The following is a 72,089-nucleotide window of genomic DNA, read 5'->3' as shown; positions in this document are numbered from 1 at the left end:
TTCACTTCATTGGAGAAAAGAGTTTGGCCTGAATATATGTGCATGGATCAAACTACCGTATGCCAATCCAGAAGCTTCAGTGTGTAGTAATAATATTAATTCAGACTACTTCAAACTAAAATGTTGTACCTACTACCTAACTATGTTTTGCAATTGCTGTTGAGCCACTTGCAGTTCACTGTCAAAATTTCTGAATTTCCCATCGGGATTAATAAAGTATCTATCTATCTATCTATCTATCTATCTATCTATCTAAAATGCTTATGAGATTATCAGAGAAGGACTTGAACAGAAAATGTTTCTATGTGCAGATGATGTAGTACTGTATATATCAGATCCACAAAACACTGTGCCTTCAGTCCTAACAGCACTAACGGAATTTCAAAAGATTTCTGGTGTCAGAATTAATTTGAATAAAAGTGTGCTCTTTCCAGTGAATTCTCAAGCACACAATATTAGATTAGACACCCTACCTTTTACTATAGCAGATCAGTTTAAATACCTAGGGGTAAATATCACAAGTAAACTTAAAGCTCTTTATCAACAAAATTTTTCCATCTCTACGGAAAAAATTAACAAGACTTGCATAGATGGTCCACCCTTCATCTCACTTTAACTGGAAGGATTAACATTGTCAAGATGAATATCGTTCCTAAGCTTCTCTTTTATTTCAAAACATTCCAATATACATCAATATATAATTTTTAAAGAAATTAGATTCAACCATAACCTCATTTATTTGGAATTCTAAATATCCATGTATCCAAAGGGCGACCATATAAAAACCTAAAGCAGAAGGTGGCATGGCTCTACCTAACTTTCAATTTTATTACTAGGCGGTGAATTTACAAGCTATAAAAACCTGGATATTGACACAAATAGATGAACAGACACAGGCTTCGTCTGCAATAGGAATAAAATCCTGCAGCACTTCTTTATATTCTTTGCTTTGTACCCCAATAAGTACAAGTCATTGCCAATATACTAACAACACAATTGTGCTTCACTTATTCAGAATATGGAACCAATGTAGGAAGCACTTCAAGTAAGAGAAGCTTTATCTGTGGCACCACTGCACGAGAACTACCTTTTTCCACCCTCTCAAACATATGCAGTTTTTATGTCTGGAAATCATTTGGGATTAATTCACTTAGAGATCTGTACACAGACAACATCTTCACATCCTACAAACAATTACACTCCAAATTTAACTTTCCAGCAACATTTTTTTCACTACCTTTAAATTTAGAAACTTTGTTAAACAAAACCTGCCCAATTTTCTTCACCTCCCACCTACCTCTATTCTAGAAAAAATATTTATCAGTCTTGATGTCTCATACAGCATTTCTACAATATATAAAAACATTTTACAGTCCATCCCTTTCAAAGATCATAGAGGACAGTGGAAAAAGGATCTCTCACTCAACATCTCAGAAAAGGAATGGAAGGTAGCAATGCAGAGAATTCACTCAAGCTCCATATGTGCAAAACATACAATTATTCAACTTTAAATTATATATTGAACACATCTCTCTCATTTAAAATTGTCCAAAATGTTTTCAGGGCAAGATCCAACCTGTGAACGTTGAAATCAAGTTCCAGCGTCACTAGGCCACATGTTTTGGGCCTAAAGTGGAGAAGGACAAACAAACTGTGATGGCCTTTACTACACTATTGGCACATAGACTTATCTCGCTCAACTGGAAGAATCCTAACTCTCCTCTTTTAAGTCAGTGGATAACTGATGTTATTTACTATTTGAAGCTGGAAAAAAATCAAATTCACATTTAGAGGATCTGTACAAAACTTTTTCAAAACCTGGCAGGATCAAATCAATAACATTTTAGAATAAGCTTTTAAATTGAGGAAGCAGATTCTTCCCCCTCTTGTTTTCCCTTTTTTTAATTCTATTTATTTTTACTCATTTATTAATTTATTTTTATACTTATTTTTGCTAGCTTAAAGTTTTATTCTGCTGGCCTCATAGGTGGAGTTTGATTTATTTTGAACCAAGTGTTGTAAAACTTGACTTATTTGTACGGAATTTTATTTGTTTAAAAAAAAAAAAACCTGACATTGTGGTAATTTAGTCTCCTGCTCTAACTGCCCTGTCAATGGATGACTTTACTTCTCCCTCTCCATTTTACAGTGAATTGTCTGTCCTGTGAACTCAGATTACCGATGGTTAGCCATCTTCTCTTAATGCTGTTGATACAGTTACTCATCTATATTTCTGATTACGAGATGAATTCAGTGTACAAGATGGTTATGTGTTCTGTGGTGCTCGCCTCATTGCTCCTTTCTCTCAGAGTCACATGTTGGTTGCATTCACTTGTCTATGTCACCAACGATATGTGTAAAGTAAACAGTGTGTATGTGCCATCTCTTTTGGTGGCCAGGTATAGACGACATGGTTAAAGTTCATGTTAAAAACTCTCAGCTGTGCCAATATTCTCATCAGACAGCCAATTCCGTTTTCTACACCTGTTCCATTTCCACCTGAACCCTGAGAGAAACTGGTAATAGACATGGGGGGTCCATTTGAAATAGCTGTCTGGAATTATAGTTATACACGAACCCTGACTGAATATTATTGCAAGTGGCCAGAAGTTATCTTCACTGTTTCTATTTCCACTCAAAATGTCATACATTTCCTTATCTCAGTCTTACCAGATTCAGAAATCTGCATACTCTTGTGTCAGACAACACCTGTCAATTCACATCTGCAGACTCTGCAGCGTTTCTGAACGCAAGTGATATAATATTCATCACATATACATCTCTGTATACCATCTGACTTAAAACAGGGCATTGAAAGTTTGCAATGTGATCTCAAAGGCTTCATTCAGTCTCTTATCTTACAAGCAAATCCCTGGAGACCTGCACTCTCTCAGAATGTCTTATAATGTACCATTCAACACCACATGCTATTACACCACATGTTTTCCTATTCATCATAGAAAATTACAAATACATCTCAATGTCTTTCCTCATCCTCTTCACTGCAAGGCTGATGATCTTCCTTCAAGGGAAAACAAAAACTTACACTGATGCTAGATGTGGAGTTCATAGCCCTCATTTCCAAAAAGGGGACAAGGTCCATCACAGCCTGGAGAAGTTCAAAAACATATCAGTCCTTGTAATTATCTGCCAATAGATGAGATGAAATGTCATTCTCCCTCTTATCCAAGTCAAATGCACATGTGGCAAAGAATGACAAAATGGACTTACCACTCAAACCTTCATTGTCACCTATGCCTGAGGTTCTTTACAAGATACAAGAATAAAAGATTGGATGTGGCAAGAGTCTTCAAGAATAAATGAGGTGAAAAGATTCACCAAGGTACAGTAAGTCCAAGTGCAATGAGCAAATTTAACCATGCAAAGCACTTACTATCCCTCAGAAAGTCAACTCTTAGTATGGCTTGTAAGTCAATGAAGGATCAGGACCAGGAGTCAAACCACAGAGCCTCAGACCTCTTTGCTGAATCTACTCAAAGCACAAAAAGAGAAACTGAATCTGAAGTCACAGAGGATATCGAGAGGAAGCCATGGCTGAATTTACCACCAGCAACAGATCATAAATGGGCACGATTAGATGAAGACGTACATATTATACTGGATAGCAGCCTGGAAGGAGATGATACCAAGAAAATTAATGCCATGGTACAGGCTGTGTGTCAGGTATGTGGTGATGCCTTTGGCTTGAAGGAAGGTAAGACAATCAGGCTATCAGCAGGTCCCAGGAGGAGACAGTGAAAGGCTCCATAAGCTAAGGACACTCAAGCAAAAGTGTCAAAAAGCAGATGATGCAGAAAAGGAAGCCCTGAGCCAGCTAAGCTCTAAGGTAGGGCAGAGGTGGAGGACGTTGGGAGCATTCAATGATACAGAAATAATCCGGAAAAAGCAGAGAGAGGAGTAGCGACAGAGGAAAGCCTTTTACAAGAACTCCTTTCAGTTCATAGACAAACTCCTGGAAAAACCAAGAAGTGGGAAACTGGTGAGCTGTAAGGAAGAAGTAGAAGAGAAAGTAGTAGCAGCACATGGGGAACTCAGCATGGAATGCCCTCTTCGATTACCAATTTTAAACCACACACCCCTTACAACACAGCAGATTTCACCAATGAAGAAGTAAGGGCAGTAGTGGAAAAAGCTCAAGCAGGATCTGCACCAGGACTATCGGGCACCATGTATTAGATGCAGTGGTGGACCGTCAGGGCCTGTAAGGCCTTCTCTGCTGGCCTAAAAAAATATCTAAATCACAAACTGATGTTAATTATATTTTGTCCATGAATACTTATTAAATAATTCCAAATAGTCTGTCCGCTTCCTTTCATAGCTTTTCCGATGGCTGTGCTGCTTCCAGACATGTATTTTCATATTAAAGCATTTAACCAGTCACATTTCAGCCATCATTTGTTGCCAGGCAGGGTCAAAGTCAAAGAAGTCTGCCCGGAGGTCTTCACAATCCGTTCTGCAGGCCCTCTAACACAAAATGAATGTTGATTAAATTGTTGCTTCAACCAATCAGATTTTGAGTTGGTTTCACTAGGGCCCTCTGGCAGGCGTACGGCAACATCACCGTATTCAGACCCGTTGATTGGATAGAGAAGAGAGATGCTCTAAAGGAACTGTTTCATCACATCCTGGAGCATCATGACGAGTATGATGAGGACACAGTGCACTGTGCTGATGGATTTAAAGCACGTCGGGATGATTTTGAGTTTTGTTTTTTGCTTCACATATTCAATGGCATTTTTGAGTGTTCAGACGTGCTCTTTTCAATACTACAGGACAAAAAACTGGATATGCAGTTTTGTCTGGCTAGGGTAAAGGAGTTCTGTGACACTGTTGAGCGAGATAGAAGCTGATATGAGGAACTCTACGAAGCCACTGAACGCACTGCAGGCGCTCCGAGCGCACAAAGCATTTTTGATCTGTCTCGGCTAAAAACAGAACTGACTCTAATGTATGCCATGGATGATTTTGCAGGAAAATCTCCCACTGATCTCCTTGACTTCTTTCATCAGAAAAATCTGAATGAGAGCATCATGGGGCAGCTGTACACATTGGTATGTTTGGTGGTGACCATTCTCGTGTCCACTGCTTCTGTCGAGCGGACATTTTCAGCCTTAAAGCGAATTAAAACTTATGCCAGAAATACGACAGGGCAGGTTCGACTTTCAGCATTAGCTTCGATGGCGATAGAAAGGGACTTTGTGATGGAACTGAAGTGCATGGATAATCTGTACGACAGAGTAATTGAACTGTTTTTGAGGAAAGAGAGGAGGGTGGATTTTGTTTACAAATAATCCGAATTTTTGGTGAGTAAAATGTTGCAATTTTCCTAAATAATATTGCAAGTTTATGAGTTATTATTGATGTTTTTTATGTGTGTCGCGGCTGTAGCTGCAGTAGAAAGGAACTTGTTCACCCCTGGTTTGTCTATTCAATAAAGGCATTTATTGTGGCTACAGGAGTTATCTATCTGCGATGCAACGGCACTTTATACTGTATTTCTGCATATTAAGATGGTTTTTATAACCATAAATTAGTTTTTGAGGGGCGGGTTGATTCAGATGGAGCACTACTGTAGGCCTAGGTGTGAAATGCACGGTCCACCACTGATAAGACGTACAAAAACTGTCCACAGGCTCTGAGTAGGATATCTAAGCTGTTGTAGGCACTCTGCCAGTGTTCAAAGCTGATGTTCCTACTTTTTCTTTCAGAGCGATACTTTTGTTCCTAAAGAACTGAATTTGGCAGGATTGACCACTTCAGAGAAATCTCACTGCTAGATGTCAAAGGGAAAATACCCTTATTGCCACAACATGAACAATAGATGGGTCTTCATAGCACATCGTATTGAACCTCTATGAATGTCTCAAGGAAGGGACATTTTGGAGGAAGTAAAAAATGAAACTAAATTTCTGTTTATGAAGTGAAGTTATTAATAATATAATGAAATATCAATTAAAGTAATCTATCTGATTTTATAAAGCAGATTCTAACAGAGATTGTTACTTCACCATTTATTGTGATTGACACTGAAAGTGAAGCTTCTCTGTGTAGTTGCAGCAGCTCGGTTTCCACAGCCTCCTGTGACTTCACCCCTGCTGGCTCCCACATCCACTGGAGAACTTTAAGGGGCTCCAGACTGATAAGAGAGGACACGGTCATTGAGTTGACATATCACAAAAATGTTTTTTTGTTTTCTTACTCGAGGTTCACAACTGGAGTTCAGCTTCTGAGTCTATTGTTAGGTTTCTAAAAGCTCAGATGTTTGTTGACCTTCACATGGAGATCATGTCCTTTAAGTGTTCAAATGAGTGACACACCTAAGTCTGCTGTCTCCTTACTCAGCTCTTGTCATTTTTTTTATTTTAATGTGCTCTCTGTTTTGTTTCCACAGTCCTAGCCTGCTGAGAGCTCACTTGAACTTTGGTGAAAGGAGCCTTTAGAAGAAACAAACAGTCATTTAAACCACAAAACCTAAAGATGAGTGAAGACGGCTTGTGTGAGAAGTTTGAGTCAATGACCTCCAGGAAAAGAAGATCAGATGAAGACATTGCTGCTCTGTCTGGTGAGAAAAACTTGGTGACTTTCTCCTTGAATTTCAAAATCTTCATCCAGAACAGTTTTAATGGCACACACTTTATTTACAAAACCAAATTCCTTGTATGTGTGTGTTATAATTATTTTTTGGTTTATTATTTGCTTTGTGAATGTTGAGTGTGTGGACTGCTAACTTCTATCACTCAAATATATAAAGTGAATTGGAGTGTTTATCATGAAACTGCTAACTGTGTTGGATTCTTGCTGTTTGTGTTTTAATCTTTGTGACTTCACATCTGATTGTCACTGAGCAGAGCTTTTACAACTCCATAGTTGAATGTTGTTTAAATGTTCCATATGTGCTGTTAACAGTAAGTTCATGTCATATTAGTGTGCTCTTTTATTATCACTCTTTTACTTTTCTGCTCTTGGTGCTTCTGCAGTGCTCCTTAAAAGACACACATGAAACACCACAACTTTCAGATGAGAGCTACCTTTAAAAACACAGCCCTTCACAAAAGTAGACCTCAGTGTGAGTGCAGCATGACTCCGTCAAAGAGGGTCCGGAGTCGGGGGGGGCTTTGTGCTGCCTCTTTTTACAGGTAATCCACATAAGAAGAGCACGACATATCAAGCGGGATTACTTGGACATTTTAAAGCACTCTCATTTGGTTTTCCTTTCACCCGTTCTGTTTCTTTTTGTGTTACCTGTCTGTCTGTCTGTCTTTTCTATAAAATAAGGGCGACTTTTCTCAAGTTACAAATGAAGTGACTGAACTCACTACAAGTAATGCTGCACTGTAACGACTTTAAAGTATTGTTTACTGATCTTTAGGTTATCATGTTTATATAGAACATCGTATAAAAAATATATAAAGTGAATTGGAGTGTTTATCATGAAACTGCTAAGAGTAGGCTACAGTTACAGGTATGGCTAGATAAGAAATAAACTCAAAAAAATAAACACACCTACTATGAGTGTGGTGTGCTGACTAGTGAGTGTGGTGGGCCCGACTTCAGTCAAGTGTAATGTCTGACATCAGATGGTAAGCAAACCTCACTCTCAAAAATGTACTGCAGCTGAACTAAAGATTTGTAATTTAAATTCTGAAAGCCTTAATTTGCATAACCATAGCAAGTCAGGGACAGTTACAAGACCCTCTCATGATATCAGTCGTGCAGTTTGACATCCGCAGTGACTCAGTCAGACTGATCTGAGAGTCACCCTGTTGTAGGCCCGGACTCTTCTGTATATTTGCGAGAGCTGATAATCAATGTGCCCTCATCCACAAGTAAAAGACATACAATGAGACTGCAAGTAAAGAAGGAAAGAGGTGCTTGTGTTATGCTTATCACACCAGAAGAGAATGGAGAAAAGAAAAAGAAAGGACTAAGATTATTGCAGAACTTGCCATACTAAGACACCAGGCATCACATTATTGGCTTTCAGAATGTGACACATGTCACTCGCAATACTTTGGAAATGGGAAACTGTGCTAAAATGTATATGAGTTGTGTATTTTGCCATCCCCCTGCAATGTCCTGCTCAAGGTGACAAGATCCAACAACTGCAGTCGTTAGGCTTGATATAGTATGTGTTTGTATAAATAAATATATATATATATATATATATATATATATATATATATATATATATATATATATATATATATATATATATATATATATATATATATATATATATCTGTCCAAGATATGTGAGTGTATGTGTGAAAAAGGTTTCTGGACCACTGAGGTAATCCTGTATACTTGAAACAGTTGTGAGAAAGCTACATATATAGTATGGAAATGAGTTATAGAAATAAATATTGTGGCTCAGGGGGAGGCTGCACACCCGTGTTGAAGCAAAGTACTGGAGGGACTCACCTTGATGTCCTTCTCAAAGACACTGTACACAACTAGAGTGGTGATGGAGGAGACTCCAGTCCAGACAGCTAGTGGTTTATGGTCAGATATAAGCACAAGGTGAGTGCTCAAAACCGTCTACCATTGTCAACAGAATTATTAATGTCAGGCAGTTCAGAGCACCTTGTAGATTAAGATGTCATCTCTGATACCTGACACCCTCAGCAGGACTGAAGACCCAGTGGGTCTCCTTTAACTGAACCACCAGAGAGAAGAGAAGAGTAAAAACTGACAGACATACAGCAACCTGTTCAGCTCTGTTACCATCCCAACAATGAAGCAGAAGATCACCCTGAGCAGATGTGTAAGCTCCTGGCCAAACTGGGAGTGAATCCAATTGTCATTGTCATAAAAATGTTCAGTGGGTCTTGCATGTAATTCAAAATAAGCAATAAAAGGTTAACAGAAGGTGAACTGTTGCAAGAGTTCGCGCTATAGCCTTATGACCCAATCGCTGTATAAACACTTTTTTTTAATGAGTTTTAAGCACTCATTGGTTTGGAGGAAATGTTCAGAGTAGGAATAGTTGAAAAGTCCTACCGATTCAGCTGTCCTGAATCCCCCCATACACTACAGAAGACAGTTGCCAAAGGTCCAAGGGGATTGGGTTAAGACAGTCATTGCTGGTCATGGTGTGGATGACTGTTGGACAAACTAGGATGTTGTTCATCTTTAAAGGATAATTTCAACATTTTTCAAGTCAATTTTATTTCTTCACAGTCATTCTATATCTTAGTTTGCCACATTAAATTGCACTCTAAAGTGAAGCACATTTTATAAACCTGAATAAATATGTACCCCGTTCTTGCCTTTTATAATGGAGGTGAAGAGTACTGGTGTCCTAAAGTGAAAAAAAAGCCCAAAAACTTACCGAATACGTCTACTATGAAGTGGCAAAGGTTTCAGTTTAAACAAACACGACTTTTCCATTTCTGGAGAATGACTGTCACAACAATCTGCTTCATATAAATAGAACAGCCTTCTCAATGTTAGTTCAGTTGTGGACCCCGATCTTTTAAGACATGTTTTCTTTTTGCCTCTGCTTATTTTTGATATATATATATATATATATATATATATATAGATATATATATATATAGATATATATTGTGAGCAGGGGGGCTGACCGCAACCCTAGAGGATACAAGCGCTCCTCTAAAAAACATTGAAAGACTACATTCACATTGCTCTCTTACTTGCTGGGCTTACTTGCGGCTGCTCTGTCGCGCAATATGCTTCACATACTTAAAATCCCAAACAGCACCTATTGGTTTTTTGATTGTTTGCTTTTCTCTCTCTTTCTCTGACGTTCTCTGCTCCTGACTCACACTCCTTTGAAAAGGAAGATATGTTTGCATTCTTTTAATTGTGAGACGGAACTGTCATCTCTGTCTTGTCATGGAGCACAGTTTAAACTTTTGAAAAAGAGACAAATGTTCATTTGCAGTGTTTGAATAACGTTCCTGTCTCTATAACCTCCTGTGTTTCTGTGCAAATCTGTGACCCAAGCATGACAATATATATAAATATTTATATATATTGGCTGTGTAAGCCTGTGCTGTAAAAAGCACGGGTACTAGAAATTATTGAAATCATAAGAAAAAAATTGAAATGTCAAGATGTCAAATAATTTAAAGTTTCTTCGGATGTTTCCTTTTGCCAGTGTGCTCGCCTTGCTTGTGGCAGGAGGAAAAGTAAAAGGGACACTGTTTCCCGATGTGCTCGCCTTGCTTCTGTATTAACCGCTAAGTGAGTGACTCTTTCTTTTAGGTTTTGTTTTGCCGGTGTGCTCACATCGCTTGCATATCTTCGGAGTTGGAGACCTTATCCCGACTCCACTGCTCACTTCCAGGCCGGACAGACACCCACAAGCGTAGACATTTATATAAGATATATATACAGTGGAACCTCGGTTCACGAACGTCTCAGTACACGTACAAATCAGTTTACGACCAAAATTTTTGACTCTGTTCATGACCACACACTTGGTATGTGAACAAGCCAGTTTCCCTTTCGGTTTGTGTGCGCTGATGATTTCCACACGTGTTGCATTGTTCTTGGTCAGACGTGCGTGCGTGCTTTCGCTTCTAACTCTTTGTGCTCTATTTCATTTCCCTTCCGGTTCGTACGCGCCGATTACTGTATTTAAGCACGTGTTCAGCCTCTCCCTGTTCATTGTTCTCAGTCAGACATGCGTGCTTTACCTGAGAACTCTTTGTGCTCTACAGTATTTCATGTGCTTTTGCAGTTAACCATGGCTTCTAAGCACTGTAACCTCCTTTCCACTCAGTTCCTCCTCACTTCACGCCAGAATTCGACTCATGCAAGGTTAGTTTTCTTGGTGGTTTATTGTTAGTTTTTGTATTACGGATTTTTCAGATGTTCATTTTTCGTTTCGTAGCATGAATTGTTGCAATGTTACTTTTCTTGGTTGTTTATTAAGTTACGAATTTTTCAAATGTTAATTTTTTTTCCCTGCGATTGGGTTGTAAGGCTATTAGCGTGAACTCCTGCAATGTTACTTTCTTGGTTGCTTGTGGTTGGTTTTTAAATAAAGTTCGGATTTGTTCAAATGTTCCTTTTTTTCCCCTGAGCTTAAAACTCATTAAAAAAAAGTGTTTATACAGCGATCGGGTCATAAGGCTATAGTGCAGACTCTTGCAATGTTAGTTTTCTCTGTTGTTCAAGGTTTTCTCAGTGTTATTCAATGTTTTTACATTTAGTTTACTATTACGATGTGCATTCTATGGTGTAATTAACTATATTTGTGCTTAAAAATCGAAAAATATATTTACATACAGTTCGTACCGTCTGGAACGGATTAATTGTATTTAAATAAAATCCTATGGGGGAAATTGCTTCGGTTCACGACCCCAATCGGTTTACGACCAGAGTTTTGGAACAAATTATGGTCGTGAACCAAGGTTCCACTGTATATATAAAACATTTATAAGAAAATCTAAACAAAGCACACAGCAGCCTTATTGGTCTCAACTTGTTGTTTGTAATTTCATTTAAATGGCGGTGCACATGTGCCTGATTCTTATACCTCCCTGTACAATGAGCGGCGTGGCACTCTGAGCAAACCTTCGTCACACATAACACATATAACTTGTTAAAAAATAAAAATGTGATACTTGTCTCTTTTATGAAGCAATAACAGAAAGCGCTCCAACTTTCAAATTAGTTAATTACAATTAATAATCAGTCAAATCAAATCAGTTAATTACAAACTGCCTGAAGGGCCCTGAGTTGCCTTGAAAGCTGGCATATTGTAATCTGTTCAGTTAGCCAATTAAAGGGGTCATTTTACTTGACTTCTCATTGCATTCCTAATGGCTGACACAATACAACACCCTACTAAATCAGTTAACTAAGTCACATCTGAATGTTACACTATGCATACTGAAACAAGCACCAAGATGGAAAGACGAGACAAACACAGAATGGGAGATAAGGCCTGTAATGTGAGTGTTTATTTTACAACAGATCTTAGTCTTCTAACTTCTTAAAATAGGAAAGTGTTCATTTTACCACAATTAAAACACACAGAGAAACAGACTTAAAAATATAAGATTTTCTGCCATTTAGATGTTTTTAATGGTATATGTGTTTTATTTCGTGAAGATGACTGACTTAATAGCTGATTTAGACATCCTGGAAACGACATTACAGAGACCATCAAAGATGAATGGCTTACTCCCAGTTCAGTTATGGGTTTAGAAGAGTCGGGTATAGAAAACAGACAAATGGAAGAATAGACTAACATCACAGTGTGATTTACTCTGCATTGAAAGGTGCAATGAAAAATGATTTTCTGTTCACTTCATTATCCTGCTGCTTAGAGCACCTGAAATGCCAACACCACAATAGCTTGAGTGTGATTTACAGATGGTCACATGCTTCTCTAACTTTAACGCAACTTCCACATCAAGTTTGTGTTTTATAAATCCCAAATACTGTTTAAGAAATGGCTTACGCAAATCTGAAAATGTGAATCTGAAAACACGTGAGAGAGACAGAGACCCCATTTGACTCCTGAACACTTTTACCTTTAAATGATCTTCTAGTTTATTACTAATATAAATTTGTAGCTAACTAAAGTTGTACCACTAAATGGCGAGTGGCAGACTTGTTAGTGCCCTTTAGTCCCTCATATGCTGGATTCATTAAGCCAACAACAACAAGGTGACTTTAAAAATCACCTAACATACAAAAGCAGCACTACGGTCAATTGTCTAAAGAACGGGGGGCTTGTTCTTCAAGTATTCCAAACTTATTATGAAAATGACTACAAAAGCCAACTCTGCCAATTGTGCCTCATCTTCACCACTGCTGAGTGTGCATTTTCATTGGCTGAGAGATAACATGAAAAATAGGAGGACAAGCGGGTTGGATGCATCAGCATCACATGACATTGAACTGCACTCACTGCACTCTTCAAATGTGGAAACAGCCAACCAGCAGCACCTCCATAATTAAATATAAACTGACAGGCAGATCCTGTGACGTCGCTATTTCAGTTCAGTTCAGTTTATTTTGTAATGTGCTCTTCACCAAGTACAGGCTCAGAGTGCTGTAATGAGTTCACAGGTTAAACACAATTACAAACTTCACAAAATCATGATGCACACACATACACTGATGAAAGAATTGGGGTGTTAAAGTTGGAAATAAAAAACATTTACTGCTGGAGCAAAAGTTGGTTGTGATGTGTGCCAGTAGCTCTACTCCTGTTTAGGACAAGTTGGCATTGTCCCATTTGGCTTGGTATTCTGTGACACACAAGGCCTGATAATTCATCAGAATAGAAGAGGAGCAGAAAGCCGACTGCACTATCACTACCTGAACAGTAAAATGAAGGGCAAAACTGCGGCTCTACCAACATTGTGGTCATCTGAGTCATCTGAGAATGAAGACATAATTCAAGGATCAGCTGACATGTCTGTGGAGACACCTTCACACAACAAGGAACCCAAAAGGACATTCGTGTTTTAGGCTTGAAACCCCAAACTGAACTCTGGTTAAATCTGATAGACAAAATAAAGCACCAGATCTGTAACTGGAAAAGATTTTGATTCAATTTGATCACCAGAGGCTGTTGTTTCCCTTACAGTCAGGTATGAGCATTTTTTTTGGAGCAGGAAGCTGACCACACTATGGTGACCAAGACAGCTGTGATCTCTGAGCTTTGGAGATCAGAGCTCATTCAGTGTGTCGAAGATCCACTCCTCCGAACCTGAGCTTTGTGGTCAGTGATTGAGAGCCTTCTTAATCACCTTGTTGAATTGGTGGCCCCCTCTTGAAGTGATATTACTAACCGAGCACACCACACTGGCCATCAGAGAGTTGTAGAACATGTAAAGGATGTCACTACTCATAATAAAGGAGCAGAGTCTGCTCAGTAAAAAGTGTCTGCTCTGCCCTTTCTTATATACAGCAGCTCCACTGTGTTATGAGACCAGTCCAGCCTGTCATTGATGCTATTCCGTCATATTTACTGTGTGAACAGATGAGCCCACTAGTTAGGACTGAAAGAGGTGGTCATGTCGGACTGAATTCTCATTCCTGAGCCTCCAACCTGCATCTCTGAATTTTCATCTTTTCTCTTTCCATTTCAGGTTTAAAACACAAGTTTCCTAGAGTAATACAAACCTTCTCTCATGAGGACCTCCTCAAGGTCACAGAGTACTACAAGCCCTACCTGGCTTATGTGATTGAGTATGACATCACGAGTATCCTGCAGAACCTGGCCACCAAGAACATCCTCACCAACGATGAGGCCAAGGTAGGTGGGTCTCCCTGTCAGTACAAGGCACAGAGAACTTAGCAGAGATGGTAAGCTCAGGGGAATCATCTGAGACAGCCTGACTGTTCATAGCAGGTCTTTCTTTTATTGTGAGGTCATCAGACCCTACTGACCACTCTGTTCTGCTCCCCCAGTGGTCTTTTTTAAAGTGGCCCTCTTGTCACCCACTTGTCTTTCAGAGATTCAAAGCCAAAGAAGAGGGTCAGGGGCGGTCAGGTGTGGAGTCCTTCATCAGTGACATAATGAAGATGGAGAGTGGGGTGCTGGTGGGCCTGTGGGAGGCGCTGGCTGAAGAACTTGAGAGATTTCCATCACCAAACCTGACAATAATACTGGAGGAGGTCACAGAGGGCGGTAAGTTAATGGGGTCTTGAGAGTTAGCAAAACAATGAATGTGTAGAAATCACAAAAGGAAACAAAGTGAGAGACACAGGAACACAAAACACAACATTAATGTCTGTAGGCCACTGGACACACATGGCTGTCAGGTCTGTCACTTACACCGAGACGCCTGATTGTTGGCCATCAATGCCAACACTTCCTCCAGTTCCCCTCAATTTCTCTTTTAAGTTTTTATTAAAGTCTTCAAAGGGGTCAGTGGTCCTACCATATTTTGGTAACTGGTGTGCTACTGTCACCTATGTGCCACCTGTCATGACCGCACATTTGACTGACATGTCACCCTTTCTACACTTTATAAGCCTACACCTACAGCCCACCAGGATGATCAGTAATAATATTTTCTTTTTCTTTACTTTAACAGGAAGCCACAGATTCTGTTGTTTTTTGATGCCACTGATGTCGCTGTGTGTAAATGTTAGCTTTAGATGCCCCCAGATGTCCACACTCATGCTCATCATGTTTGTTTTTTCAGACGTCTCCCCCTCAGATCCCCATGAAGCTTGTTGTTCCCCTGAGGTCTCAGTAAAGAGTCCCTGCTCTCCACATTGTCTCCTGCTCTCCGCAGCATGATAAATACACAATATGTCTGCTGTTCCTAATACTGGCTGGTGTGTCATTTTCTTGGTCTTCTTTCCTGGACAGTTAATTGCAGACTCCCAGTATGGACACATATTGGTGATTTGTTCTTTCTTTTAGACGTTAAGTCTTTATTGTGGCCAGACAAAGTGCACCTTCATTTTTGATATTTTTCTGATTCTATACCTCACTGTGTACTTCTGTATACTTTTGTTAATCTTCCTCTTTACTGCTGTAACTGACTCTTCTTATTTCACCAGGACCAGACCTCTTGATGAACATTCAGGCCAGTCTCCAGCCCGCTCCCATTGACGCTAGTATTAAAGGTGAGCCACTGGTCTTGTGACTCTGCTCCTCAGTTATTACAATTGTGATGAGATCAGGCCATTCATCTCAAAAACCTCATTAATCTTATTCAATACTTTTCAAAATAACTGTCAGCTTTTGAAGGGTCCTATAGTCCACACTTTTTCCTTGTGTCTGTTGTTCTCTTTCTGGAGAAAAATGTTAACATCTGTGTGATCCATCTAATATAATAAAGTGCATCCACCATAGAAATTACTTACATAACGTTAAAAACGTAATTTATTACATCTTCATCTGCCTCTGTTTAAGCTGAAAAGGTTCAACTCCTTCAGTCTCTCCTCATAGTGCAGACTTCTCAGTCCTAAATCAGCCTTGTTGATCTTCTCTGGACTTTCTTTACTGCTGCAACAGACTTTATGTGCCCAAAGATCAAAACTGCACACAACACTCCAGATGAGGCCTCACATGGGGGCACTATATATAACTTGGCATCCTGCTAGCCTTATTCATGGCTTCTGTCCACTGTCTTGATGTAATAATGATCATTTTACTACAATTCCCAGGCCTTGCCAGTGTCTGATCATTTATTTTATATTAAAAAGATCATCACCCCCAACACTGACCCCTGAGGGACACCACTGTTAATGTGATCAAGTTCTGATAAGGTTCCTCTCCTCAGATCTCTTTGCTTCTTGTGCTTGAATCAATTCTGTACCCATAGTCAGACTGTGCTTTTTATTCTTTTACACGTATCTTGTCTGCTTTTGTTGCTTCCTCTTATAATTTCACCTCAATAGTGAGACATGATCTCGTCATCTAAACCCACGCTGACTTTTCACTGGCACTCCTGTTCCTCACATGTGCTGCTGTGATCCAGTGATCCAAAGGACTTCAGTTGCTCATACATCATGAAGATCTCTGAGAGGCTGATACTAAAACAGCTCTAACTTCTGATTTCAGAACATCTCATTCTTCTGCAGTTTGCCTATCAGACACATGTAGGTGTTGAGGATGCTCTGATCTCCATGCTCCACAGAGTCTACTCCCACTTGGACAAAGCTGGCATCACAGTCAGCATAATATTCTTTGATTTATCCGGTATCTTTAATACCATTTTTTTCATTGATTGGAGAAAAAGCTCAAGACTTTGCATCTTGATGCTGCCACAATCTCCTGGATCACAGACTACCTGACAAATAGACAACAGTTTGTGAGGCGGAGGGACTGTGTGTCAGAAATGGTGGTGTGAAACACTGGAGTACCTCAGTGAGCTGTTCTGTCTCCCTTCCTGTTTACTTTTGCCACATACAGAAATTCTCAGATGACTCCTCCATCACAGGCTGCATTACTAACAGAAACGAGTCGGAGTACAGGAGGCTTGTGGAGGACCTTGTCATGTGGTAAAAGAAGAAACCACATGTAGCTCAGATTATTTAAGTTGAGTTACAGTCACTCGTTACGTCTATAAACTCCTGTCCTTGTCCTCCACTATTTGCAGGGTTAGCCCATTTAATGTTCAGGTAATTAATGTCTCCCATGACTGTAAATTCCCCCTTTAAAATTGTCTTTTTAATATTCTAAAAGGATGTAAATTGAAATTATTGATGTCATTAGGTGGTCTGTAACACACTCCAAATATGATGCCTTGATCCCTAATGCTGTCTCATTGTACCAAACATCCTCACTAAGCTGTAGCTCACCATCTAATTGAAGACGCCTTACATTTAAATTGTGTTTTATATACATGGTGGCCCCCACGCCTTTGTAATCAACATCTTTCATGAAGAAGGGGCCTGAGTTTCCTCATAAGTTGCATATTGTAATCTTTCTAGTCAGCCAATAAAGAGGTCATTTTGCTTAACTTCTCACTACTGCTATCTTCTTCTATAATACGCTACCGTGGCTATTCGTTTGTCTGTCCAGGATTTTAAATCACCTGCAGCTCGCAAACCGTTTGACTTATTGACCTGAAATTTGGTACACATACACTACGTGGCATCTACTATCTGCTTTCGGGTGATGATTGACCTCCAAGGTTATTCCTATTTTTATTTTTATTTTATTTTATTGTAGAATCAACTCACAGCAGCAGCCAGCAGGGCAGCCATGAGGCGCATGTGTACGGGCGCCATTTTCAATTCCTACCACCTTTGCCGTCACTTCCCCTACCTTGTCATATCTTAAATCATTCTTGAGGCAGACTGAAGTGCCAGCTTAAGTGAAAAATTAAGGAAAATGTACTAAGGAATTGCAACACAAACACTGACTTAATCAATTTTAACGAGAAATGATGCCAGCGAAAGAAGAGAAGAAGCGGGCCGCTAGTGTGGAGAAAAGAAGAGCTGCTCAGGAATCAACAAGCGCATCAACCTCTGAGCAAAAGAATGATAAACGTAGAGAGAAAGAGGATGAAAACTAGGAATGCTCAAGTCAAGTGGATTCACTGCACGTTACTGGTAATATAATAAATGCAGTGGATTCCAGGCATATTCAGACCCCTTCACTTTCTGCTCATTTTATTTTCTTATGGATTTAATTTGAAATGGATAAATTGGCCATTTCTGCCCTTCATTGTACATTCAACAACCCTTAACGAGAAAGTGACTATTAGTGATTTTTAAAAGGTTTGCAAAAAAATATTCAAAATCAAAAACTTAAACCTTTCATTCCTAGAAGTCTTTAGACCCTTTGCTGTGACACACCAAATTGTGCTCAGGTGTCTCTTATTTGCTTTCATTCTTCTTGAGATGTTTCAAGAACTTGATTAGAGTCCACCTGTGGCCCCCTGAATTGATTGAATGGCCTTCAAAAAGGCACACGTGTCTCTGTGTATAGGAGATTCAACAATTCACACTACATGTCAGGACAAAAACCAAGCAATAAAGTACAAGGAACTCTCTGTACAATCAAGTTGTGGTGAAACATGGAATGAAGCAAAGGGATAAAACCATTTGTAAAGCTCTGAGTGTTCAGAGGAGCTCAGTGGCCACACTTACTGTGTAATGGAAGAAGTCTAAAAACATCTGGGGCCTCATGCATAACGCTGTGTGTAGAATTCACACTAAAATATAGCGAACGGATAAAAGTGGAAATGTGCGTATGCTCAAAAAATGCAGATGCTTAAATTTGTGTGAATGCCAACTTGCACGTTCTTCCGCTACATAACAACAACAAAAACAACATTTTTTTATATAGCACATTTTCATACAAAAAGTAGCTCAAAGTGCTTTACATAATGAAGAGAAGAAAAATAAAAGACAAAATAAGAAATTAAAATAAGACAACATTAGTTAACATAGAAAAGGAGTAAGGTCCGATGGCCAGGGTGGACAGAAAAAACAAAAAAAACTCCAGAAGGCTGGAGAAAAAAATAAAATCTGTAGGGGTTCCAGGCCACGAGACCGCCCAGTCCCCTCTGGGCATTCTACCTAACAAAAATGAGATAGTCCTCTTTGTAGTTAGGGTTCTCACGGAGTCACTTGATGGTGATGGTCATACAGACTTCTGGCTTTTAATCCATCCATCGTTGTTGGAACATCATAAATCCCGGTCAGTGTGAAAAGTAACGCATGTGCACATGCCTGCTGCCTCACTCCAAACTCCTCGCAGAATCACGCCTCCTTGAATATGCAGATCAATATAAATAGCCCTTAAGCTCAGCCTTCTGTGAAAAGACAATGGCAAAAGCATAGGAGGGAAATAGAATAATTTCAGTGAATACCAAGTGGATGCAAAGAAAACGTACTATTTGTTTGTTTAAACAGTGATATAAACAACAAATTGAAATTGATCGAGTGACATAGAATGGTGGAGAAACTTGAAAGCTCAAGTTCATAAAGTCGCACAGTGCCCAAAATAAAAAAGAACTGGTCAGATATCGAAGTCGTTGTGAAAAGGCGAGTCGTAGCCCATCGTCTGAGTGTCATATGAAAGCTTATTAGAGTACAGAGGAAAAAAAATAGGGACGCAGTGGGGAAAAAAGCTCAAAATATCAACTTTAATCTCGAAATTTCCACTTTAATTACGTAGTTTATTTTGTCATTAAAGTAGAACATTATAAACTTCATCTTTAAATCATTTAATTTACTATTTTCTCAGATCCCATAGTAACTAAAGTAGCACGTTAAATGCTTTCTTTTGTATTTGATCTTTTATGTCCTCTATGTGTGTGAATCACTATGTGCTCCTTAAACGGGCTTCCTCTTCCTCCGACAGGACACAGAATCGATTACATTTGTGATATTACAGCTCTCTGAATAATTGATATATATATTTGATAGCATTTTCATGATCATAGGAGTTAAAGAATGTTATTAAACATGGGGACACAGTGGCACAGTGGTTGTGATGAGCTGGTGTCCTGTCCAGTGATTGTTCCTGCCTCACGCAAGACGCTTTTCAATTTATTGCAGTAAATGTACTAACTCCCAATTCCTGTCCTTGCTTTTCTTTCTTCAAGTAACCACAATCAACTCTGTAATAAACGTTAAGCCATTTGTAACCTTAGAAAGGCGATTCTTCAAAACTTTTAAGGAACATTGAAATATCTTTGTAGTACATGTTTAATTATTCTATCCATCTATCCTTTCAGTGTTGCGTCAGCACCAGCAAGAATACAGCTCCAGGCAGGAACAATCCCTGAACTAGCTAGCACTGCGCCACCGTGCCCTGACATGTTTATTTATTAACAACTAGCAAAATAACCACGCTTCGCAGCGGAGAAGTAGTGTGTTAAAGAGGTTATGTAAACATATATATATACATATACATATACATATATACATATATATACATATCTACATATACACATATCTACATATATATACACATACATATACACACATACATACACACACACATATACATATACACATACATACATAGTGCGTTGTAACACGGGCTGTGATTGTTACATGGGAGGGAGACGACAAATCACAGCTTGATTGGTGCTTTGACGGATGCCCAGATCCCACAGTATGTCCCCTTAGGAGAGGCGTTAGGCAAGTGTAATTGAATAGCGGTGCTGCAAGTTTAGCTTTACACCTGTTTTTAAGGCTTATTGACTGAAAGGGGCTTTCATGAAAAAACTTAGGGCTTTGCTACAGGATACACCCTCCACAAGTTAAGGAAGTAAAAATAAAGGTATATATTTCTGTTTTATTTAAAGCTTTTAAGTTTGTATGCGGGCAGTATGGTGGTGCAGTGAAAGGTGCCAGTTAGGAGACCCGGGTTCGCTTCCCTGCGTGGAGTTTGCATGTTCTCCCCGTGTCTGTCTGGGTTTCCTCCGGGTACTCCGGTTTCCTCCCACAGTCCAAAGACATGCAGGTTAGGTGCATTGGCGATTCTAAATTGTCCGTGGTGTGTGGGTGTGTGTGGGTGTGTGCGCCCTGCGATGGGCTGGCACCTTGCCCGGGATTTGTTTCCTGCCTTGTGCCCTGTGTTGGCAGGGATTGGCTCCTGTATTTAGGATATAGCGGGTTGGATAATGGATGGATGGACATTTGTATGCATAGCCCCATTTGCCCGTTTTCGTTTTTTTTTATTCTTCAGTAATATTTCAGCAAACCCGGAGCTTGTCAGTTCAAATTGTGGTACTGACACCACTGTGTGACCCTGAGGAAGTCACTTCACCTGCCTGTGCTGCAAAAAACAAAAGTAATGTAACAAATTGTACCTCAGCTGTTGCAAGTTGCTGGAATAAAGGCATAAGTCAAATAGATAAATATGTATTATACACATAGGAACTATTCATTTATTTTCAGTTAAGTCATCTGCAGCAAACCTTTATAAATGAGGGTTTCTTCTTTTTAGATAGTGCAAACTGTTTCTTCTTCATTGAGGTTTTCTCTTGGAGAGCTTTTTTCATTTCATTGAAAATTAAAGCAGCAGCTGCCAAAATATGTAGCTTTCTTATTAATTTTTCAACATTGTGTAAAATAACTATAAAGTAACATAAAAGGTTTAAATACTCGTTATCCTTTTACACTAAAATATTACTAAAGAGATACAAAAAAAGTAAAATGCATATGTTGTTTTTCTTTAAGGAGATTAAATATTACTGAAGAAAAAAAAAAAACCTAAAACAGCCAAATGGGGCTATGCATACGAACTTAAAAGGTTTAAATAAAACAGAAATATATACCTTTTATTTTTACTTCCTTAACTTGTGGAGGGTGTATCCTGTAGCAAAGCCCTAAGTTTTTTTGTGAAAGCCCGTTTCAGTCAATAAGTCTTAAAAACAGGTGTAAAGATATTGACAATAAGCTACACAAACCCACCAAGACATGGAATCGTTTAAAGTCGAAAGACACTATCCGATACTATTAGTTAACGATTAACACATTTCTATATGTATTGTAAGCATACAATACAACTGATAATATGTTGCGATTATTTATCTGGTGTACCGACATTTTTGCGCGTTTAACGGCTGAAATCTAACGTGGTTTGTGCCCTTCAGAATGAAAACAGTTTGCGTTTACCTGTTTAATAAAAGGCGAGCTTTTAAGTCTGAGAAATCACTCCGTAAATGCACACGTTTAATTCTTTATCACTTCAAACAACTGAACTATCCAGAACATTTCAGGCATACATCCAGCATTCAAACTATGTATAAAAAGCACAACTGTTAAAGGAATTCAGCATTTCTTAATTGAAAATGTTCCTTTAATCCTCAACATGTCTCAATGAGTCGTTCTGGTGGTTTTACTTGACATTTTGATATTCTGGTTAATTGTGTTAGCAGTTGAGATGTTCTTTCCTGATTTATACTTGTTTTCTCGTTAATATTTGTTTCGCTGGTGTTAGTGTTCTGATTAGAGGTTATTGGTCCTTTGATGTCTTGACGGTTTCTTCTTAGAACAGCTCCTATTACGCAATTCCGTCACATACTGCTCTATTGTTTCTCCGCTTTTCTGGAAACATGTAAAAAAACTTGTGCCGCTCAAACGTCACATTGCGCTTTGGGTTGCAATACGTTTCGAATTTTTCAACTATTTTGTTCAATTTCATATTGTCTCCATCTTCTTCAAACTAAAAATTGTTATACACCTCTAGCGCCTCTTCGCCAATTACATGTAGAAGCATAGACGCTTTCATTTTTTCACTTTTCCTATCTGCTTCAATCGCAGCAAGATACAACTCGAACCTCTGTTTAAATCTTTTCCAATTTTCAGCTACATTTCCCTTTAACTGGAGATTTGGTGGGGGCTGTAATCCTAACATATTTTTTTTTTCTCTTTTGCTAGAATGTCTTAGCGCTTTCTGATCACGTTTTCGGGTTACTCACAGACACGAGACTCATTCAAAAGCTGAACCTCTTCTTCACATTCCTCTTCCAATCCGCCACTTCTGACACCATGTAGTGATCTTGTTAGGTTCGTAGTTTAATCAATACACAGGATTGAAAGATATAATAACTGTTTAATAGACAGACTTTAGAGACATTTACTGTACAAGTTACTAATCGTTCTTTAGTTCACACCCATTCTCTTACTTGCATCGGCATTCACAGGCATTACTAATCCTTCTGTAAGTATCCCTTAATAGACCTTACTAATCAACTATCATTACAAAATCCAACGTGGTTTGTGCCCTTCAGAATGAAAACAGTTAGCATTTACCTTTTTAATAAAAGCTTTTAAGCCTGAGAAATCACCCCGTAAATGCTCACATTTAATTGCACATGTGTTAATATGTATGCTTACACGGTATTAAAAGACACTCAAAAATTAACGTCATTTACCTTCGTTCCCGCGTTTGACTCGTGCTGTAAATCTCTTCCTTGTTTTTAGTTCAAGTGATTACGTAGGAGGTGTGATGACGCGATACGTGACTCCGCCTCCTCCATTAGAGTATATGGACAAAAAACAGGTTCCAGTTATGACCATTACACGTAGAATTTCGAAATGAAACCTGCCTAATTTTTGTAAGTAAGCTGTAAGGAATGAGCCTGCCAAATTTCAGCCTTCTACCTACACGGGAAGTTGGAGAATTAGTGATGAGTCAGTCAGTGAGGGCTTTGCCTTTTATTAGTATAGATACAGATTATTTAAATGATGTTAACATTTTATCTGTATAATGTAATAAACATATTTTGCTGCATTTCATCATATGTAAATACTTGCTTTATAAAGTGGCTCAGGTTGTGCAATATTATAACTGTAACGCTAGTTTACAGTGAGGTAATTGTACTAATAAGTACAAACAGTTCTACAAGGAGAACTTGATGGATTGAATGAGTTCTTGGGATGAAACTGTTTCTGAACCGCGAGGTCCGTACAGGAAAGGTTCTGAAGCGTTTGCCATGTGAGAGCAGTTCAATAGACAGCATGGCTGAGGCAGCATGTGCTTAATGCTGTATACTGATAATTCTCTTTCTGATCAGCTGCTGTAGAGCTGTGATTCCACACTCGATTACAGTGATATAAATACTCTAAGTGGTGCATTGAGAGAAACAACGCTAAAGTAGCTATGGTATTTGGAATACTTTGGCCATTCTGTAGACCATTATATTGTTACTGGTTAATTACAATCAGATGCCTTAACCCTTTAACCGCCAACTCCCTAAATATTCCCCACGCCAGGCGAAATCTGAACAATTTTCGTTTTTTTACTTTTTTACATTTTGTTTACATTTTTTACATTTATTCAAGCAGTATTGACCACTAAATGTTGTGCAAGTTCTAGAAATGGGCAAACACATAATAAAACACAAAATGTACCTTTTCTCAGGCTTCCACAACAATAAACTTTCATCAACTGCAACTGACGGTCCTGGCATGTAGGGCAACTGAAATGCTTCAAATAAATGGTCAATCAAAGGATGTAGCTTAAACAAGCGGTCGCGGTTTGGATCTTTCTTATCTGGCTCATTTCTGTTGTCATTCAAATGAAAGAATTTCAGCAGCAAAGAGAATCGGTTACGTGTCATGATAGCTGCAAAAATAGGTGTTGCATACATAGGATCTGTAGACCAGTACATCTCAATATCTGGTTTTCTGATTATTCCCATCAACATCAAAATCCCAATGAATTTTTTCATTTCGTTTTCATCAGTGTCTACCCAAGCACGAACACGGGAATGTGGAGGTAAATTGGGATTTTTCTCAATAAACTGTGCTGCATACAGATTTGTCTGATGTCAAAAATGTCTGATCAAATCAGGTGACACAAACAGCTCATAAAACTGCTCAGCAGTGTTATTGTTTACATCAACAGTAAAGCCACACGTTGCCTCAAACGGATGCAGAAAAGGTAGTTCACCTCGGGCAGCAGTCCAGTTGAGATGCTAGGGATACACCCACTCATCGCCGTCATCCGATGCACCGTCATTCACAGTATCATGCAGCGTACGTTGCTGATCATCATTGTCGCTAAAATCTTCTTCAGAACTGCTACAATCATGATCAGAATTATTGTCCAAAATTGCCTGCAAAACCTCACTTGAAGTCAGTTTACGTTTCGCCATATTCACAGCTTTCACTTTCGAATCACATCACGTGATCGGCCAATACAAGCGCAGAGTTGTCGAAATACAACGTAGTAATAATACCCACGCCAAACTGTCAGTTATACTACGCGCCAGGCATTCACATAACCACAGGCAAATGTGCCGGATAATTCCGGCAGTAAGGCGTCAGCATTAAAGCTACGATGCCAGATATATCCGGCAGAGGGCGGTTAAGGGGTTAAACTAATAAATAATATTTGGTTAATTTCAGTGTATATGATAAAGCCATATCAGGGATGTGGATCTAAAAATGAAAGGAAAGCCACACTGGAACAAAAGCAATGCTTTGACGATGGGTGCCGCCAGTTTGCAAAACTGAGCAGATAACTTGTGTATGCCAAGCATTTAGCTGGCGTGAAAATTTTTGTGGCTTTACGCCAAGTTTAGGTTTTATACACTTCACAATTTGAGCGTGGAAATGGGAGTACGCAACATTTTTGTTGTGTATGCACCATTTATACATGAGGCCCCAGGACTCTTCATGGAGACTTTTCTATCCATCCACAATGAGTAACTGGGCTGGAAGGGCCTTGGTCAAGGAGGTGACCAACAACCCAACAATCACTCTTAGAACTTCAGAAGTCTTCTGTTGAGATGGGAGAACCTGCCAGAAGTATATCCATCTCAGCAGCACTCCATCAATCAGGATTATTTTGGAGATTTGATAGATGGAAGCCCCTGTTAAGCAAAAGGCATATAAAGAACTCTGAGAGCGTGAGGAAAAATAATCTCTGGTCTGGAGAGACAAAAACTGAACTCTTTGAGCAGAACTCCAAGCACTTTGTCTGGTAAAGACCAGGCACTGCTCCTTAGCTGTCTAAAACAATCCTACGGTGAAGGTTGGTGGTGACAGCATCTTGCTATGGGGGTACAGGGACAGGGAGACTGGCCAGAATTGAGAGGATAAGGAATGCAGACAAATCCAGAGAGGCCAATGAAGAAAATCTGCTGCAGAGATCACTCCACCTGAGACTGGGGTGACATTTCAGTGCATAAAGTCCACAATACTAGAGTGGTTTCTGGACAAGTTTCTGAGTACCCTTGAGTGGGCCAACCAAACCTCAGTCGGGTGTAACACCCCATAGAACATGTGTGGAGAGACCTGAATATGGCAGTTTACAGACAGTTACCATCTAATCTAATGGAGTTTGAGAGGATCTACCAGGAATAATGTGATAAACTCAACAAATCCAGGTGTGCAAAGCTTATTGAGACTTAGCAAGAAGATTTGAAGCTGGAAATGCTGCCAAAGGGGCTTCTTCAAAGTATTTAGTTAAGTGGCTAAACATTTGTATTAATGAGAAATTACACTTTTCTGAAAACATGTTTTCACTTTGTCATTATGGGTTATTCAGTGTTGATGGATAGGCAGAAATGTCAAATGTATCTATTTAAAATTAACTCGGTAACATAGTAAAATTTGCAGAAAGGGATGGAGTCAGAATACTTTCTCAGCCCACTGTTTGTTCAGTTACACAGAACTACTCATACAGTTTATTATTTTTTTCATTGCATTTAAGGCCAGTGATTTAAATGTATTACTCAATTACATAGAAACTTCTGAATTGTTTCTGTATTTGTTTTTACACTGTTGTGGGTATCCATTTATGTGAAACCAGGCCTGTCCTAACCTCCCTGCTACCCTCTGCCCTCACGCTCATCTTTATCTACTTAAATGTCCCACCTAACACCTCCACACACCCCACATTGGTGTCCCTCCTGATCAAATGCATCTTATCAAGGCATCCCAATGCCCCATAAACCTGTGCCCTTCTATCCTACCTCAAGATGAGCCATGTGTTTAAACTTTCTAATCCCCTCAGTCTTATATGGACTGAAAAGTCAGAGCTTCAGAGAAGACCACCATGTCAGTTCCACTCCTCAGTTTGGCACTTAACTCCTTGATTATCAAAGTGTCATTCTGCCCACACATTTGTCTTCTGTTCCAGTATGGCCAATGAGAAATAAATCCACCCCAACCCTTGCCAGCAGACTGTTCACCCTTCCAAGGAGGTATCCCAACTGTCCATCAGGTATGCAGCACACCCTACAAGAGTCTGACCACACAAGAACACAAACCTAAATCTCAATCCCTCTATTGACTGAGTCCTGTACTCTCACTGCTTTTGTCTTTCTGGGGTGACTGGTTTTCAAGTGACCCGCTGGGGCTCCTCCACCACAGACTTATCAGAGTCAACATTAAGCTCCACAAAGACCTGAAAATGGTTGGTAACCTCCAACTCTGGGTTGGAGCCCTTGGCCTGTGTGCACCTGTAGCTTTGTGTGTACTGCATGTCCAACAATGACACACCTGTTTCTACCTGTCTGCTAGAGGTCTCCTCTCAGGTTCATGCTATCCCAGTGAAAGACACCTGGGCAATATCTGTAATCTCCTACTGCACCACAGGTTAGCCACCTTTTCAAGTTCAGTGATCCTGACTGCAAGGTGCTGGATCATCTGGCATCTCCAAACATCAAAGTCAGCCTCCAAAAGTCCTTTTTTATTTCCTTTTTCACAAGTTCTCTTTATCACTTTCAGGTCTCCATGAGACACACAGAGGTGGAGTGTCTGAATCCACAAAAACTCTAGAGGATCAGGATTCTCCTGGAGATCCACACACCAGAGCTGTGGGCTTTGAGACACGATACACAGAGCTGATGATCATCAAACAGTTCAAAAGAACCTACAGTGAGAGGCACCATGAACTTGAGAAGATGGGGATAACTCATGCAAAGCTGATAGAGAAGCGGACAAAAGAGAAATGTGAGCGAATCTGGACTGAGCAGCTTTTTAGGAGGAGTCCAGGAAGTGAGACAGACCCTCACATTGTAGTGGTCAGTGGAGTGGCTGGAATTGGGAAGACTACCATGGTCCAGAAGATCATGTTTGACTGGGCCAGAGGCACTCAGTGCCAGAGGTTTGCTTTTGTGTTTCTGTTTAAATTCAGGGAGCTCAATCTACTAGACACAGAGACAGAGCCACAGATGCCTCTGACCAGGCTGATTGAAAGGCACTATAAATATCTCAATGACGTGAGACTGAGGGAAATCCTTCAGAAACCCAAATCTCTGCTCTTTATATTTGATGGACTGGATGAGTACAAACACAAACTGGACTTTACACCCAGGAAACTCCCCTCAGACCCAGTTGAGAGCTTCCCTGTCCACATCTTGGTCTCCAATCTGATCAGAGGGACATTACTGAAGGACTGTACAGTCCTGATAACAACCAGACCAACAGCCCTGGAGTCCCTGGACATGAAGAGAGTTGATCGATTTGCAGAGATCCTGGGTTTCTTCCCTGAACAAAGGCTGATGTACTTTAAGAAGTTCTTTGGTGATGCTGATCAGGGCTCTGAGGCTTTTCAGTATGTGGAGGAGAACACCATCCTGTACACCATGTGCTTCAACCCCTCATACTGCTGGATTATCTGCTCCGTGCTGAAGAGCCACTTCATGACACCTGATGAAGAGCGAGGAGCTGCCCCCAGAACTGTCACTGAGCTCTTTGTGATGTTCCTTCACAACATTCTCACCAATCATAAACGAGAAGCCAAGAACCAGCGAGAGATTCTGATCAAACTGGGAAAGATGGCTTATTATGGGGTGGCTAACAAGACTCTTGTGTTTTATGACAAGTTTGAGATGTCCACCTTTGGTCTCCGGCCAGTCCTGTCCTCTCCATTTCTCTCAGGGTTCCTCAAAGAAATCCTTCAGAGAGAAAGCACTCTGGAGCACACGACGTACACATTCTACCACCTCACCATACAGGAGTTCATGGCCGCCTGCTCCTTCTACCTCAATCCATCAGGTGGCATTGAGGAGCTGCTTGAGAAGTTGGACTCTTGTAAAGATGGCCGGTTTGAGATTCTCACTCGATTCCTGGCAGGACTGGCCAGAGATTCTGTATTTAAAACACTGGGGGGAGTCATGGGGGAGTTTAAGGTGAAGACAGCAAAGAAGATACTGGAGTGGGTGAAGAAAAAAGCTGAAGAGGTGCTACTGAGACGAGATAAAAGTGAAGCTCTGCGATTGTGTCAGTGGCTCTATGAGACTCAGAATAAGAAATTAATTAGAGATGCCATTGGGAAGGATTTAAAGATGGACTTTAGTAGGATAACTTTAACTCCTCTGGACTGTGCTGTGCTGGGCTCTGTCATCAGCTGCTGTGGAGAACTTGAGGAGCTCAACATGACAAACACACCACTGACCTTAGAGTGCATCATGAGACTGGCGCCAGGACTCACCTGCTGCAGACGTGTCAAGTGAGTAATAAAACATCAATGAGTTTAGTGTGACTGTCTGTGGACTCAGAGGGGTGACATTAGTGTGTCCATCAGGGGGTGTCAGGACTACAAATAGACGAGGGTCCATGTGAGAACATACACTGCTGTGTGTCACAGTGCCGCGTGAAAGACACAACAGCTGCTAAATAACAACAGAAATCAAATAATTATTTATACTCAGCTTGTTTGTTTGAATGAATCTTTCAACACAGAAATTCACTATCAGACCCTTTTTGTTGAGAAATGAGAAAAATACAACTGATTAGAAAGTTCTAGAAAAGTCATTTCCATGTTATTGTTAGATATGTCTGTGCATTGAAAGCCTGTTTTGTAATTTTTGCAGTGTGTTATTTTTAAAACAATTTTTATTAATAGCTGCAGGAATTAAAAACTTTAATCACAATAAGTAAGTTTTTAAATCTGTATAGCATGTTCAGTTTTGTCTAAAGAAGCTCTCAGGTAATAATGAGACTCTCCTTCATCGTGGAGGATATGAAAGATCAAACTCCTCAGTGTCCACAGAACAGTGACAAGTGACGGGGACACAACCTGCGTGGGGTCTTCATCAATAAATAAACTGAGGTGTGTGGTGTGGCAGGAGATAAGCGAGGAAAACACTCCTTAGCCCCCCAGTAGATGTCATCAGGTAGGTGACAGGGTCAGACACTGGTCAGAGATGGCACAATTACTAATTAGGACAAATGTGGCAACAGACGCATTGCATTCAAAAAATAAAGAAAACATTAAACACAGGAAAAAAATAAAAATATAAAAAACCAACCAATAGCAAAACACCAAAGCAAACAATAAATATTCACCTGTTGCACTCATTCAAATTGTTAATTTTGAAAAATAAATAAATAAATAAATCTCTAAGAGCCCAGCAGCCATCAGCTGACTAAAGTGGCTCCCAATGGCGAGACAAACCACAGCCGTCTAACCTGAGCGCGCCGTCCACTAAACCTGAGCCGCTTCTCCCAAATCAGTTACCCTCCTGAACTGAAAATCCCCCCTCAGTCGGCTGTCACAGCTTTGTAAATGAACCAGCTGTCTGCTACACTAAATGAACATGCGGCCATCTTGTTATGCATTCTGGGAGTCCCCCTTTAATAAGAATAACACGGTTAGCACTAATGAACTCCTCTAAGAACTAAAGGGACAACAAACCAACTTCCTCCGGCCGGTCGTCTCTCCCCGATTGCTGAGTTTGTTTTATTTCACCTCCTCACTCGTCAATCACAAATCACCAGCAGCCTCATATTGGTGTCCAATGGCAGCAGCTGCATCCTTCACGTGCACCGCGGGTGTAGTCAGGAATGTGGAGCCCCCCAGCCGTGTAAAGCCAAATCAAATCACAGTGACGCCCCACTTACATCATTCTGACTAAATAGGACAACAAAGTAAATACTTTCAAAAATAAGGAAAAGAAAGAACTCGCTACTAACTCAAGGTGGTCTGCTTATTTGTGGTTGATAAAACATTTTAAGTACAAGTGGGGCTGCAGCCTCTCACACCTAAACACTGAAACATCTTTGTATAGAAAAAAAGATTCAAAAGGTAATCTTTTTAATGGAAACACAAGTTCGATAATTATCGTACTTTGCTAACAATTTTCTAAAAAATAAATCTTTTTTTAATAAAGTCATTATAAAACACACTATGGCTCATCTAATAATTGAAGTGCCAGTCTGAGGGGGGGCTGCCATTGTGCCAGTGCCCTCCACAGAAGAGTCGTCGTCTGTCACTGACATCACGTGTGCTGTAGAATGTAAAGTAATCATACGTGAGTGCTCAGTTATTACACGTGTGCTGCGGTCATATTAATACTTTTTTTAAAGTAATTTCTATCCTGTGCCCAGTATGTCATGAAAGTGTAAAGTGATATCTTTATAAATTAAAATGCTGATTATAAAGAGCGTAGAGTTAGCGGAGAATAAACAGCCTGTTGCAGAGTCTTTGTGCTGAGCAGTCAGTGATGAAGGAGTCCGCTCTGACCATGAAGAGGCGCCATGAAGAGACAGCGCTGACCCTCAAACACTTCAGAGACCCTTCTGTGCTGCTAAAGTCCGTCAGTCCAAGTGCTCGGCCGCCCGCCGGTGAGTGGAGGTGAAGGTCCAGCCTTGGAGTGTCGCCCAGAGCTGAGCGGAGTACAATACAATAGCATACAGTGTGTGTGTGTATAGCGCAGGGACAGACTCTCAGGTGAGTATTGATGATCATAAATATACAATTAGCACAAGTAAAGAAAGAGATTTGTGAAACACACAGAAAACAACGGAGAGAGTGAGCTACAGGAATGGAAAACAACAAAATCTGTCAACTAATTGATTGTTGAACTCTGGTCTGGTTATTCAAAAAAATTATAAAAGCAGATTTTTTTTTCATTTCAGTTAATTTTCTTTATGCAGTTTTAATTTCAGTTTAGTTTTTATTTTTCACTCTTTTACTTTCCCTTTTTTTCATTTAACATAACACTTTTTTGCCACTTTAGTTGCAGTTTTCATTAACAATCCTAATCTCTGAACTCCGGCTGTCCGCACCCCATCCATCCATTTTCCAACCCGCTGAATCTGAACACAGGGTCACGGAGGTCTGCTGGAGCCAATCCCAGCCAACACAGGGCACAAGGCAGGAACCAATCCCAGGCAGGGTGCCAACCCACCGCAGGACACACACAAACACACCCACACACCAAGCACACACTAGGGCCAATTTAGAATCGCCAATCCACCTAACCAGCATGTCTTTGGACTGTGGGAGGAAACCCACGCAGACACAGGGAGAACATGCAAACTCCACGCAGGGAGGACCCGGGAAGCAAACCCAGGTCCCCAGGTCTCCCAACTGCGAGGCAGCATCGCTACCCACAGCGCCACCGTGCCCCTGTCCGCAATCCTACTGTAGAAATATGGAGTTCACCTCTGGAACTCGTTTTAGTCAAAGTGATCCCTTCACGGGGGGGCAGCACAGAGGTGAGCACTGCTACCCCACATCTCCAGGCCACAGGGTCAAATCCCACCCTCTTCACTGACTACTTAAGGTCTTTAGGGTGTAAAGCAGTTCAGAAGTAAACCCCCCGATGATCGTCACGTAGCTGACTGGCCTGTCCATACGACAGCAGGACATTAGCAGCAGATTTGTGATGGAGTCACACCTGAGAGTCGACACCATCAGGACTGGCAGCCCTGACACCATGTGGTGTGCCAGCTCTGTGTGGTCAGCAGTGACATGAGAAGGTCATCAGTCTGACCACTTCATGGGCTCACATGTCACATGTCACTTTATATTTACTGAATGTCTTGTCTGAATTCTAGTAATCGAACTGACTGCCACCTCTAATCTGACAGCCATATTTAAAATGTTTCTAAATTCACAAACCAAATCCTCAATAGATGGACAGCACTGTTGACTTGTCTTGTCATTGTGAATGTCCACTCAGGTGGCTTCTCATCAAGCAGTGACATCAAATGACCAACATGAGCTCACTTTTAGAATCAGGATTTGGCTGACAATCAAACACGTCCTTTGTTAATTTAAACATCCCCTCCATCTTTAGGGTCTCCAGTGAAACAAATCACATGAGGACTGGCTGGTCCTTTACGTGACTCCCACCAGCTACTGGCAGACCACCAGCACCTTGATTTATGTGAGCACTTGAAGTAGAAAGATCAGTTAGAGTTTGTCACAAAGTATTTGTGACTTGTGTCATCGGGGTCTTTAAATCTTTAACCTCTCCCTGAAAGTCCTTTATATCTTTGTAAACTCGTCTTCTCTCACTGAGTCACTCATTTTAAATGATCCGAGTTTAAATCAGGCCGTCAATAAAAACAGCAGAAAGAAAAGGGACTGAGAGAAAGATGGGAATCAAGAGCCAGAAGAGGAGATCAGAACTGAAAGATGAAAAAGCCGAGTGTCAAAACTGAAAGTGAAATCCAAACTCGCAGTTGAAACACAAAGCACCAGTTGTGACGTCTGACTGTTAAACACACGTCTACTTATTCTTTATGTCACATCCACAAACTCAGATAATGCAGAAGTCCAATGGACTGAACTTTGTACTCCTTGATCTTTGACAAAACGCTTAGTGTGACCCTGATTGTCACTTTGTAGGAACTCCTTTACAACAGACACACAGAATAGTGACACACAAGAACTGAAGATAGGGTCAAAGATAGGGTGAGAAGCTCAATCATCCGTGAGGGACTCAGAGTAGAGCCGCTGCTCCTCCGCATCGAGAGGAGTCAGATGAGGTGGCTCGGGCATCTGATCAGGATGCCTCCTGGACGCCTCCCTGGTGAGGTGTTCCGGGCCCGTCCAACCAGGAGGAGGCCCCGGGGAAGACCTAGGACACGCTGGAGGGACTATGTCTGTCGGCTGGCCTGGGAATGCCTTGGGATTCTCCCGGAAGAGCTAGAAGAAGTGGCCGGGGAGAGGGAAGTCTGGGCATCTCTGCTCAAGCTGCTGCTCCCGCAACCCGACCTCGGATAAGCGGAAGAGGATGGATGGATGGATGAAGAACTGAAGATGACGTCACAGGAAAACATAAAATATCATCAACTACCTCAAAGTGTAAACAATTCTGAAGAAGTCATAACAGAAATAACACAAATGACACTCAAGAATAACAAGAACAAGAATAACTTTGCAATATTCACATAGTTTAAAAAATAAATGCAAATCTTAACAATAACACAATAAGACAAACATGGGGTACAAGACCACTGAGCAGCTCACCTCAGCCTTAGACCTTTTGAAGGAGTGAAATGTCCGATGCCACCCAAGTCCTGCAGTCCACAGCCTGACGATGGCCTGAAATGCGGAGCTGACTTGTCAGCTGACTTCGTCTTTGGCTCATCTTCTCGTCGGCCATTAAGAAGATTTCAGTTGTGAGTTGAACACACAAACTCAGCTCAGTGTTTGTAGATCTGTGACAATTCCGAGTTTGTCCAATGACATTTGATTTGTGGCCCTTGTCACATGTATGTCACTTTTATTTGTACACATTTTACTTTAGAGGTTTATAGTCACCACGTCTTTGAGTACTTGACTCATAAATGTGAAGCCACCAACACCCCTGAAGTCCTATCAGCATAAAAATGAAAAAAGAATCAGCACCGAGAGCCGAGAACTCAGTCGTGTGTTCAGATTGGCACCCTGGTCCCTGATGTGTGTCTAACCACTGTGCCACTGTCCTGTTCACGTCACAGGTTTGAGTGTTTGTGTGTCACTTCAGCCCTCCTTAGCCTTCACACTTTGACCAAATGTTTAACAACACAATAATTATACACTTCAGTCAGTTGACATTTTTAGGTCATCCAAAGACACCAAAGCATCCCATTTGATCAAAGGCCTGATAAATCAAATTCACTGAGATGGCCGCCTTCTCTTCACACCTTCTCAGGCTTACTGACAGCTCATGTCCCGCCTCCTCTGTCATTCTGGCCAATCCTGATTCCCAGTTCTGTGCCCAGTGGCTGAGGTGCCGCACTTGACATCCCAGTGACGCGGGTTCAGTTCCTGCCTGTCACATGCTGTGTGACCCTGAGTGAGTCACGTCACCTGTCTGTGCTCAGAGTAAGAATACAAGGATAGAGCTGGACATGTAAAGTGACTTTGGATTGAAAGGCGCTATAAAATAAAGGTGATGACTTTGTCTCTTTTCATATTTTTATCTGCAATATCTTCATCAATATTTGCACACAAATTCTAATTTGTAAACTGCATCCATTTGTTCACTTTGTCACAGTGACACTAAAACACATTTTTATTCTTTATTTTGATTTTGATTTTTCTATGGTTTATTATTTTATCCTCTGTTTTATTTATTATTCAGTTTTTTAAATTTGAAGAGCGGAGGCCTGTCCAGGGTGCAAACTCTCTACTGACCACCAAAGCTCTTCAGTCCACCATGTCTGTGACAGCTGGTGTGTGCAGTGACACTGAGAGACCCTCGCTATGACACAACAAGCCTGTCACCTTGAACCCGTGTCACCAGCTGGCTGAGTGGAGTTTGTCTATTGAGCTCAGGTGGCTGATAGGCCTTAGAAAAGATGACTGGACAGAGTAGAGTGTCACTGTGAGCAGCCGGTGACCCTCTGTGTGTCCCTCTTGGACTGGACTGTCACGTCACCTCTCCTGTCACCTCTCCCTCGTCACTTATTTATCTTTGGGCTCGTTGTGTTTATTTGTCCTCTTGTTTGTGTTGTTAGTTTGTGACTAGCGCTCTATAAAATAAAGGCTGACTGATTTACAGCTGCTGTCACTGAATATCTGGAGAGGCTGGCATTTGTAAATGGCCTCCTGTCAATCATTTCAGTTGTGTCCTCACCCTGAGTCCTGAATGATGGACAGAAATCTGAGTTTGTCACTTGGCTGTCACCAACTCAGAGAAGTGCATCTGAACACTCAAGTGGAGGACAAGGTCAGTCCTGCTGTGTGACACTCCTGTCCAGTGTGACGGCTGACGTCCTCTCATCACTGAGGGTAACCTGACAGATAGAAGATGCTTCAGGTATATAGCGCCTTGAAGGGCAGCATTGGTGTGGAGTTCAAATTGTGTTTCAGTTCAAATGCTAGCAGCAGCCTGCTGTTCAGTGACACACCTGAGCATCCAGCTGTGCTTGTAGTCATCATGTCACTTATTGAGACCACCGATGGTCAGTCAGTCCGTCTGTCTTTCTGCCCTTATGTTCTCACATCTCTCTATTTATCTTCACAGCCTGTCTGAATGTCGTCTCACCTCCACATGTTGCTCAGCTCTCTCGTCAGCTCTTTCTTCTCCACACTCACGACTGACTGAACTGAACCTGAGCAGCAATAAGAACATGGACGACTCAGGAGTGAATCACCTGTGTGAGGGGCTGAGGAGTGAAAACTGCAAATTAGAAAAACTGAAGTAAGTGGACAACAAGAGTGTGTGTGTGTGTGTGTGTGTGTATCTGTGTGTGTGTGTGTGTGTGTGTGTGTGTGAGTGGGTGTGTGTGTGTGTGTGTGTGTGTGTGTGTGTGTGTGTGGTGTGTGTGTGTGTGTGTGTGTTTTGTTGAATTGTATTTCTGCTGACTTTATGGCTCTGACTGTTTTACCCCCACAGTACAAACGTTGTGTTTAATCAGGACAGACTGCAGTGTCAGATTTGGACAGACGGACAGATGGACGTGAGGTGGACTCACAGTAAATAAATGAAGGCAGCATTGTGACCCTGAGACCCTCCCTCACAGTGGCCACTGTCACCGTTCTCTCCATCCAGTCTTTAATTTTCTTTCTTTTCCCACAGTGCCACACTTAATCTTGTCTCCCATCCTCCTTTGTCACTTTCCTCCCTCACACTCCTCTGATGTCCTCACTAAAGTTTGTTAAAGTTTGTTAAAGTCACTGAAACAGAATCAGAAGGAGAAACACTGTGAGTGGGGGCAGAAGAGCTGACCAGAGTGGCTGTGGACAAACTGGAGGAGGACTGAGGTGACAGAATAATAAGTGCAGGACACAATGGGACTTGGAGTTTGGTGAATCCCTGTTGGGATTTTTGGGGGATGCCAGGGGGAGCTGCAGAGCCCTAAAGTGGACTTCTACCACACCTGGGAGTGAGTCCAGGAAATACTGATAATCCACCTGTAGCACACCCAGGAGTTGAATAAACTAAGAAAGAAAGAAAGAAAGAAAGAAAGAAAGAAAGAAAGAAAGAAAGAAAGAAAGAAAGAAAGAAAGAAAGAAAGAAACTGTGTTTTTATCTTGAGGACATTGTGTTCTTCATAGGAAGCAAAGAAGCAAAGCTTCTCCACCTATTAATAAAGGTGTGCTGTGTGGCAGTCTGTGCCCAGCATGTCTGTGTTGTGGTCAGGACGGCTGTACACACCCCTGTGATCCACAACAGTGGAGCTGCTGCTGTCCCTTTGTGCTGATGGCTTCTGTGCTTCCCTTAAAAGTCAGCTGTGAGTCTTTGATTGTCCTCAGATATTTATAACTGTCAATGATCTCCACTGCCTGCTCTTTGGTGATTGTTTCTTGTAGGTGACTGGTGCTGCTTCTAAGTTTATTAGTTCATTAGTTGTTGTAACATTGAGGTTTAGAAAAGACTCACCCCACCAGTTCACAGAGTAATCTCTCACTAGACCAGGACTGGTTTCATTCAGTAGGCTAATAATCACAGAGTCATCAGCACATATTAAGATGATCCTGTCCTCAAATTTGCTGAGACCACTATTTGTGTAGAGGAGTACAAAAGAGGAGAAAGAACAGACATGAGGGGACCTGAGGATGAGGACAACATGTCAGACAGACAGCCATTGGCTTTCACTCTTCAAGTCGCGTCTCTTAAAAAGTCAATCAGCCATCCTACCAAACTGAAGTCGAAATTAAATTCTTTAATAAATCTCTGAGTAAGAAGGTGAGGCTGAATAGTGTCAAACGCTGAAGAGAAGTCAACAAACAGGAGCCTCACATGAGTCTTGGTGCTCTACAAGGGGTCATACAAGAGATGAAGCAAAGTGACATAAGAACATAAGACATTTGACAAACGTAAGGAGACCATTCAGTCCATCAAGGCCGTGTGTTTAGTTAATAGCTAAGCTGTCTCGATAGCTCATCCAGATTCTTCTTAAAACTCGTCAAGGTTTCTGCTTCAACTCCATGTCTTAGTAGTTTGTTTCAGAGTCACACAACTCTTTGCATACTGAAGATCTTCCTGGCTTCAGTCCTAAATGCACTTTCTTTTAATTTCCACTGCTGTCCTCAAGTATGTGATTCACCATTAAGCTGAAAGAATTCTGCAGGATCTCCTTTATCTATGCCTTTGGGGATTTTAAATACCAGGATGAGGTCACAACACAGTCTCCTCTGCTCAGATAAACAAGTTTAATTCTCTGAGTCTGTCACAGTTGGACATGTTCTTCAGTCCCATGATGCACTTGGTTGCTCTCCTCTGCACAGCTTCAAGTGCTGCCCAGTCTTTCTTATATCATGGTGACCAGAACTGCACACAATACACCAGATGTAGTCTCATTAGTGCATTATATAGTTTGAGTATAATGTCCCTGCTGCTGGTCACCACTAGAGCTGCCAGTACTGAGTAGTAAATGATAGACAAGAATTCCAGTTTGTCATCCTCACTCCATGGTCACCTATGACAAGTCCATCTGGTCACACGAGTGCAGGACGTCGTCAGTCTCATGTCTGTGACGTTCTTATCCAGTGTTGATGTCCACATGTCAGTCTGAATGACTTGGCACCAGTCAGTCCAGCGTGAAAGCATGAGACCCTGTCAGGTATATAGCGCCTTACTTTATAAGAATGGCAGTGGTCTCGTGTTCACACTGCACTTCAGTAAAAAGTCAGAAGACAAGTGGCCATTGAAACTTTGTGCTGATTGTCCTTCTGTCTGTCTGTCTGTCTCTCCTCATGTCCTCACTTCTCTCTCTTCTTTTCCACAGCCTGTCTCTTTGTCGTCTCACCTCCAGATGTTGCTCAGCTCTCTCCTCAGCTCTTTCTGCTCCACACTCACGAGTGACTGAACTAAACCTGAGCAGCAACTACAAAATGGAGGATACAGGAGTGGATCAGTTGTGTGAGGGGCTGAGGAGTGAAAACTGCATATTAAAGAAACTGAAGTAAGAGAACAACAAGTGTGTGTGTGTCTGTTTGTGTGTGTGTGTGTGTGTGTGTGTGTGTGTATGTGTGTGTGTGTGTGAGTGTGTGTGTCATGAATTTTATTTCTTGTCACATTATCACTCTGACTTTTCCACTCCCACAACACAAACGCTGTGTTTAATCAGGAAAGACTGCAGTGTCCCTTATGGACAGACAGATGGACGTGAGCTGACACAACTGCAGATTTCCTTTAATAATTCAATTCATAAAGACAGCATTGTGACCCTGAGCCCCTCCACCACACTGGTCACTCTCCTCATCCTTTCTGTCCAGACTGTTGTTTTATTTCTTGTCCCTCAAGCCCACGCTGTCCATTCTTTATTATAATCTCATATTTGTTCCTGTCCTCCATTGTCACTTTCCCCCTTACACTCCTCTGATGTCCTCACTAAAGTTTGTTAAAATCACTAAAATAGAATAAGGAGGAGAAACACAGTCAGTGTGAGAAGAAGAGACAACTAAAGTGACAGAAGACAAAGAGGAGTGGACAGCTAGAGCTGGACTGAAGTGGCAGATAAGGACAAAGAGAATAGAATAACAAAGATAAGGAGAGACAAGAGAAGGAGATGAACAGAATGAAGAAAAGGACAAATAAAAGAGGAGGACAAGGCAGAGGATAAGGAGAAGGAGAGAGAGGAGGACAGACAGAGGAACAGGAGGAAAGGTGGACAGCAGCAGTAGAAATGACCAGCCAGCCATACACAGAAAGAGAAGGTGACAGGGAGGAGAGGAATAGGACTGAAGGCAGTGTGGACAGTAAGGTGGGAGACACAGGAAGTGACCGCCATTATAGGCAAGTGGACTGAACAGGCCGACATCATTCTACAAGACATGACCCCCAGGTCTACACAGGACATCGACATATATCTGTCAGTGGGCTTAGTGACCGACAGGTGGACACACACATCATGTGCAGTAGACGTCAGAGAGACTGAGAGGATTCTGGGAAGGTGACCTCAGTGGGCGTGTCAGTGAGATACTCCAGTGTGAGGAGTGAAGCCCTCTTGTGTTTGTAACTCACACTTGTGTCTCTTGTGGGACATTAAAACAAGAATCTCACCACATGATCAGTGTAGGCTGTCACATGACTTTCTCAATAATCCAGTATATAGCGCCTTTTTGATATTTTTATACACACATGGTCTTCACTGATGTCATCACAGGTCCAAACCCTCTGCCTCACAAATCGTTCTTTGTCATTTCAGTCACTCAGGGTCTTCCTCAATGCCAGCAGACAATCAAATGGCCGACTGGAGATGTGAATAATTTGACGTCACTAAGGACACCTGTCACACTAGTCCTGTGCTCCACTGGTCACTCTGGTCACTGCGTGATTCTCTTTACTACTAAATACAAAGCTGTGTAGTGACACATGTCAGTGGTCAGTGGTTGTGTGCAGGTTTTTAAATTAAAATGGTGGACTCAGAGGGGCGTAGGTGGATGTGGTAGTGTGGGGGAGCAGAGCAGCCCTGGAGTGTTGGTGGTGAATTGGCGGAGCGCACTTTACACCTGCAGACACGTGTGGTTCAGCCAGTGTCCTCATTAGTGTTCTGGGGTGTGGAATTAGACACCTGCACCCCAGTGAGTTTAAAATGAGCTGAGCAGGATAGTCAAGAACAAAACTGAACAGGAAAGAAAAATGAAAAGATGGAGACGGAGGTTAAATGAGAAATAAACTAAATGCAGAATTGTGGCTCAGCTGATGCAGTGGAGTGGAGGTCAAGAAATGGCTGTGAGAGGAGTGAGCACATGGCACTCAAGGGGTAATGTCAAAACCTATTGTGTGCTCAAAGAGCAAGAGTGACCAACTGCACCAAGTGGGCTTCTGCTGAAGGCTGAGTGATGGCGTTAGGAGAAAGGAGAAGGTCTCACGAGGCACCCTGCTGAAGGCCATGGGATTGTGGTGGGAACACAAGGTGAGTTTGGGGTCCTCAGTGGTGACCAGCTAAGGTGGCTGGAGCAGAAGCCGATGTGAAGGATGACTGCCCTTGCCGGTGGTCTCTTGGCTTGCTGAGGAGAACTTAAATGGTAAGCAGAGGAGATGCCAGTTTTAGGTGGCACAGAAACTCTTGTTGTTTTTACATACAATAATGCCAGTGCAGTGAGAATTGTGCCAATAATACTACTATCAAAGTGACAGGTGGCACATGATATTAAACATAATATTATTGTGACAAAAAGTAAAGTGACATATCATTAAAGTAAAATGAAATAAAGTGACATGACTTATGTTGATAGGATAACATGTTTGAAGTGACCATAACAAAAATAAACAAAATAAAACTTCTAGAGCTGTGAGCCAATAGTGAGATATCAGATGTGGTGCCCAGCTAATACAGTCAATACAGCTTAGGAGGAGAGAAGGAGCGTCAGGCCCAGAACTCAACCACCACCCCCTGTTATGAAGAGTTAAAGAGTCTAATGGCTCTGAGGACTAAAGATCTCTGGTATCTGTCCATATTGCAGTTCTGTGATAGCAGCCTACCGCTAAACAAACTCGTCTAATTAATTATGGTGGTGTATAGTGGGTGATGTTCATTGTGCATAATAGATAGCAGCTTGCACAGTGTCCTTCTCTCTGCCACCATCACCAGAGAGTCCATTTTCATGCCAGCCACAGATCCTGCTCACCTGATCAGCTTGTCAATACGCTCACCATCTCTCTTCTTCAAGCTACCCCACTTGCTCACTAAATATAACGTGATAGATAATTACAACGGTGAACAGATATAAAGGACATCATTAAGGACAATACACATAATCCAAACAGACAATATTGCTCTGCTGATATGGTGACTGGAGGACAGACCTGCACAAGTTGCTTTGTAATGTCGGGGCACCAACTGGGTGTCCCCCTTTAATGAAGTCAAATGAAACAAAACAAAAGTGGACGCGATGGCCAACAAAAACACACCTTTACAGCCCAATAGACAAATTTACTTTGCAGTTGTGTGAACACGATGGCGCTTGCTTCATGTTGAGTTCACGGGTCAAACAGCAGACTCCATCCTCTGGGGGGCCAGCAGCTTTTCAAGAGTCCCACCCAGAAGGACAGGGGCAGCTCTGGGCACTGTGGCTGAGTCAGTTCCCCTCATTTGGTTTCTTCTCAGAGCTGCAGGTGGATAAGGAGAGACAGTCAGTGTGAGCGCCCCCCTCTCGTCTCAGAGTGGTATCACTTACCTCACAGAGACAGGAAGGTCATCTCCAGGTGGGCACACATGTGTGACAATACATAGAACTGGCCGCTCATTTGTTTGCACTGCTTGTATTGTTGTATTCAGCAGCACTTTGAGAATTGATTCTCATTACATGTTTATTTGCACTTCATTTTTGTTCATCTTTGTATTAACATGGAGTTGATAGTTTGGAAATGTAACAATAAATTTAATAAATGATTCCTGTAAATTTAAGAAATAGCAAATGTAAATTTGGTGTAAAACACATTATGACTTCTTTGGGACTTGAAAATTAAGACTTGACTCAAAACCTGCCTAACAACATTTATTTCTAGAGCATATTTTCATATAAATAATGGAGCTCAAAGTTCTTTACATGATGAAGAAATATGAAAAAGACAAAATAAATAAGAATTAAAATTAGGGAACAATAACTAAAATTAATAAAAGTAAGGTCCGATGGCCAGGAAGGACAGAAAAATAAAAAAAACAACTCCAGACAGCTGGAAAAAAAAGTAAAATCTGCAGGAGGTCCGAGGCCAAGAGACCACCCAGCCCCCTCTAGGCATTCTACCTAACATCAGTGACCTCAGTCAGTCCTCGTGGTATTCAGGGTACACATGGAAGAACTTGATGATGACGGTCCCATAATGCACTTGGTTGCTCTGCTCTTCATATCTTCAAGTGCTGTTATGTCTTTCTGGTACTGAGGAGACCAGAACTGCACTCAGTACTCCAGATGTGCTCTCACTGGTGTATTATAAAGTAAGAGTATAATGTCCCTTGATTTAAATTCAACAGTTTTTATGATATAGCCTCACATTTTATATTATCTTTTTAATTGCTTCTGTACTTTAATTAGACAAAGAAAATGTTGTGTCAAAATAAACCCCTAAATGCTCTTCAGAGGTCTCCTCCTGTAGCTCAGTGTCTCCCATTTTGTATTTATATTTGGCTGAACTGAATCACTCAGGTGAATAGAAGACGCATCGGGATGACAGCAAGTGAAGTGAAAAAGTATCACAAAAATAATACAAACAAATAAAAGAGGAGACTCCATAACACTTCTGGGACACATACTGTATATTCCTTTATTCCAGTTCAAAAAATGAACCAATTACTAAAATACAAACTTTGACATACACAGACACAAACAGACCTGCTGCTGGTCACCACTAGAGCTGCCAGTCCTGAGTATTAAATGACAGAAAAGAATTCCAGTTTATCATCCTCACCCCATGGTCACCTGTGTCAAGTCCATCTGGTCACATGAGTGCAGGACGCCGTCAGTCTCATGTCTGTGAGGTTCTTATCCAGTATTGACGTCCGCATGTCAGTCTGAATGACTTGGCACCAGTCAGTCCAGCGTGATGGCAGGAGACCCTGTCAGGTATATAGTGCCTTACTTTATAAGAATGGCAGTGGTCTCGTGTTCACACTGCAGTTCAGTGAAAAGTCAGAATACAAGTGGCCATTGAACCTTTGTGTTGTGTGTCCTTCAGTCTGTCTGTCTGTCTGTCTCTCCTCATGTCCTCACTTCTCTCTCTTCTTCTCCACAGCCTGTCTCTTTGTCTTCTCACCTCCAGATGTTGCTCAGCTCTCTCCTCAGCTCTTTCTGCTCCACACTCACGACTGACTGAACTGAACCTGAGCGACAACAAAATGGAGGATTCAGGAGTGGATCAGCTGTTTGAGGGGCTGAGTGAAATCTGCAAATTAGAGAAACTGAAGTAAGTGAACAACAAGTGTGTGTGTGTGTGTGTGTGTGTGTGTGTGTGTGTGTGTGTGTGTGTGTGTGTGTGTGTGTGTGTGTGTGTGTCTCATGAATTTTATTTCTTGTCACATTTTGGCTCTGACTTTTCCACTCCCACAACACAAACGCTGTGTTTAATCAGGACAGACTGCAATGTCCCTTATGGACAGACAGATGGACGTGAGGTGACACAACTGCAGATTTCCTTTAATAATTCAATTCATAAAGACAGCATTGTGACCCTGAGCCCCTCCACCACACTGGTCACTCTCCTCATCCTTTCTGTCCAGACTGTTGTTTTATTTCTTGTCCCACAAGCCCACGCTGTCCATTCTTTATTTTAATCTCATACTTGTCCCTGTCCTCCATTGTCACTTTCCTCCTTACACTCCTCTGATGTCCTCACTAAAGTTTGTTAAAATCACTAAAATAGAATAAGGAGGAGAAACACAGTCAGTTTGAGGAGAAGAGACGACTAAAGTGACAGATGACAAAGAGGAGTGGACAGTTAGAGATGAACTGGAGTGACAGATAAGAACAAGGAGAATAGAACAGCAAAGATAAGGAGAGACAAGAGAAGGAGATGAACAGAATGAAGAAAAGGATGAATAAAAGAGGAGGAAAAGGCAGAGGATAAGAAGAAGGAGAGAGAGGAGTACAGACAGAGGAACAGGAGGAAAGGTGGACAGAAGCAGTAGAAATGACCAGCCAGCCATACATAGAAAGAGAAGGTCATAGGGAGGAGAGGATTAGGACTGAAGGCAGTGTGGACAGAAAGGTGGGAGACACAGGAAGTGACCGCCATTATAGCCAAGTGGACTGAACAGGCCGACATCATTCTACAAGACATGACCCCCAAGTCTACACAGGACATCGACATATATCTGTCAGTGGGCTTAGTGACCGACAGGTGGACACACACATCATGTGCAGTAGACATCCAGAGACACTGAGAGAATTCTGGGAAGGTGACCTCAGTTGGAGTGTCAGTGAGATACTCCAGTGTGAGGAGTGGCGCCCTCTTGTGTTTGTAACTCACACTTGTGTCTCTTGTGGGACATTAAAACAAGAATCTCACGACATGATCAGTGTAGGCTGTCACATTACTTTCTCAATAGTCCAGTATATAGCGCCTTTTTGATATTTTTATACACACATGGTCTTCACTGATGTCATCACAGGTCCAAACCCTCTGCCTCACAAATCCTCCTTTTGTCATTTCAGTCAGTCAGGTTCTTCCTAAATGCCAGCAGACAATCAAATAGCCGACTGGAGATGTGAATAATTTGACGTCACTAAGGACACCTGTCACACTAGTCCTGTGCCCCACTGGTCACTCTGGTCACTGCGTGATTCTCTTTACTACTAAATACAAAGCTGTGTAGTGACACATGTCAGTGGTCAGTGGTTGTGTGCAGGTTTTTAAATTAAAATGGTGGACTCAGAGGGGCGTAGGTGGATGTGGTAGTGTGGGGGAGCAGAGCAGCCCTGGAGTGTTGGTGGTGAATTGGCGGAGCGCACTTTACACCTGCAGACACGTGTGGTTCAGCCAGTGTCCTCATTAGTGTTCTGGGGTGTGGAATTAGACACCTGCAGCACAGTGAGTTTAAAATGAGACAAATGAAAAGATGGAGATGGAGGTTAAATGAGAAATAAATACAGAATTGTGGCTGAGTTGATGCAGTGGAGTGGCGGTCAAGAAGTGGCTGTGAGAGGAGTGAGCACATGGCACTCAAGGGGTAAGGTCAAAACATACTGTGTGCCCAGAGAGCAACAGTGACCAACTGCACTGAGTGGGCTTCTGCTGAAGGCTGAGGGACGGCGTTAGGATAAAGGAGAAGGTCTCACGAGGCACCCTGCTGAAGGCCATGGGATTGTGGTGGGAACACAAGCTGAGTTTGGGGTCGTCAACGGTGACCAGCTAAGGTGGCTGGGGCAGAAGCCGATGTGAAGGATGACTGCCCTTGCCGGTGGTCTCCTGGCTTGCTGAGGAGAACTTAAATGGTAATCAGAGGAGATGTCAGTTTTAGGTGGCACAGAAACTCTTATTGTTTTTACATACAATAATGCCAGTGCAGTGAGAATTGTGCCAATAATACTACTATCAAAGTGACAGGTGGCACATGATATTAAGCATAATATTAATGTGACAAATACTAAAGTGACATATCATTAAAGTAAAATAAAATAAAGTGACATGACTTATGCTGATAGGATAACATGTTAGAAGTGACCCATAACAAAAAAAAACAAAAAACTTCTAGAGCAGCGAGCCAATAGTGAGATATCAGATGTGGTGCCCAGCTAATACAGTCAATACAGCTTAGGAGGAGAGAAGGAGCGTCAGGCCCAGAACTCAACCACCACCCCCTGTTATGAAGAGTTAAAGAGTCTAATTGCTCTGAGGACTAAACATCTCTGGTATCTGTCCATATTGCAGTTCTGTGATAGCAGCCTACCGCTAAACAAACTCCTCTGATTTATTATGGTGGTGTATAGTGGGTGATGTTCATTGTCCATAACAGATAGCAGCTTGCACAGTGTCCATCTCTCTGCCACCGTCACCAGAGAGTCCATTTCCATTCCAGCCACAGATCCTGCTCACCTGATCAGCTTGTCAATACACTCACCATCTCTCTTCTTCAAGCTACCCCACTTGCTCAATTTATATAAAGTGATAGATAATTACAACGTGAACAGATATAATGGACATCATTAAGGACAATACACATAATCCAAACAGACAATATTGGTCTGATGATATGGTGACTGGAGGACAGACCTGCACAAGTTGCTTTGTAATGTCGGGGCACCAACTGGGTGTCCCCCTTTAATGAAGTCAAATGAAACAAAACAAAAGTGGACGCGATGGCCCAACAAAACACACCTTTTCAGCCAAATAGACAAATTGACTTTGCAGTTGTGTGAACACGATGGCGCTTGCTTCATGTTGAGCTCACAGGTCGAACAGCTGACTCCATCCTCTGGGGGGCCGGCAGCATTTCAAGAGTCCCACCCAGAAGGACAGGGGCAGCTCTGGGCACTGTGGCTGAGTCAGTTCCCCTCATTTGGTTTCTTCTCAGAGCTGCAGGTGGATAAGGAGAGACAGTCAGTGTGAGCGCCCCCTCTCGTCTCAGAGTGGTATCACTTACCTCACAGAGACAGGAAGGTCATCTCCAGGTGGGCACACATGTGTGACAATACATAGAACTGGCCGCTCATTTGTTTGTACTGCTTGTATTGTTGTATTCAGCGGCACTTTGAGAATTGATTCTCATTACATGTTTATTTGCACTTCATTTTTCTTCATCTTTGTATTAACATGGAGTTGATAGTTTGGAAATGTAACAATAAATGTAATAAATGATTCCTGTAAATTTAAAAAATAGCAAATGTGAGTTTGGTGTAAAACACATTATGACTTCTTTGGGACTTTAAATTTAAGACTTGACTCAAAACCTGCCTAGCAACATTTATTTCTAGAGCATATTTTCATACAAATAATGGAGCTCAAAGTAAAGAAAGAGAAAAAAGACAAAATAAATAAGAATTAAAATTAGGGAACACTAATTAACATTAATAAAAGTAAGGTCCGATGACAAGGGAGGACAGAAAATACAATAAAACTCCAGACGGCAGGAAAAAAAGAAAATCTACAGGGGATCCGAGGCCATGAGACCACCCAGCCCACTCTAGGCATTCTACCTAACATTAATGACCTCAGTCAGTCCTCGTGGTATTCAGGGTTCACATGGAAGAACTTGATGATGACATCCCATAATGCACTTGGTTGCTCTGCTCTTCATATCTTCAAGTGCTGTTATGTCTTTCTTGTACTGAGGAGTTTTTATGATATAACCTCAAATTTAAATTATCTTTTTGATTGCTTCTGTACATTACTTAGACAATGAAAATTTTATGTCAACATAAACCCCTAAAATAAATAAACCCTAAAATAAAAAAATAAAAAATAAAATAAATAAATAAATAAATTTTTTATAAAAAAATAAAATAAAACCTAAAATAAACCCCTAAATGCTCTTCAGTTGTCTCCTCCTGTAGCTCAGTGTCTCCCATTTTGTATTTATATTTGACTGAACTGAATCACTCAGGTGAACAGAAGACGCATCGGGACGACAGCAAGTGAAGTGAAAAAGTATCACCAAAATAATACAAACAAATAAAAGAGGAGACTCCATAACACTTCAGGGACACATATATTCCTTTATTTCTGTTCAGAAAATGAACCTATCATTAAAATCAATCACAACTAATAAATAAACTTTAACAAAGACAGAGAGGAACAGACCTGCTGCTGGTCACCACTAGAGCTGCCAGTCCTGAGTGGTAAATGACAGACCAGAATTCCAGTTTGTCATCCTCAACCCGTGGTCACCTGTGACAAGTCCAACTGGTCACCTGAGTGCAGGACACCGTCGGTCTCATGTCTGTGACGTTCTTATCCAGTGTTGATGTCCACATGTCAGTCTGAATGATTTGGCACCAGTCAGTCCAGCATGATGGCAGGAGACCCTGTCATGTATATAGCGCCTTACTTTATAGGAATGGCAGTGGTCTCGTGTTCACACTGCACTTCAGTGAAAAGTCAGAATACAAGTGGCCATTGAACCTTTGTGTTGTTTGTCCTTCTGTCTGTCTGTCTGTCTGTCTCTCCTCATGTCCTCACTTCTCTCTCTTCTTCTCCACAGCCTGTCTCGTTGTCGTCTCACCTCCAGATGTTGCTCAGCTCTCTCCTCAGCTCTTTCTGCTCCACACTCACGACTGACTGAACTGAACCTGAGTGAAAACAACAACATGGAGGATTCAGGAGTGCATCAGCTGTGTGAGGGGCTGAGGAGTGAAAACTGCAAATTAGCGAAACTGAAGTAAGTGAACAACAAGTGTCTGTGTGTATGTGTCTGTGTGTGTGCGTGTGTGTGTGTGTCTCATGAATTTTATTTCTTGTCACATTATGACTCTGACTTTTCCACTCCCACAACACAAACGCTGTGTTTAATCAGGACAGACTGCATTGTCCCTTATGGACAGACAGATGGACGTGAGGTGACACAACTGCAGATTTCCTTTAATAATTCAATTCATAAAGACAGCATTGTGACCCTGAGCCCCTCCACCACACTGGTCACTCTCCTCATCCTCTCTGTCCAGATTGTTGTTTTATTTCTTGTCCCACAAGCCCACGCTGTCCATTCTTTATTTTAATCTCGTACTTGTTCCTGTCCTCCATTGTCAGTTTCCCCCTTACACTCCTCTGATGTTCTCAGTAAATTTTGTTAAAAATCACTAAAACAGAATAAGGACGTGAAACACAGTTAGTGTGAAGAGAAAAGCCAACTAAAGTGACAGAAGACAAAGTGGAGTGGACATCTAGAGCTGGACTAGAGTGACAGATAAGGACAAGAAGAATAGAAGAGCAAAGATAAGGAGAGACAAGAGAAGGAGATGAACAGAATGAAGAAAAGGATGAATAAACGAGGAGGACAAGGCAGAGGATAAGGAGAAGGAGAGAGAGGAGGACAGACAGAGGAACAGGAGGAAAAGTGGACAGCAGCAGTAGAAATGACCAGCCAGCCATACACAGAAAGAGAAGGTAACAGGGAGGAGAGGATTAGGACTGAAGACAGTGTGGACAGAAAGGTGGGAGACACAGGAAGTGACCGCCATTATAGCCAAGTGGACTGAACAGGCCGACATCATTCTACAAGACATGACCCCCAGGTCTACACAGGACATCGACATATATCTGTCAGTGGGCTTAGTGACCGAACAGGTGGACACACACATCATGTGCAGTAGACGTCCAGAGACACTGAGAGGATTCTGGGAAGGTGACCTCAGTGGGAGTGTCAGTGAGATACTCCAGTGTGAGGAGTGGCACCCTCTTGTGTTTGTAACTCACACTTGTGTCTCTTGTGGGACATTAAAACAAGAATCTCACCACATGATAAGTGTAGGCTGTCACATGACTTTCTCAATATTCCAGTATATAGCGCCTTTTTGATATTTTTATACACACATGGTCTTCACTGATGTCATCACAGGTCCAAACCCTCTGCCTCACAAATCCTTCTTTTATCATTTCAGTCAGTCAGGGTCTTCCTAAATGCCAGCAGACAATCAAACAGTCGACTGGAGATGTGAATAATTTGACGTCACTAAGGACACCTGTCACACTAGTCCTGTGCTCCACTGGTCACTCTGGTCACTGCGTGATTCTCTTTACTACTAAATACAAAGCTGTGTGGTGACACATGTCAGGGGTCAGTGGTTGTGTGCAGGTTTTTAAATTAAAATGGTGGACTCAGAGGGCGTAGGTGGATGTGGTATTGTTGGGGAGCAGAGCAGCCCTGGAGTGTTGGTGGTGAATTGGCGGAGCGCACTTTACACCTGCAGACACGTGTGGTTCAGCCAGTGTCCTCATTATTGTTCTGGGGTGTGGAATTAGACACCTGCACCCATGTGAGTTTAAAACGAGCTGAGCAGGATAGTCAAGAACAAAACTGAACAGGAAAGAGAAATGAAAAGATGGAGACAGAGGTTAAATGAGAAATAAAGTAAATGCAGAATTGTGGTAGATCTGATGCAGTGGAGTGGAGGTCAAGAAGTGGCTGTGAGAGGAGTGAGCTCATGGCACTCACGGGGTAAGTTCAAAACATATAGTGTGCCCAAGGAGCAAGAGTGACCAACTGCACCGAGTGGGCTTCTGCTGAAGGCTGAGGGATGGCGTTAGGAGAAAGGAGAAGGTCTCACGAGGCACCCTGCTGAAGGCCATGGGATTGTGCTGGGAACACAAGCTGAGTTTGGGGTCCTCAGCGGTGACCAGCTAAGGTGGCTGGGGCAGAAGCCGATGTGAAGGATGACTGCCCTTGTCGGTGGTCTCTTGGCTTGCTCAGGAGAACTGAAATGGTAAGCAGAGGAGATGTCAGTTTTAGGTGGCATAGAAACTTTTGTTGTTTTTACATACAATAATGCCAGTGCAGTGAGAATTGTGCCAATAATACAACTATCAAAGTGACAGGTGGCACATGATATTAAACATAACATTAATGTGACAAATACTAAAGTGACATATCATTAAAGTAAAATAAAATAAAGTGACATGACTTATGTTGATAGGATAACATGTTTGAAGTGACCCATAACAAAAACAATACAAAATAAAACTTCTAGAGCAGTGAGCCAATAGTGAGATATCAGATGTGGTGCCCAGCTAATACAGTCAATACAGCTGAAAAGCCAGGACATAAAGAAATGAGCTGCTCTTGTGACAAATTCAAACTGAGGACACAAACATGTCACTCCTTTGACCCCCACATGTCCTGTGAAGTCAGCTGATAAAGTGTTGTGGATTTCCTTTGCTGTCATTTTGATCAAATCACTTATGGGCACAGATGTGAATGGACAGCAGTGGTCAGCAGTCATGGGGGTCTCTTCACAGTCCACTCAGACCACCTCTGTGCCCTCTGGACTGGACTTTGTGACGCTGACAGTGCATTTGAAGCTCGTCCTCCTGCTTTATTACAAATTAGTAGAAGGAATAGGAAAACTGTGCTCAACACCACTGATGTGTTTAGTGGACAAAGGTCAGCTGGACAATGTCACCGGTCAGTATGAGATTTCTGAGTGGCCAAGGACAGAAGTGTCACATGTCAGTCTTGTTCTCCATTTCCATTATGTCATCACTCCTAAAATCAGGCCCAGTGTTTGTCCTTCTAAACCAACAGAGTGTCATCGTCATCATCTAATTACTGTGACATGAGGAGAGTCCATCATGACAAACAGCTGAGTGTTAAGCTCTGCAGTGACCAGAATGTCTAACAGTTGTCTTTGCATGATGTCCTACAAATCAGACAAAATGTCTACACATCCTGAGTCCTGAATGACACAAAGAAATCCCACTTTGTCAACCCACCCCATTTTCACCTTCTAAAAGTCCATGTGGCCTCTCAAGTGCAGGACGCTGCTCATTTCTTTGAGGTTCATCTCCAATATTAATGTCCGTGTGTCCGTTTCAATGACTTCTCATCTGTCAGTACAGCATGAAGGCAGGAGACCCTCTCAGGTGTTTGGTGCCTTACTTATAAGAACAGCGGTGGTCTCGGGTTCTAACAGGCTCAGTAAAAGTAAAAATGCCAGCAGTCATTGAGCCTTTGAGCTCTGTGGCCTTCTGTCTGTCTGTCTATCCCTCCTCATGTCCTCACTTCTCTTTCTTTATCTCCACAGCCTGGAGTTATGTGGTCTCACCTCCGGATGTTCCTCATCTCTCTCCTCAGTCCTCTCTTCTCCACACTCACAGTTAACTGAACTGACCCTGAGCAACAACAAACTGGGAGATTCAGGAGCTCACCAGCTGGGTGAGGGTCTTTGGACCCCAAACTGTAAATTAAAGACACTGTGGTGAGTAAACAGGGTGAGGTGTGTGGGGTTATGAAGTCACAGCTGACCACCTGATCGACGGACTGATCACAGGACACCACATGGACTGACTGAAGGAAGGAGAAAGAAAGGCAGTGGGATGACAAGGGCAAAGAGCAGTGGACAAGTGGAGCTGGATGGAGATGACAGACAGGGAGGACAACAAAGATAATGAGAGATGACAGAAGGAGAACAACAAAGAGGAGGAGTGTGAGATAAGCTGAGAAAAAGAAGAGCAGAAAAGGTGAACAGACAGAGAGACAAGGACACAGGGAGGAGAGGTGACAGGATCAGGACAGCAGGCAGAGTGGACAGGAGGAGAGGGTGGACAGGGTTATGGGGGTCTCTTGGAACTAACAAGACAGAGAAGAGCCAATGTTAGTGGACAGGTTGGTGAGGGGACAACAAGAAGAAACAAGAGGACAGAAAATGAGAGAAGACATGATAGTGAGGAGGAGAAGGAAAGAAAATAGTAAAGAGAGAGACTGGACATTAATTAAGAGAGCAGGACACAGGAAGTGACCACAGAAGGGTCAACACTATGTCACCTGGACAGACCACCTTCTGTTGTGATTGCTCTAACAGCACAATATAACAAAGGGGTGAGGCCTCTAGAATAGCCCACCAAACAAATGTCACCCCCAGGCAGGCCCACCCCAGGCAAACAGGAGGTTTCAGGCCTGACTAGGCCTCAGAAAGGAGCTCAGGCTTTTAAATTCAAAATAAAATCAAAAAGAGTCTCAGAGGTGTGAAGTGAGTCTGACCAGAGGGAGAACCGTAAAAACTTCAGCTGGAGCATAGACAAGTCCACAAGTGGTCTTCATAAAAGACAAGGTTTATTAACAAAAGAGCCAAAGGGGCTGCCAAAGGCAATCCAAAGCTAACGACATTCAAAAAGCACAAACTGTAAGAGAATCTGAACTCAAGAGCCAAAGGTTCAAAGACAATAATCAGAATTAAAACAAAAGAGCAAAATACTCACAAAGACCACCAATCACCAGAGCAGTCAAATGAGCCGCAGCCTTTAGAGAGTTGGGGGGGCAGGTGGTCCTGCATCTTGGGATCAAACCACAAAATACAAGGAACGTGAGAGATCTGCAAGACACACACAGAGATACTAAATAATAATGAAATAGAATAAAAATAACAGATAATACAGAATTAAACAAATAATAAATGAACAGAACAATGTTATAAAAACAATGAAGGAGAATAAAAAATGAAAACTGTCAGCAGGAGCCATGAAGGACCCCCAGTTTAATTAGAACACCTTCACTGAGATGAGATGAAACCAAAAGGCCTTCAGAGGACGATGACCTGACTGGACAGTGAACTGAGTGACCAGCAGGGTGACACACATGTCACGTGACTTAGGGACAATGAGGAGAATTCTGGGAAGTTGACCTGAGTGGGCGTGTCACTGTGATAGTACAGTGTGTGAGGTGGGCTCCTCTCATGTTTGTAACTCACACTTGTGTCCTTCACAGGTTGAACTATAATGAGATCAGTAAGAGTGAGATGAAGAACCTGAGGTCACTACAGGAAGAGCTGAACAGGACTGGACGGCAGGTGAATATCGACATATGAGAAGACTGGACATGCTGATCAACTGACCCCAGTGATGATGCCCCCTGTCCACTCTCTCTGAATTCTTCTCTTTATTCTTTTATAATCCCCTCAGCTCTCCTCCACATTTAATAAACTCTCCATGTCTTCTTCTCAGCCTGTGTGCTTCTTCTTTAAACTCACTTGTGCTTCTCCACCTTGTCACCCTGAACTTGTCACTAAACTCCACAAGTTCAGACAAGAGGCCCCTGAGTTTCACCAGCCAGAGAAACACAGTGAGAATTATCATCTGAAACCAGCAGGGGTCACAAAGCCCATCGAGGGGAGCAGCAGGAGCAAACATGGTTGGGCAGTCCAGTTGTAGGGTGATGGAGAGTGAGGCCAATCCTAGCATTGGTGACAAATACTGGACAGGCACCGGGCCATCGTAGGTCAAGCTGATGGTGGTCCGAGCAGAAATCTCATAAACCTACTGCTCCTCAACATCATGTGGTGTTGTTTGAACCTGTGTCTGCTCCACTCATTGTCCACTGCCTCATTTGCACACAATTCATGTCATCTGCTGTTTGTGACTCTACCATGTGCTGGTTTGGACTTCTGTGACACTTTAACACACCCAGTGCTCAGGTCTTTTTGTCTTCTTTGTCATTCCCTAATTGTCACCTCGCTGTCACCTCAACTCGTATCCTCTTTAGAGAGCAGTGGCCTGAACAAGTGAGCCATTTAAAAAAAATTAGAGCAAAAGGACAAGACGAGGAGAACTCAGGCCTGCTGGTGTAGAAAGTGTGAGGGACTGGTGGCCCACCCAGGGTTATATCTCATGCATTGAACTCAATGTTGACTTTGAACTGGACTGAGTGGGCTCAGGAAATAGAGGGATGGAGGACACCAAACACATAATAAGAAATAAGAGTGGAATTGGGATGAGAGTCCAATTACTGAGGGCCTGGATGATGGAGCATGAGACCTCAGCTTGAAGGTGGGCTTCTCTTGAACAGCTGGACAAGGAGCAGAGTTTGGACAGATGGACTTTGAGTGTGACAGAGGAGAAGAGACAGAGAGACAAACAACGGTTCAAGAAGAAGAACTACAAAGAGAAAAATGGTTGGAGAGACATGAGAGATAGGGGACAGATGGGGACAGAAGGGGAGAGTCAAATATGACAGAGGGGGACAATAAATGGAGGAGAGAAGGAAGAGGCCATTTTAAAGTGAAAAAGAGGAAATACTGAGTCACATCAGATTGGAGCAGAGAGTTTGATTTCCAAGGTCACGCAGCCTTGAAGGAGACATGATGACCATCTGCATCCACTTCTGTGCTGAGAAGTCTGAAGATCTTTGTGGACAAGAAGATTCTGCTCTGCCTCAGTTGTGGTTCAAGCAAATCCATGACATTTAATATCCATTAAAGGTTATGCAGTAAAAAGATCCAAATAAAGACCACAGTGGCAGAGATGGAAATGTGTGGTGCATTCTGCATCATGGGGTATACCAGCCCAAGAAACACAAGGTGTGTGTGGTATTCGATTGTGCAGCTTCTTTTCAAAGGACCACACTAAATGAGCAGCTTCTTTAGAGGCCAGACCTTACTAGCACACTGATTGGTGACATTATGAGGTTCCGCCAAGAATCTATGGCATTAATGGCTGATGTGGAAGCCATGTTCCTCCAGGTTAGTGTTCCTTCAGAGGTTGTTGATTTACTCAGATTCTTATGGTGGCCAGATAGTTACATTAAAGGAATGCAAGTGCCATTGTTTGGTGCCACCTCCTCACCAAGCTGTGGTGGTTATGCTCTCAGACAATGTGCCGAGGACAGCAGGCATTTATTTGATACTCCATTAGTAGACACAGTTATGCACAATTTTTTGTTGATGTCTGCATAAAGTGTTAAAGCAGATCAGGCAGCTCAGCACCCTCAGCCCAAAAGAAGGCACTCGGAGTCTCGGGACAGGCAGCAGAATCAGACTTTATTGTACGGCGCACATACAAACTCAGCTCAGATGACTTGAGACCCGAGCATTCAGTGAGCTTCAGATTTATTACACTTCTCATCACAAAATATCCCCCCTTCACACAGATTCCCATCATCTGCTTTCCAGGGTTTCTCATGATGATGACCTCGCTCAGCACCTTTTCTCATAACAATCACCAGATGTTGCCGACTTTCTCATAACAATTTACTCTTCACTATCTGTTTCTTCATTAAAATCCCTTTGGCTCAAAAGATGTATTTGCCTCTTTGAGGTGAGCGTCACCTGATCACTCCTCTCTAATCCTGAGCTGTTAAAGATTGACGGCTTTTAGTTAATTAGTTCTCACCACTACTTTGGACTCCGTAGAACCCACCTGTGAAAACTGGACTGCTTAATTAATAACTCAATTAATGTTTACTGATTGCACTAGCATCTCTTATGGCTAACATAATGGATAGCCATGCCAGTTAGATGGCAGTGCGCAGCTTCACCGATAAGGACTACGCTGTGGACAGCTTGGCGTGGTGCCTCTTGACTACTTGAAATAAAAGCACAGGCCCATAACAATTAATGCTTACATAGTTTAAAACTGGTGTAGTATACACTTCTGTAACTTTATTATTATTCATAAAGATGCACAAACATCTATATATATAATTCATTAAGCCGCCAACAAGACAGACACCCATGGCGCACGCAGGACGGAGCCACGCCCACCAACTCTAAGACCATTGGATACGACGACAACTCGCAGAGCCACGCCCAACAACTCGAACGCGATGACTCAGAAAAAACACCGTCATTTATGTTCGTCTGTGCTAGAGTCCACATGCACCTCTGAGCCACGTTGACTGTTCATAGAGGCATGTTTCTCATGGATATGAATGGCTGTATGCAGCGTGTAAAACAGTGTGCGTGGGGTATCCCATGGGATCCTTAAAACAATCCTTTAAAACTGAGGTTAAAACACAATGAAGGAAGCAGTCTTTAAAAACCAATAAGCCCTGTGCCTCTTTTTCATTAGCGTCTCACCTGCTTCACCGATGCAGGCCCTGCAACAGTCGAGACGCTCTCTCAGCAGCTGACGTTCTCTGTGCCTGACTCCACTACTGTCAGTCGCCTGATTAAAAATGGCCTTTTGAAGGGGAGCTATGGACCCGCTATACCACAGGAACACATTGCCTTCGAGCCTGCTCTTGCTCACTCTAACGTACCGACTTTCTCTCTGTCCTTACTCGCTCGCACACTGCAAAGGGGAGTAATGCCCGCAGCACAACTCCACCCGGAAACCGTTTCAGCCACACTTCCTCGCCCCTTGCTACACTGTGAGTGCGATGATTATTTATTTAAAAATGGCCTTTTGAAGGGGAGCTGTGGACCCGCTATACCACAGGATCACCTGTGACATTGCCTTCACATTGTTTTCCTTTTATTTCTGATCCCGTCGAGCAGATCAGACACCCAGGCAAACAACACTGAATAATCAATAGCTGCAACCACTTTGCCCGCCCCAACTCCTCACCTGAGTCGGTTTCGTCTCTGTTCAGCAGTGTTTCCCAAACTTGGTCCTGGTGAACCCCGGTGGATGCAGGGTTTTGTTCCAATCAGATTCCTAATCATTAATGCCGGTGAAACTCATCCAGGATAAATCGGTTTTTCAAACGCAGCCGTGTAGCAGATTAGCTGGATGTAATAATCCGAGATGAATGCGCGCCCTCACGCTGAGTGACAAGCCAATGTATATTGAGTCTAGAAAACATGATCAGCAAGTCTTTGATAGGCTGCAACAAAATGATGAAAGAACGGGCGCATTTTTTTCACATAAGCTGGGTGGGTGGGTGTTAGTTAATTAGTTACTCGAAGGATTTCAAGATTTAATATGCACAAGCGGTAACACTGCAAAAGCAGCCCAAACCAGAAAAGACGGCTGGCAAAAAGTGGCCGACAAATTAAACGCGTGTGCATTGTACTTACTGAAAGCAGTGTTACGGATTTTGTAAATGTTCATTTTTTTCCCTCTGCTTAAAAAACATTAAAAAAAGTGGCTTGATTATGTGGCGTATACTACACCACGAGCTGGTATGCAGCGTGTAAAACAGTTTGTTTGTCGTGGATAATTTTCCTTTTACTTTTACACGAAGACAATTTCCTGTTAGATTTGCCTTTGCGATGACAATTAATAAGGCACAGGGCCAAACTTTCAAAAAGATGTGCATGTATCTGCCAAAACAACTTTTCAGTCACGGACAGTTGTATGTTGCTCTCTCCAGAGTTCCATCTTTTCATTCACTTACTGGTATGCCTGCAGGAACACGTGCAGCGAGCGAGAAAGAGCGAGCGACACACACACGCATACAGGTGCGCGAGAGAGAGAGAGAGAGCGCTGGACGCATAAGAATAATAATACTTCATTTCATTGATATACCGGTGTTTTCAGTATTCAAAGCGCTATCCACACAGGGAGGAACCGGGAAACGAACCCAAAATCTTCCACAGTCTCCTTACTGCAAAACAGCAGCACTACCATTGCGCTACAAGGCAGTTAAAGAATGCACCGGCCTCGATTTTGTTTTCACTTCTGTTTACAGCGATCGGATCGTAGCGTGCATTGTTGCAATGTTACTTTTCTTGGTGGCTTATTACATTACGGATGTTTCACATGTTAATTTTTTTCCCTGTGCTTAAAAGACATTAAAAAAGTGTTTCTCAACTGTGACTCCAGAACAACTCAGTACGCAAGCTATATTAAGTGTCAACAACGAAGACTCGCTACACCTTAATGAACAAATGCTGAAACTTATCCCTACCGACGAAGTAACTTTCACCATCGTCACAGACGATCCTGCTTTCAGTCACGGACAATTGTATGTTGCTCTCTCCAGAGGTCCATCTTTTCATTCACTCACAGTGGTATCCACAAACCCACCCTATTTGGACAACTGTGTCGTTCAGCAAGTGTTCACCCATCAATACATAATTATGCGGCGCATGCTACGCCGCGGGTTGGCTAGTATAAACTTAAATGCTACCTACATATATATATGAGCATAGAAGTGAAACAGGACAAACTTTAAAAATCAAACAGGTATCGCTAGCTAAGCGGAGGTAAGGTACGCTCGTAAACATGACCAGAGGAAGAGAGATTCGAACACAGGCTGGTGTGTGAGTGAGGAGGGCCCCACCTGGCTCCCCACTGCTGATGTCACGTATCACCCCACCGTCGACCCACAGCCTCTGTCTCAGAATAGCAGAATATATTCCTCCTACATGTGAACTATGATTCTTAGCGCCATGACACAAGTCACAAAATTAACCAGAATGTTCAAGCAAATTATAGAAAAAAGCCCGATCTAAATCTCTTAAGTAGTTCTCTCGTTTGCTAGCTAAGCGTCAACATGGTGAGCTCCAAGGCTGGCACTTGAGTGAGGAGGGCCCTGCATCTCTCCCCTCGGATTCGCACAAATAAATTGGTACGGCAAGCGAACTATGATACTTAGCACAATGAGAGACGTCACAAAATTAACTGGAATGTTGAAGCAAATTATAGAAAAAAAAACAATCTAAATCCGTTAAGTAGTTCTCTCGTGAAAAGTGGACAGACATACAGACAGACGATGGATTTTATGTATTGTGGCAAAAGCGCTCTCTTGGCATCGACCCAACACAGACTGACAGCGGAGGCACGTATTAAAATGAACAGAAAGATTTTATTTTTGTCTTCCTCGTGTCCCACAGGCCCTACACCGTCCCCAAAACACACACAAAAGAAAAACACCACAAATGTCACTTGTCTTTCTCCTCCACTCCTCCTAGGCAGCTTTGTCCTCCTCCTCTCGACTCTGGCGCCCCAAGTAGTGGCTGCAGGCTCCTTTAATAGTCCACCCAGAAGTGCGTCAGGTGATAATTAACCTAATTAAGGCTGCACTCCCGGTGTGACTGTATTGCTGCCCAGATGGGCTCAGGAAGCCGTGCAGCTCGCCCTGGCAGAGACCACAGAGCACAACAGGGATGAGCTCCGGTGTTACACAATTGTGGCCCTGATTTAACCCGGGGGGCTGCCATCAAGTGTTCTGGGGGACGTAGTGTGCATCCCATGGCTGCTCCCCCAGATCCAGTGTCAAAGGGGCATTCCGGCCGTCTGCCACAATATATATAGAGATATTTATACACACACTAATATGAAAGCTTGCCTGTAGTGTTCCCATAATTAAGCCTTGAATGCTTAGAGAAACTTGTTTAATCTACAGTATGTCAGGCAGAAGGCCCAGCACTTGTGTTCCTAAAACAAAATCTTGCTGCTTGTCAGTGTGACGATGCGGGTTTGGCTCCATGCTCCCCTTTGTTAGGGAGCCCTTGAACCCAACACCATCGGTAATGTCACCGATGAGCTAGACAGTGAGGCAATAACAACGAGCAAGGGGATGATGTAATAAAATAAAGGTGCAAAGTGCTTTTATTTAAAACAGTCAAAACAGTGTCCAAATCAAGTGCAGACAAAGTTCAATAAATAAATAATCCATAAAACAAGTGTCCAGTGGGGTTAAAACCATCCATAAATAATCCTTTAAAAATCAGAGGTTAAAAATGCAGAAATTAAAAATGCAGTCTCTCAGTCCCTTGCTATTCTCCGGCCCACCTCCATCACTGTCTCCCCGGCTCACCCATTGCTCTCTCAGCCGGCGGAGACCCAACAGCCACGAGCTCCTACAGTCAACCTCCGTCTTGGCTTCCAAAAGGACGCCACTGCCAGACCGTTGAGGTTGGCTCTCCATCCATGATCTTTTGCGCACCCGTAGTCGCTCCTCAGATCAAATGGGAGGACACCTCTCCTGCTCACCCCACTCACTTGCCTTCAGTGGGGCGAACTAGCCCCAGAGCACATCGGCCAAATGCTCCTTAGCGGGCCCCAGCTCGTTCTGTCTCTACTATAGGTGGCCAGATCCTCCCACTTAGACTGCCTTTTCTCGTCATTTAACCTCCATTATCAACATTTTCTATCGATCCTTCCATTTCTCTTCCACCATTTCTCTCTCCCCATTTCTCCTCCCCTGTAACCGTCTCGGGCTTCTCTATATATGCCAAGATGACATGGTAGCTGCAGCACATTAGCCCCAGGAACAATCACGGATGTGGGCAGTCTCTCACCTGCGCACTTAGGTGAGAAATGCCCACACCGCAGATCTCCCTGCGGCTCGCTACAGCCACCATGCCCCCTCGTTAAGCCATGAGTGCGGTGATTATTTATTTAAAAATGAACTGGCCTTTGCTGGGAGAGCTGTGGACCCATAACACCACAGTCAGCTCACCTCCTTCAAAGAACACAACATCCTCGATTCACAGAAATTCAAAACAAAGCAAGCAAAAGGGCAGGCAGGCTGGTCTATTATGCTAAAGTCAGTTGTGGCCTTTCTTAATGAACTCCTTCATGGTCTAAGACTATACTAACGTGCACCAGGATATAAGGCTTATTTTCATATGCGCTCCTGATTCTATTTGAATATATGCAGATCATCAACTTTAAGAATATACTTTTCTATAAAAGTCAGTAAAATCAGCTGGACAAAGTGTGTCTCTGTATCACAATCTGAAAGCTGCCTCTGTTAGACAGAAGGCTTTAAGATATCAAGGTGGGTTAGCAACGGTAAAGTTGTATTGGAAAACATCGCTGAAGATGACAGGGCAAAGGAAACAACAGGCCTTGACCTCGATCGAGTTTTACTTCCTACTGAAAGAGCACTAGGGGTACAGGTGTGTATCCAGTCCGACTGCTTCAAGTTTAGAGTTGACATCAACACCAAATCTCTAAGCAGAAGTTTACTGTCCATGGTGAGCTCTGTATGTGACCCACTGGGATTCTTAGCACCAGTGATTTTGCCTACAAGAAGCATTTTACAAGAGTTGTGTGGGTTGAGAATAGGGTGGGATGACACTGTGCCAGGACACCTCGCTCAGCAGTGGTCCAGGTGGATGTAAGATCTCCATCTGTTAGGTGAATTTGGACTTGATGGATGTTTCAAGCCAGCATGCTTTGGTGAAGCGGTTTCTGCTCTGTTGCATCATTTCTCTGGTGCTAGTCAAGTAGGGTATGACACAGTCACATGTCTACTTCAACAGAACTGTAGCAAACTACTTTGTCAGTGAAAACGCTAGAGTTGGGCCAGTCAAGCTCATAACCATCCATGATTAGAATTAACAACATCAACTTTAGCAGTACGCATGGACAGAATGCTAAGGAAGGAACTACAGCTGCCATTACAACATTCTGTGCTTTGGACAGACAGTAACTAAATATATTAACAATGAGACAACAAGATTCTGCACATTTGTGGCTAATAAGGTATCAGCTATTCTACAAACGTCAAAGGTGTCTCAGTGGAAGTATGTGAGCTCTCAAATCATTCCTGCTGATTATTCATCTAATGGCCAAAATGTGGATGTGTTTATGCAGAACAAGGTTTGACTGTTTGGGCCCGACTTTCATACCAAACCAACCAATGAAGGGCAGAATGTCGAGATCCCCTGGCAGACCTTACTACAACAGACCCTGAGATAAAGAGAAGTGTCCTGGTTAATTCAGTTGTGGCTAATGAAAGGGTAGATAGAGTTAATCAACTGATAGAATACTTCTTCTTATGGATGACACTTAAAAGAACAATGGCATGGTCCTTTAGATTAAAAATGATATTACTTAACCAATCCAAAATGAGAGAGGAGCTAAGTGCAAACAGAGCACAGAGTGAAACAGACAAAGTTCCACAACAACGCCAGCTGCACCAAGGAAGGTTGTCTTCTCAAATGCAAGTAACGAAGAACTGAGGAGCTTATGCAAGCTGAGATGGAAATGATCCATCATTGTTAGTATCAAGAGGAAATCTCAGCTCTACTAAAGAAGAAGAGTAGCTGGGAGCCTGCGCTGATAGACGTAACATCTACAATCTAAATCTGATACCTCAAGATGGAATTCTTTGTGTTGGAGGGGGACTCAGTCTATCGGCCATACCAGAGAAAGCCAAGTACCCTGCTGTCATGGCAAAAGACCATCATGTGTCACACTGAATACTACTATTAACTGTGATTCCTAAAAATAATATGTCACAGTGGGTGCTATCATATTCTTCTCGATTGCGTCAAAGGTCCCAGATTCCAAATGCTAATTTTTGAAACAGGAGAGTCCTGTCCAAGTGTAAAACTTGTCGCAGGCTGCATAGCACAACTGGTCGCCAACTAATGGCGGACCTACCTAGAAACAGAGTCCTTCCAGATGAACATGAATTTGTATGTAAAGTTTGTGTGAAGACGATAACAATGACATTTGGTAGACAAATCACTAAGATCTGTCTTCTGCAAGAAGAAGAATGAGGCATATTTCTTAATTTTCTAATGACTTTGATTTGTGTGTTATGGTAATTGTTTCTAGGAACAGAAAACAATTAGGGGTCGGGTATGTGTGAGTCAGGCTTTGCATTGACGTTTATTATGTCCTGTTAAGTTGAAGATATGTTAAATTTACTTTGTAGTTCAAGATTAGCTTTTGTATTAAGAACAGGGGTCGATAATCATTCTGTTTTAATGGGATATTGTTTATTTATGATGGGATGTTGGGTTGCAGGGGTTAATGTGAACAGAAAGCTTTATAAGTTGGTGTGTGTGGATTAATAAAGCCATGGAAGCACACAGTTTTCTTACCGTGTCTGTCTTAAAGTTTCATATTATACCTGTGAAAATATATAACTTAGAAAATGAACATTGTTTGATTTACACAACAATGGAGTGGATAAATGTGAAGCCCCAAGGACTGGACATGTGTAAATTATAGCAGCAGCCACACGTTGTTTCTCACCTACACTCGGTTCATTTCTGATCTGCCATCCCACCTGTTTCATTATTTGACTTTGCTACGTTAACTTTTGTTTTCTGAGATTGGGTTGTAAGCCCTGTGCTCAACGCACCTGGAGTGACCTGGAACACTGATTTTGGGGTGTTCTACCCCTAGAGAGTTGTCTTCACCATGGCTTGGCCACTTTAAAGAGTTTTTGGAACTGGGAAAATATGTGCAAAGAAACAAGAGATGATGTTTTAGCAAAGTTTGGGTTTTTTAGTAAAGTTATGGCAGCCCATTCTTGATCCATCTCAACTACGGCAGAATGTTTCTAAGGACTTTATCACAGATCTGTCTCCTTCTAAGGGTTTTACATCTTTACTGATAGTAGGTAATCACTTTTCATCATACATTCATTTCATTCCCCCTAAAAACTACCTTTATGGGTTTACATCAGTTTCCTTCATCAATCATTGCAGGTTGTGGATCACAATTCATGTCTTGGTTTTGGAGAAGTGTTTGGGATTCCTTGAGTTGTACTGTCAACTTAACATCTGGTTATCACCACAAAGAACTGAAGAATCAAAGCATCACTGGCAAATGTCCAGTCGTTATCACCAAGTAGTCACACTCCAATGTGTGTTTAATGGAGAATGCAAAAATGATAGAAATGAAAGAATTCATGGACACATTTAGCATAAAAGCCCACCAAAGCACCGTACAGTATGTACATCACTCTATTGATTCATCAAACACCAAAGTCAGAAAAAATGTCAAATTCTTGTGTCACATTCGTTATTTCATGTCAAGATTTCAGACTAGCACTGTGGTCCTTTCTCCTCATAATCTTGTCTGTGGCATTCCCTCCATGTCACCTTTCTCATAAATGTCACCTTACTTTAATTATTTTCACAGGTTTTGAGATGGATTTGGGGGGATTATCGTTTATATTTTTATACCACAGAAATGAAATCTCTCTGTAATGCAACAACTATGTTAAATTTGTGTTAAGAAAAATAGAAACATAAATATTATTATTATAAGGGGCATACTGATGCTCTGTGTTTTTACATGACAAGGTATAAAAGGTTTAGAATAATGTTTTTGACACTATGTGCAAACAAAGACTTGTGATATTAAAATGAGTGTGGTGTGAATATAATATTATTAGATGAGATTATTACTGTAGATGAGAAGCAGCTTGTAAATGGATAAAATATGTAAAGACGACCGTGGAGCTCATAATGCAATGGCTGACTCTGTAAGTGATGTTACATCTGACAGGAGTTTGACACGAACTGAAGTGTTTGTAGACAGGAATGTCAGCAGATGCTGAACTGTCTGTGGCCTGATGGGCATTACGCACATCGAGAGTAAATGTTCATATAGTGCCAGGAGTGTAGATTGTTTGAGCTGAACACTCAGAATAAATCACCATTGTGTGTGTTTGTGTGGAGATATAAAACAAGTGACTGGAGTGTCATCTAGTGAGGACGACTATAATCTTTGTTGTATTACAGTAAATATCTCATGGTGGTCTCACTAATGAGGAACACGACAAGTGGCAGGTGATCTGTTGCTTGACTTTAGCAGGGTGTAACTCTTGGTTTATGTAAGATATGAGACTTGCTGTGTCATCTCTCTTTACCAGGACTTTTCCAACATAATCAGGGGACTCTATAAAAGAGTGGCTTTGGGGACACTTTTTTTTTCTGTTTATTTTTGAACATTATTAAGCTTACAACAGCATTCCAGCAATCAAACGCAACTTGGCTAGCTCAAGAAGAAAAGACTCCTAGCTCTATAACTGCTCGAGGGAGCCCACCTGACATGAAGCCTGCTGGGTGGACATTAATATAAACCATTCAGGTGAATTAAATTATTTAATTTAATTAAGTCCTAGTGTTTGATAAGTGTTGTTTCTCTGAAAAACAAACCTGTGCATGTTAAGGTGAAATAAAGTTTGTTTTTACCTCACTGACACAATCTTGTATTCACTGACACAAGTCACCGAGACATTAGTGGTTGATTTAATACCTGATTCACATCCTTTAGGTCATCTTTGTGTGGCACTCACAGTGGTGGACAAACTGGGTCAAGCCAAACGTAAGGTCCAGACTGTAATTTGTAGGTCCAGAAGTGTGCAGCCTGTCACTGCTGAGGGTCCCAGGGGTGAGTATTTCAGGGTGTGCACATAATGCAAGGGTTAAAATGCTAAAGTATTGTTTGGCGGGCATTTCTTGTCACCAATTATGAAAAAAACTAAAAGGTTTGTGTCCTGCCTTGTATTTTATTCATTGGCCTCATTGAGCTCAGATTCTGCTGTTTGTTACTGTTGACATTTTCCATCAACGATCTTATTAGTGATAGGAAAATCGATTTTATTGCATTAAGTAAAACATGGCTTAGCTCTGAAGGTGCAGCTGTTTTAATTGAATCTGCACCTCCAAATTACAGCTTTACTCATGCAGATCTCCAACTTAAGAAAGGAGGTGGTTTAGCAAATATTTACTCAAGTCTGTTAAAGTGTAAAGATGTCAGCTTTGATACATTCAAGTCTTTTGAGTACCTTGCCATTGTTATTCATGGAATTTCTCAGTCTCTAGTATTGTCCGTTTATAGACCTCCTAAATATAATGCTTCTTTCTTTGAGGTATTCTCAGACTTAGTGTCAGTTATAATAACTCCTTCCACTTGTGTTAGGGTCTGCACCGACCCGTTTTAAATTTTAAATGCATACAAGAATCACATAAATTTGTTTATTGCATCAAGGCTTTTTGACTTTGTCAGGAACCTCTATTTCAACAAAATAAAGCAAAAAAAAAATATTTTTACTAAATTATAAAATGCTCTGGTTGAAATTATGACCTTTGTGTTGTTAGGGTCGGTTTCAACCCAGTTATGATAATACGATGATAAAGCAATAATTAGAGCCAAAACTGAAATCCTAAGTGCACTGTCAGCTGACACACTGACCACCAGCTCCTCTCCTAATCATGTGAGCTTTCTCATTTTGCGTGGCTTTCCAGTAGACCTGCACAAAGACGGGCCTGTCCAGACATGTGAGGTGAATTCACTCATTTGAGTGGCCATTTGACTTGCAGAGTGCACATTTACAATTTGAAGCATGCAAAAATGAGAAGAAGATTTACAGTGAGCCAAGTTCTGGATCATATTTTTGGTGAAAATGAAGGAGAGGACACAGAGCAGCATAGCGATTCAGATGAGCAGGTTTCTGAGGAAGAAGACAATGTGGAGTATCATCCAGAAGACACAGACACATCTGATGAGTCGGATGAGGAGGTCACTGGTGCTGAAGCTGCTCCTGCTGAAAGATTCAAGTCCAAAAATGGTAAGATCTTTTGGAGCTCAGTACCTCATGATGTACATGGCAGGGCAGCTGCTGCAAATGTCATCAAAGTGACCCCTGGAATCACAAGGTTTTGCTCTGACCAGAGTCAGTGACATCAAAACATGTTTTGAGCTATTTATGCCATTGTCACTAAAAAGAATCATCATTACTATGACGAACCTTGAAGGAAAAAAAGTCCATGGTGACATGTGGAAAGACATTGATGAGGAATACCTGGATGCTTTCATTGGTTTTCTTCTTCTTGCTGGAGTGTACAGATCCTGCAATGAGGCCACTGATAGTCTATGGGACGCATCAACAGGCAGAAATATTTTCCGGGCAACAATGTCACTTCAGACATTTCAAATGATATCATGAGTCCTCAGATTTGACAACAGAGAGACCTGAGTGAGATCTGACAAGCTTGGTCCCATCAGGGATGTCTGGGAGAGATGGGTGCAGCTCCTTCCGCTGATGTTCAATCCAGGGCCAGAGGTGACAGTGGATGAACGTCTTGTCCCTTTTCAAGGAAAATGCCCCTTCCGGCAATACATACCCAGTAAGCCAGGGAAATACGGCATAAAAATCTGGGCAGCCTGTGATGCAAGAACCAGCTATGCCTGGAATCTACAGATTTACACAGGCAAAGCTGCGAGTGGCATCCCTGAGAAAAACCAAGGAAAACATGTAGTCCTTGATATGACCACTGGACTGCAGGGTCACAATATCACTTGTGACAATTTTTTTACCAGCTATGACCTCGGACAAGAACTTCTCAAGAGGAAACTTACCATGGTGGGAACAGTGAAGAAAAATAAACCTGAGTTGCCTGCTGAAATCTTGCAGGTGAAGGGCAGGGCTCCACTTTCCTCAAAGTTTGCTTTTACAGACACCACCACTGTTGTCTCATATTGTCCAAAAAGAAACCGGAATGTGATACTCATGTCTACTCTTCACAAAGACGCAGCTGTATCATCAGGAAGTGACAAAAACCGACAATTATCCACGACTATAACAAAAACAAAGGAGGAGTGGACAACCTGGACAAGCTGACAGCCACATACACATGCCAGCGAATGACCAGAAGATGGCCAATGGTTGTGTTTTACAACATCCTTGATGTGTCTGCATTTGTGTTGTGGAGCCACGTCCACCAAGGGTGGAACTCAACCAAAAAAAACAAGCGGAGACTGTTTCTTGAGGAGTTGGGAAATTCCCTTGTCAAGCCACACATTAGGCGAAGGGAACGGGTGCCCCGAGACCCAGACAGCTGCAGAGCTCACCCAGCACTCCATCCTCACCATCAGCAACACAGAGAGAATCTGCATCAGCATCCTCCTCAGCCAGCCCTGCCTCAACACCAACCGAAACAGCAACAACCCCAGTCAGGCCGCCTGATTCGAAAAAAAAGAGGTGTCAGGTCTGCCCAAGCAGTAAGGACAGAAAGACAAATGCATTGTGTTTCAACTGCAAGAAATATCTCTGCAAAGAACACTCAAAAAGTGTCACTAAACACACAAATACACAAGCATGTTCTTGTACACAGAGGTTTTTACTCTGATTTAGCTTTGTATTAGTTTCGGAACTTGTAATTGATTTCTATTTGTTTGATTTTCTTGATTGTTTTTTGTTTATTTGACCATGCAAATATATATTTTGTGTCATGACCTGTTCTGCTTTTCATTTTTTTCAGTTTATATTAAAGTTCTATTGCTGAAAAAAATATTTTTTTGCCTTTTCTTGATGAAAATATCTATGGGTCGAAATTGACCCATAACACCATAGATGTCACTTTAGTTATTAATATTAAAATGAAAAAATAAATAAAAAAATTTATTTAAGAGATGTGTTCGATTAATAATGTATCTCTATCTATACCCCTCAGTATTAGTCAGGTAACACAAGAACCTTTTATTTATTAATATGATTCTCTTGAGGTTCATTTTACCATTTTTTAAAATTGAAATCAAGGGGTATACTGACAAAAAAAGGCCCAGAGGCCCACACCAAAAGTATTAAAACCAACATTGTCATGGATAAGGAAGCCTAACAAGGTAACCAAGAGATGAGAAACAAATTGGATGATAGCTTATTGTTTTTAGTGTATTTTATAGCTGATTTAATACACGGGTCAAAACCGACCCGTTAACATAAGAGATGATAACAGAAAGCTAACACAAGAGGAAGGTTAAACCTGCTAGGATTGTTCCTGTTTTTCTCTTTACATTGCAGAAGAACAGTGGAGTGTAAAGCCTTTGGAAAGAAGATTTTATTGTTTTTTTATTTTTTTGTTATTTTTTCAGTTTATTGAAATCTTAGTCTTAATAATAACGTCTTGTCTGAAGAAGGGGCCTTAGTTGCATCGAAAGCTTGCATATTGTAATCTTTTAGTTAGCCAATAAAAAGGGTCATTTTGCTTCACTTCTCACTACATCCATAATGGCTAACGCGGTACAACACCCTAGTGCTAAAGAAATGGAGCTAATTGTATCTCAAAAGTTGTAAATCGCATCGGAAGGAATGAGCCAAATAAGTAAAAGGAATGTAAATGTAGTAAATAATGGCATATATAATCAGAAACTCAAAAAAGAACCAAATACTAAAAGTAATTTTATGCATCTAAATCCTAACTTCTTTCAGTGAAAATTTAGCATGATCAATCTGCAACTGATAAAAAGAAAATAAAAATCAGCTAGGAGGTATCTGTTATGAATTCAGAGCTATTATTACTTTTTTCCCCCCAAAGGTTATACTGTAAATGCATCGGACACAAGATAAAGTTTCCATAGCATTTGTTTTTTTAAATTGGAAACACTTTTGTCCCATTGAATATACTAGTGAGAGGCCTGTATCACAAATTTAAATTGTCTAATATCTTTACAAGATAGTGTTGTAAGAGCCAATTTTAGAAACTTAAAGTTTTGAGTTAAACTCATATTAATGTTTGCTTTATTTGACTAGAATATAATTCCTTCTATAGTCATAGACAATGGTGTAGTCTTTTTTCCCCCTATAAGTTAGTAAGAGATAGAATCTTCTTGCTATAATTGAGAAACAGTGTGATATTAGGTTCAGTTGTGTTTAGAGCAGGTCCCAGTAAAGAGGGACTAGAAAGACCCATTTTCTACTCAGAGATGGGATAAGCGTACAGTTTTCTGACCGCTTTGAAATGGTTCAGAAACGTCTTGAAATGGTTCAGAAATTATAAGTGACTAGTAACGATTTAAGATGTAACAAGATTAAGCTTAGAACTAAATTTTTTCTTATTATAATTTTTCCTTTTTTTTTGCTATTTTAATTTTCTTTTTTGTGTGAACTGTTTTACTTTGAAACTTAACTAAACTTTTAAAAATGAAGATATTTTGTCTGTGGAATCATTTCTGCGCGTCAGGCTTTTGTTGAATCCCATTTTTTGAGTTGGAGCTGCTGAATTTTGGAAACTTTGGGAAAACGCAGCTACGAGTGTTTTTGGATCAGCACCACCATTTTGTAGCTCGGTGTCCCCGGAGTTTGTGATCATCATTGTGAACAGTGCGACGGTGCCATTTTATTCAACTCGATATCTAACTTAATGGATTTCTTAAGGAGTGTTATTACACAATTAGTCTTGTACAACGATACTTTTTACCACACAGGTTTATTTTACTTTATTTATTTGTTTGTTTGTTTCTCGGTTCATTTGACTACAAGTCTCTGACTATGCATTGCTTTCTCCCTTTGGTTTTGGTTCTCCTTCTTTCCTGCCTTTAGTATTTTTTATCAGGTGAACCTTTAACGTCTACCTAATGATCCATCAGCCTTGTTGTCTCTGCTTCATCACGGCACAAGAACAGTAACAGCTTAATGTAAGAGTCCTGTTAAAAGAATAATTTGGGGGATAAACATCTACAGCCACAGGGGGGCGCCAGAGCGGGACCTGAAAACTGAACCTGCCTGAAGAACGCGAGTCATCAGAGTCGTACAGCACAGCCACCGAGAGACAGCATTAAAGACGCCATAAATCAAATATTTAACACTCAAAGCAGGAACACAAATGAATATTCATGCATTACCAGTTTTTCTTGAAGGAGCTAAATCATATCGTAGATATCTAAGACAAAAGATTTATGGCAATCATGATAGCTCCTCTAAAAACTGAATCCCAAAGATGAGCCATTGGGTCACTTTAAAAGGCTGTAGACTGCCAGGCCTGAGGCTTCACCTGCACACCCCTGAGAACACTGGGGGTCTAAGGGCCTGAAACAGGGACAAAGAAACTGATAAATACTCTGAAAAGAAATACGTTTCTAAATAAGGAACTGCACTGAGCCTGTCGTGAAAATCTGAGTGATGACAACTAAGTTGAGGTGGCGATACACATTTTAAACATCTGATGGAGTCCGGCTTTACTGAGTTCATTTATAACACAGCAGTGCCATCTTCAGGGCGACGGAGGACAGTGCAACACTTAATCATTCTTAAAACGAGAGGTCTGTTCCAGAAAGAGAAATTAGATCATCTTGGATCTTTGAACGGGTCAGCTGCTATTTATAATATATATATATATATATATATATATATATATATATATATATATATATATATATATATATATATATATAAATGATTTGGATGCAATAAGAAGTGATGAAACATGACACCTTTTATTGACTAACTGAACAGATTACAATATTCAAGCTTTCAAGGCATCTCCTTCTGCAGGGTAAGACTATAAAAATACGGAAAAGTATAATCTTTAACTTGATGATTTGCATATATTTAAACACAATCATGAGCATATATGAAAATAAGCATCATATCCTGGTGCACATTAAAATAGTGAGGATTAAATCACAAAAAGGCCTGTGCCTGTATATCTTTAATTTTTTCATAGCAAGCTGGAAACCACAGATACTTCAAAAGTCAAGGTCAGGTATGCAGGGAGGGGCTGACAGGTAACCCCCCCTTCTATATGGTGAATGTTAGCTGAGGACTGGAAATAATGATGGCAGGTCCTGGAT

At 41.6% G+C, this 72,089-nt stretch overlaps 1 protein-coding gene across 3 annotated transcripts; it reads left to right on the top strand.

Moving 5' to 3' along the window:
* The first annotated feature begins 14,796 nt into the window (after positions 1-14,796).
* LOC114643292 (NACHT, LRR and PYD domains-containing protein 3-like) lies at positions 14,797-54,100 on the top strand. 3 transcript variants are annotated; one of them, XM_051921830.1, is made up of 7 exons: positions 14,797-15,594; positions 27,625-29,350; positions 36,090-36,266; positions 38,797-38,973; positions 48,652-48,828; positions 52,187-52,360; positions 53,866-54,100. In XM_051921830.1, the coding sequence occupies exons 1-7, from the start codon at positions 15,543-15,545 to the stop codon at positions 53,963-53,965; spliced, it is 2,583 nt and encodes an 860-aa protein (XP_051777790.1). In that variant the 5' UTR covers positions 14,797-15,542; the 3' UTR covers positions 53,966-54,100. The 3 variants fall into 3 exon arrangements, with proteins under 3 accessions (XP_051777790.1, XP_051777791.1, XP_051777792.1); XM_051921831.1 differs by lacking the exon at positions 38,797-38,973 and adding an exon at positions 43,749-43,919 and having other exon boundaries at positions 14,798-15,594; XM_051921832.1 differs by lacking the exon at positions 38,797-38,973 and having other exon boundaries at positions 14,799-15,594.
* The last annotated feature ends 17,989 nt before the right edge of the window (positions 54,101-72,089 follow it).

The sequence above is a fragment of the Erpetoichthys calabaricus genome (genome assembly GCF_900747795.2).
Source record: "Erpetoichthys calabaricus chromosome 1 unlocalized genomic scaffold, fErpCal1.3 SUPER_1_unloc_26, whole genome shotgun sequence".
Classification (NCBI taxonomy): domain Eukaryota; kingdom Metazoa; phylum Chordata; class Cladistia; order Polypteriformes; family Polypteridae; genus Erpetoichthys; species Erpetoichthys calabaricus.
This window is presented reverse-complemented; position numbering and strand designations above follow the sequence as displayed.

Coding starts and splice junctions, on each gene's coding strand:
- LOC114643292 (XM_051921830.1), top strand. CDS start 15,543: ATGAACATTCAGGCCAGTCTCCAGCCCGCTCCCATTGACGCTAGTATT. Junction 38,974..48,651: donor TGCATATTAAAGAAACTGAA/GTAAGAGAACAA, acceptor TCTTCTCCACAG/CCTGTCTCGTTGTCGTCTCA. Junction 48,829..52,186: donor TGCAAATTAGCGAAACTGAA/GTAAGTGAACAA, acceptor TTATCTCCACAG/CCTGGAGTTATGTGGTCTCA.